Genomic DNA, 59288 nt, shown 5'->3' with positions numbered 1-59288 from the left:
AACCTACTAAAGGGTAGGAAACTACAAGAATGAAGCAGCTGGAGGAAATGACTTGTGATTTCAATTGTCTCTATACTAATGCATAGAGTATGAGGAAACAAGCAAGATGAATTGGAGCTCTTAATAATGCTTTAGTTGAGATTCCTGCATTGCAGGGGGTTGGACCAGGGTTCCTTCCAACACCACAATTTTGTGATTCTGTATACTTGATTCAGATGCAGCTCTGCAGGGAGGGAATTCCACAACTTAGGGAGACTTAAGGCAGAGAATGCCCTTTATATAATTATAAATTCATCTATAATATAGATGAATTTTTGAAAACTTACTTATGTGTGATGGGACGATGAGCTGCTTGTGTGTAAAATCCTAGTCCCTCAGAGTTTGGTCAAGTTTGCAAACCTCTGTCTGTAACGGAGCCCCTTAAACATGGCTCCGTCAGTCGCTGGCAGATTCCGACAGTGGTTGCTTTCGGAATCGCTTCCAACATAAAAGCTCCTTAACGGAAACACGTCTTCTGGACTCTCTGCGTGACAGTTTCCGGCGAGGAGTGGGTGTCCCTACAGGAGGTCCTGAAACCTCCCCACTGTTTTCGCTGGAAGTGTCTCTGAGCCATCCCTCCAGCTCCCTTTCCCTCAGCTCAGCTCCTCTCCCCCTACTGGTTCCCTCTTCAGCTGCTGAGTCTCTCCCAACCTGTGTGAGCCCTTTCACTTCCCTTCCTTCCGATGGCAGTTCCCTGACATCCACCTCCCCTCCAGGGCCCCCTTCATCCCCTCTCGCCCCCTCCTCTACGGGCGGTGAGGAGGCAAAACCCCGGAATGAACTTCCTTCATCTTCCGATGTCCCGAACACTTCTCTCCACCTGTTGCGGTTCCTGGTCTCGAAGTACTCCTCCTCCTCAGAGTCCATCTCCCCTTCCCCTTCCGATTCCGAGAATCCTTCCAACTCCTCCTCCTCATCGGTGGTCCCAAAGTATTCCCTCCGGAACCTCTCCACAGGCTGAGGTTTCCTTGGGAACCTTTGATGGAACGTTTCTATCAATACCTCGTCATTGATATCTTCTGCCATTACCCAAGTGTTTTCTGACTCCGGTTCTCCTTCCCACGCTACCAAATACTCCACCTGATCCCCCTTCCATCTGGCGTCGAGGATTTCTGCCACATGGCTGCTGCATTCCCTTTCTTCTATGACCGGTCCCCGAGTGGCCATCCCTTCTCGTCCCCCCTCATACGGTGACAGTAACGACCTGTGAAATACTGGGTGCAGTTTCATGTGGTTGGGTAACCGGAGCCTGAAAGCCACTGGGTTGACCTGTTGAATGACCTCAAAGGGACCCAATCTCCTGGGTCTTAATTTCTTACAACCTCCTTTGAACGGCAACCCTTGGGTTGACAGCCACACCCTATCTCCCACCCTTATGGTTTCACCTTCCCTTCGGTTCTTGTCTGCCTGCCTCTTGTATTCTTCCTTCGCCCTTTCTAAGTTGAGTTGGAGCTGACGATGGATTGCTTCCATTTCTTCTACAAAATGCTCGGCTGCCGGGACACCCCATCTCTCCCCTTCTCCCCCTGGGAAAGCCCTGGGATGACACCCATAATTAGCCAAGAAGGGGCTCATCCCTGTGGACACATTCTCGGCATTGTTGTAGGCAAATTCCGCCAGCGCCAACTTTTCTACCCAGTCATTCTCTCTGTCATTGACATAACACCTCAGGTATTGCTGGAGGACCCCGTTTGCTCTTTCCGCCTGCCCGTTGGTTTCAGGGTGCCGGGCAGTCGAAAAGTTGACCTCCACCTGCAGTAAGCTCATGAGCTTCCTCCAGAACCTGGAAGTAAATTGTTTTCCTCGGTCTGAGACCACCCTCAATGGCACCCCGTGCAACCTAAAAATGTGTTCTACAAATAACTTCGCTGTCTCTTCCGCCGTGACTGCATGCGAGCAGGCTACAAAGTGGCACATCTTTGTTAGTAGGTCTACCACCACCATGATGGCTGTTTTCCCCTTGGACTTCGGCAGATCAGTCATAAAATCTATCGACACTGCCTCCCAAGGTCGTTCTGGGGTTGGTAAGGGTTCTAATAGCCCCGCCGGTGCCCGCCTCTCCCCTTTGGCTCGCTGGCATTGCTCACACCCTCTTACATACTCCCGTACATCTTCCCTCACCTTAGGCCACCAAAATTCCCTGGTGACCAACCACATGGTTTTGTGTTGTCCAAAATGCCCCGCCGTGGGGCTGTCGTGCAACTGCTTGAGTACCCTCCCCCTTAAGTCTCCTTCAGGGATATACAGTGCCCCTTTGTAATACAAAGCTCCATTTCTTTCCTCGAAACCCCCTGGTTCCTCTCCCTCACCCCTAAGACCTCTGAGCTTATTCTGGGCGTATTCATCATTCTCTGTTTCCTCTACCAGTTCTCTTTGTCCCACCAATGCCGCCCCACACACCCAGCGGTCCTCTGGAATGACATGTCTCTCTTCGGGTGCTCCCTCCCCCTCCAAATATTCAGGTTTGCGTGAGAGAGCGTCCGCCCTAATGTTCTCTGGGCCTGGCACGTAACAAATCTCAAAGTTAAATTTGGAGAACTCCTGGGCCCATCTCACTTGCCGTTGGTTGAGCACTCGTGCCGTCCTCCAATACTCTAGGTTCTTGTGGTCAGTGCACACTTGCACCTTATGTTGTGCGCCAATTAGCAGGTGCCTCCATCTCCGGAACGCCTCATGAATGGCTAGTAGTTCTCGGTCATACACCGTGTAGTTCCTCTCGGATTTGTTCAGCTTTCGCGAAAAAAAAGCACACGGTCTCCACTCTGACTCCTCCTTCCCTGGCTGCAGAAGCACCGCCCCAATAGCTCTGTCTGATGCGTCAGTTTCCACTCTCATCGGTTTTTGTAAATCCACATGCAGGAGTTGTTGTTCCGAGGCGAAGGCCCTTTTTAGTTCCTCAAATGCTCGCTCCGCCTCCTCAGTCCAAACGAACTTCTTCTTACTGCTGAGACAGTCCGTAATGGGCGCCGTCAGGTGGGCAAAGTTTCGGATGAACTTACGATAGAAGTTCCCAAATCCTAGGAACCTCTGCACATCCTTCCTTGTTTTGGGTGTTTTCCATTCCAGCACCGCCTGGACCTTGCCGGGATCCATGGCCAATCCCTTGTCTGACAGGCGATACCCCAGGAATTCCACCTCCTTGGTATGAAACTGACACTTCTCCAGTTTCACCCACAGCTGGTTGGCTTGCAGCCTGCTCAACACTTCTCTGACGTCTCTCACATGCTGCTCCTCATTCTCAGAATACACCAACACGTCGTCTAAGAAGGCCACACAATTCTTGTAAAGCAAAGGCCCCAGGACATGGTTCATAAACGATTGAAAGCACGCGGAGCCTCCTTGTAGGCCGAAGGGCATAACTAAATATTCAAATGCCCCCAAAGGGGTGAACATGGTGGTTTTCCATTCATCCCCCTTCCTTATTCGTATCAGGTTGTACGCCCCCCTTAGGTCCAGTTTAGTAAAAATCTTTCCCTTCCTGACCCTTGTCAAAATGTCGTCAATCCTGGGCATAGGGAAAGCCACTGGTTCTGACACTGCATTTAAGGCCCTGAAGTCACACACAAGCCTCGGCTTGTTCGTGTTTTTTTTATCCACAAAAAACACTGGGCTGCCCCCCACCGCCCTGGACTCTCTGATGAACCCTCTCTTCAGGTTCTTGTCAATGAACTCTCTTAGCTCCTGCATCTCTCTGTCTGACATGGCGTACAGCTTGCCTACAGGGAGCTGTGCCCCAGGGAGTAAATTTATTTGACAGTCAAAGGGTCTATGCGGGGGTAGTTGGTCAGCTTCCCTTTCGCTGAAGACGTCGCGGAGATCTGCGTATTGTCGTGGTACCTTCACGTTCTCCGTTACTTCAGTCCCTGCTAGGGTGGCTTGGGCCCCTGCCAAACCCTTTCCCTCTTTGCAGTGTTCTAAGCAATGTGCTGAACCAAAAGAAACCACTCTCTGATGCCAGCCCACCAGCGGATCATGTAACGCTAGCCAGCTCATCCCCAATATAATGGGAGCTCCTCCCAAGGTGGCCACATTAAACGCTATCAGTTCGGTGTGCCTTGCCACCTTCATTATCATTGGGACGGTCTGCAAGCTGACTTCTCCTCCCAACAGCTCCCTGCCATCGATCGTGGTCACCTGCAGGGGGTTGCTTAAAGGGATCGTCTGTATCTGGTGTTCAGCTGCAAACTCTTTGCTCATGAAATTGCAGGAGCTGCCTGAGTCCAACAGCGCCTTTATCTTTAGAGGGTGTCCGTTTGGCAGCTCTAGCGCCACTTCTATCACTAGGGCGGGTTTAGGAGGTTCTGGCGTGGGCACTTTCACTGCTCTTTGGCCTGGCTGCTGTGCCCCGACGGTGGCAGCCAGGCGTTGGCTTTTACTTGCTTCGGTATTTCTTCCTCTCTTCCCTCCACAGCTCCTACCATCCCTTGCCATTCCTTCCTCTGGGGGCAGACTCTGGCAAAGTGACCTGGCTGTTGGCAGAGATAGCATTTCCGGGCGCCTTTTCCCTCCTTCTTTCCCCCCTCACTGGGCTTTGAAACTGCGCGCGCGCGCGCTGTTCCGATTTCCATCGGCTCTGCCGGCGGGAAAGTTGGCTCTGGAATGTCTGGAATGCGGAACTCCTTCCAACGTTCCCCCTTCCCTTCCCGCCTCTCCAATGCTCTCGCCTCCTGGCGCGCTCCTATGGTCAGCGCTGATTTGGTCAGCTGGTCCATAGACTCCGCCCTGGGCGCCCGGGAAAGTTCGTCTTTCACAGCCGAAGAAAGCCCTTCTTCAAAGAGCATTTGAATGGGTTCCGCCGATAGATCCCACCCCAATTTATGGATCAACATGGTGAACTCAGTCCAGTACTCACGGACAGATCGGCTCCCCTGTTTGCAAGCCATTAACTGTCTGCGGACCACTCCCTGTTCAATATCGCTGGAAAACATCAGATCCATGGCGCGAAAGAACTTCATCGTGTCCTTTAGGACGTCACTATTCGCTGCCATCAGGGGTCTAACCCAGTCTCTCGCCCCCTTTTCAAGATGCCCAATCACGAAAGCCACTCGTGATTCCTCGTCAGGGAATTCATCAAACTGCAGATTGAGGGCATATTGCATCTCTGTCCGAAAGCCATGATAGTCTTTGGGCTCCCCCCCAAACTTCTGCACCAATCCTGGTACCTTTCTGACGAGCTGGGTGTCTTTCCCCTTTTTGTCTGCATCCTGAGCCCTCCTCTCCTCAAGCCTCGCCGTCTGCAGCGCTAGCTGGACCTCCAACACCCGGTACCTTTCTTCCAGGCTTGGACCCGCTCCAGCTCCTGCTTCTCCGGTTCCGGCTGGGTTGCTCATGATGCCTTCTCCTGCACAAGCTGCTCACGAAGACTGTCGGAATGCTGTGATGGGACGATGAGCTGCTTGTGTGTAAAATCCTAGTCCCTCAGAGTTTGGTCAAGTTTGCAAACCTCTGTCTGTAACGGAGCCCCTTAAACATGGCTCCGTCAGTCGCTGGCAGATTCCGACAGTGGTTGCTTTCGGAATCGCTTCCAACATAAAAGCTCCTTAACGGAAACACGTCTTCTGGACTCTCTGCGTGACAGTTTCCGGCGAGGAGTGGGTGTCCCTACAGGAGGTCCTGAAACCTCCCCACTGTTTTCGCTGGAAGTGTCTCTGAGCCATCCCTCCAGCTCCCTTTCCCTCAGCTCAGCTCCTCTCCCCCTACTGGTTCCCTCTTCAGCTGCTGAGTCTCTCCCAACCTGTGTGAGCCCTTTCACTTCCCTTCCTTCCGATGGCAGTTCCCTGACATTATGCTATGCATATCTATCTATCTATATCTATATCTATCATCTATCTATCTATCTATCTATCTATCTATCATCTATCTATCTATCTATCTATATTCTATTTTGCTGGAGACTGAAACCTAGTGAGGAAAGGGACACACACCAAAACAGGCGAGCAACACAGAGAATGAAACTAAAGAAGATAGCAAACCATTCATTGATATTTTTGAAACGAAATTCTCTGAATTCCCAAAAATCTCAGTTTCTTCACAACTGTTTAGAATAGACATATACACAAACCTTTTGCGCTGCAGATCCATGGCTGATCAGTGTCAAGAAGTTAGATGGATCAGTGATCTGACTTTGTAGAAGGCCATTTTCTATGATCCTGTGTAAGTCAAAGCCAATTGCGAAAGGTATCTTTCCCCTACCTGCAGAGCAGAAACCAAAAGGAACCATGCCCAGTTTGAAACAGTCAGAAACAATTGGGTAGGTAAAGCTGATCAGGGATATCTGACTTCCAATCTTCATCTCCATTCAACCATAAGGTTCACTGGGTGGACTTGGGCAAACCTTAATCTCTCTGCTTAGGGTGTTTCCAGACTGCCACTATTTTCCGGTGGGATTCAGTCACATATGGACATATCTTAAAGATATGGTGCACGGCTCCAGACAGCATCCTAAAAAGCAGAGACATTGCCTTGCCAACAAAGGTCTGTATAGTTAAAGCTATGGTTTTCCCAGTAGTGATGTATGGAAGTGAGAGCTGGACCATAAAGAAGGCTGATCGCCAAAGAATTGATGCTTTTGAATTATGGTCCTGGAGGAGACTCTTGAGAGTCCCATGGACTGCAAGAAGATCAAACCTATCTATTCTGAAGGAAATCAGCCCTGAGTGCTCACAGGAAGGACAGATCCTGAAGCTGAGGCTCCAATACTTTGGCCACCTCATGAGAAGAGAAGACTCCCTGGAAAAGACCCTGATGTTGGGAAAGGTGGAGGGCACAAGGAGAAGGGGACGACAGAGGATGAGATGGTTGGACAGTGTTCTCGAAGTTACCAGCATGAGTTTGACCAAACTGTGGGAGACAGTGGAAGACAGGAGTGCCTGGGGTGCTCTCGTCCATGGGGTCATGAAGCGTCGGACACGACTAAACGACTAAACAACAACAACAACAAATGGGCAGATTTGGGTGTCATGATGATAATGGCTTAGGAGGTCTTGCATAATAAATCTGATAAGGAAAGTGATGGCGATATGCACCAGAAATGTGGAAAAAACACTTGCTTTGATGCAATGTCACTTGGCCTCCCCTCAAACAAAGCAGGATGAATGCTCATTGAGCAGGTTGTCTCTGGAAGTGACCTAAAGCAACCTTGCAGTATTTGCCAACGCCATAAAATGGGATAATCCCAATTCCCCCACCCTGAACTCCTTAGAGAATGGGTTGGAAATAAATGTGACAGATACATGGATGGAGATTGGGTCTGGCATTCAGAGTGTGTTACCAAAATAGCTACATTTGATCCCTTTGCACGTGCTCTTAAAGATATGGTGCACAGCTCCAGACACACCAAAAGCACCCTACAGACTTTGGTTCATAAAATGAATGTGCAAATGCACCCGCAGTTACTCCTCCTTTGCAGACTTCCAACATACTCATATACATAACTCTCACCTGATCTTAAAAGGCTCGGTGCCAAGCAACAAGGTATCTCCCTCCATCTTTTGGCTTGTTATCCTGGACACCTCGCTAAGTACACAAAACAGAAAGCAAGCTGGGAAAGCACGCAGAGCATTGGCATGTAGATGTCGACACCCAGCAACAATATGCCTATAAAACATATTGCCTGGTGCTTTTGTGGCAGCAGCTACCAGCCTGGCACAGAGTCAAAGCATATGGTTTGGGTTGAAGCAAAGCCTTGTGTTCTGTTCCGTTGCAGGCCATCAGCTGCTGGGGACAAGATCGTGCCGTTTTTAAAGCCCTTCGTTCTACCTTAATAGCTGGTAGAGTTTCAGTTCATTTGGTTTTTGACTCATTGCTAGGACTACCAGACAACAGCAAAACATGGACAGGGGGGATTAAGACAATAAAGGTGTTTTTTGGCTCATTGAAAGCACAAGGTAAAGCTGCAGTACGCAGAACCGTGGCCTCCAAGCATAAAGCCTCACTTTGTTCAATGCTTTTCACTTGTACAGTGGTACCTCAGGTTAAGTACTTAATTCGTTCCAGAGGTCCGTTCTTAACCTGAAACTGTTCTTAACCTGAAGCACCACTTTACCTAATGGGGCCTCCTGTTGCTGCCGCGCCGCCAGAGCACGATTTCTGTTCTTATCCTGAAGCAAAGTTCTTAACCCGAGGTACTATTTCTGGGTTAGCAGAGTCTGTAACCTGAAGCGTATGTAACCCAAGGTACCCCTGTATAAGGAAAGGCAAGCCTGACATGGTTGGTATGAAACGGAGGCTTGCTTCTGCTTTAGAAAAAAGCATTACTCCTCAGCATGCTCCTTGACCACAGAAAAAGCCGGCCCAAGACATTTTGCTGCCTGAGGCAAAGGGCAAGATGGTGCCAGCCTTCATGTTCAGAAGGCGAAGGGACCGAGAGCAGACTTCAAGGCTGGCAACAGGATAGCAGCATTCCCCAGCACACCTGAGGGCTACTGGGTAGTTTAGGGGGTGCAGGGCAGTCTACCTGGCACACCCAATTCTGCCCTCCAGCAGAGAGGAACAGTCAAGGAGGTGCTGCTGCTGCTGCCACCCCTCAGCAAGTGAAGCCTGAGGCAGCTGCCTCCCTCTGCCCAACAGTCACGTCAGCCCTGATCAGAAATACATTACCTTTCTCATCTCTTGACTACACCAGGTCTTTCTGCCAGATGTGGTATTGGGGCACGGAGTTCAACTTTCAATTTTTTAAAGCAATCATCTTGCTTTATTTATTCATCTCTCTAAACCCCACGCTTCCTGTAAGGTGCTTCCTGTGGCATAAATAGCTTTCCCCTTTATCCTGTGAGGTACAGTAGGCTGAAAGATAGTAGTGACCCTTAAATATCACTCAATATCTCAGGTGTGTGCTATATATATTTGCTTGTTCAGGTTTGCTCCCTGCCCTGGTTATGTGTCCAAAGGGTGGGGTTTTCCTCGTATACGAGGTACCGCATTGCCTTAGAACTGATATAAATGAAAACTTAAAAATAGAACTTCACTGAAGATCCTGCAGTCATAATATATAAGAAGTACAAGATAGAGAGACCAAATATGTCTAGGTTTGTTTAAAATTGAACAAGTAACAATATGCAGAATACAAAACCACCAATACCATTTTAAACCTTTGGCTGGATATTTTTGTGGTTTAGTTCCCACCCCACACCAAACCACATGTATACTCTGATTACTGCTTTAGCAGCGCCCTCTAGTGCCCTGCTATGACCTGCTATAGTTTACAGAAGGGTTTTAATGTTAACAGCAGCAGGTGTGCACCTTAAGGGCTTGGAGCGTTTCATTATTAAGGTGGTTTTGAAAGCTGAACCTAAATTGGTGAAGGTAAATGCCTGGAGGGGTGAGGAATATGTAGACTCAATCTTTGCAATTGCTAGAACAAAGCTGAGGCTGGTTCTTTTTAAATTTTAATGTTAAAAATTTTAATTCTTTTAAATAAAACTAACCAGTTTTGTTTGTTTGTTTGTTTGTTTCTTAATTCTAAAGATTGCTATCATATTCTGCCTAACTCCTTTGTAAATGCACAGGAACAACATTGCTGTAATTTAGATCAGACTTCCCAGCTCAGTGCTTGGCAGGTTTACTTGGAAGCAATGTCCATTATGTTCAATGGAGATTATTTCCAGTCAGTGTGCATAGGATCACATCTGATATGGGAGTAATGGAATCTATTGGTAGGTCACTACGTAATCTGAAGTAGACTGGCAAGGATTTCTGATTCCCAACCACTTAACAACGGCAACAAATACAATTCCATACACCCTGCCCAAATAAAATAGTGTTGCACTCCAGCCCATTCTCTGAGCAGTGAGAGATTCCAGGGGTTCCAGGCACTTTCCCAGGATTCATGTTTCCTTTTGGAAATGAGGCACAGCAGAGCCTGTGGTGTCTTTATGATATATGGTTTATTTAGACATATATACAACCTGAGCCTGAGATGGAGGGGCTCACAGCATTAATTAACACCCCAAGGGGGTCTTGTTTCTCCTGTAGCCAGAGCCTTGGATCCAAGCAGAAATCAGTTCTGACTCTCTCTTTGCCTTTACAGCCTGCAGCTTTTTCCTCTAGGTCACATCACTGCAAACTCTGCTCTCCAACTCAGGCTTTGTCCTTCTAGCTATCTAAGATCTGGAGGAGGGGCACCACCCCTTTGTCATCTGACACAGAGCCCCCTTCCTTTTGTTCTCTTAATGACCCATCACGCAGGCAGTAACATCAGGAAGCTTGCCTGGCTTAAATAGCTTGCTAGGATTAAATTCATAAGAATATATTGCTGCAATAAAGACACCTTGGGGAAAAGGTATGGAAGGACTGTGAATTCCATTTAGTTCTAGCACTCAGACAAACTCTTGGGCTCAGATTTCTTTAATTTTAGATGTATCTCTTTTGCAGTTTGCTCCAGTTAGAGGATCCTGGGAGTTCTAGTACTGTATAAAAACAACATGAATCCCTCAAGCCTCCCCTGCTTTTGGCTATAACTGTGTGTGCACTCTACCGACCAAAGCTGGGCTGCAGGCCGGTTTTTTTTTCCAAAAGTAGAGTTTTGAAAGTGGAGTTTTCAAAAGAATTTAGCTTCTTGGGGTCATGAATCCCAGAATATTCATCTCCAAAGAGCACCAAATTTCATTAAGAAGCACTAAATCTTTAAATGACTTTTCTTTTGTAATGTCGATGCCCAACAGTTTCTCTAAATTCCTTTACTTCTGCTTCCACTGTTTGCGTATCTGAACTTGCCAAATATAGGTTTATTTTTCTTAAGGGGCTTCATGGTCCACTAAGTTCACCTTTTAAAGTCACCCAGGTAGGATTTATGAGCATAACTACATTTTGCAGGGAGGGGAAAGTGCTGTCACACTGGATCAACAAGAGCTAGGGGCAACCTGTGAGTAACCACAACCAAATCTGAATGGCCCACCCTCAAAACTACAGGAAGAAAGCTTTATAACAGAGGGGAAGAGCAGGGACATTGCTAGGGAAGGACCAACACAACCTAAAAATAAAATAAAATTACAGACCAAGTAATACAATGGAAACATTGTGTGATGCATTTCGTGAGCAGTGTTATGGTAATGTCCCTAACTCAAATTATCCCTAACTCAAATAGTAATAACGTAATTCTCTTTTCTTCTTCTTCCAGGTGTGAAAGAGTGTCATTCAATGACTGTTTACTCAGGAAACAACATTACCACATCCCAAGACATACAAAGGCAGGGATGAGGGAACAGCAATGTTCTCTTTTATAAGTGAAATCTATGTTAAACCATACCACCATAAATTTACCTTGTACAGATTAAGGCAGTAGGTAGGTATAATACCAGTCTTCAAATATCTGGGTGGCTGTCATGGAGAAGATAGAGCAGACTTGTCCTCTGTTATTTGAGAAACTACATCATAGACGTGGATTGCGACTAATGTCACGTGTACACGGTTTCGAAAACCAGCAGTGGGAGCACTCTGGAGCCAGAATAAATGCAATGTGTGCATAGCCTTAGTTGCTGCCCTGCCAGTAAACCTCTAAGTTGCTCTCTGGCACTCTTACATCCTTAAGCCAAAGTACATACTCAGGATCACTTTCCACAGATTACATAATTTGTGTATTTTTTGCAAAGTGCCTTTGATCCTGCCCCCTATAACGATGAATTAAACAACGTAAAGAAAAGAAAACCATCAACCAGATGGGCAGAGTAACATATTTATTTATTTATTGATATATATATATATATATATATATATATATATATATATATAACGTTCTGTCGTACTGGGATACACGTTTTAGAATACTGCCATAAATAGTACTGCTGAAATTATATCATGAGATCACCATCATGTGCTGTAGTGGTAAGAATAGTAGTCAGAATCTTGTGTGTATGTGTGTGTGTGTGTGTGTGTGTGCACGCACACACACACACTTTTATGTAAGGCACTGTAATTTGCCAGCAGGAGCAAAGAAGTAGAGTTTTAAAGTCAGAGTGAGCCAAATGGGTTTCCTTAAGGCAGTCAGATTGCAACTCCCATTATTCCCATCTGTTACCCATGATGGCTGGAGGTCATGGGAGTTATAGTCTGAAGCATCTGGAAATTTCAGGCTGTGTAGGAAAGGTTTTTTGTATGTATCCAGAACACCTCAGAAAATATTTAGCTGATATTTTGGGTGGTATGCTCCTCGGAGTAGACGCACTAAAATTCACAGATCTAACTTGGTCGCGTTCATTAATTTCAGTGGGTCTGCTTTTAATAAAACTTAGTTGGACACCACCAGTTATTTGGATCGTTTTTTGCTTCTGTCTGAGATCGGCTCATCTTACTGGAGTCCAACCAGGCACAGAGACCAAAGTGCAGGCAGAATTCTGGCACAAAGCAAAGGGAGATCCAGTCAGGAGCCAGTGCAAGAATGAACAAAAAGCAGGGCAAAGATCAGGCACACACTGAGCTGTTTTATGCTAGGAAAGCCAGGCCATTCTCTTTCAGATCACCAACTGGGTGCCAAGATGCACCAGTTGCCCACTTAAGTATACATTTTCTAAGCAGACCTCTGGTTCTTTGCCAGTTCTGTTTCTTCCTCACCTTTAGGGAGATAGGAGGTTAGGATAGGAAGTGGTGGAAACCTGGATCTGTAAAGGGGTGCAGAAAGTGATTAAAGCCCCCCTGCCCCGAGTGAGGTGTCTGAATGACAAGGTGAGTTGGACTGCTAAACAGGTTATTCAGGTGTGTCAAGGCTGTCTGTTTGGTCCCAGTCTGAATCCTCTGGGTCTTAACATCTTCCTAATATATTGAGCTGCTATAAAGGCTTGAGCATGCGGGTATATATTGTTATCTGTTAATATTACTTGATTTAATTCATAACAAAATAACTTATTTAGTCTGCATCATGTGAAACAGAGCCAGTGAAATGTTGTAAGTACATTCTAGTCTTAAATATTTCATTTATTTTAGTGTTTTCTTAACACGCTTTGCGTAAAGTACTTCATGCTGGCAGCTCAAGTCGCATTTTACATCCATGTCAAACCTGACCCACTTTGCTGCTATGCATTTCACAGTTAGTTTTGCAATGTGATCTCTTTAGGGGTATAATATTAGATGTGTTAGATGGTGGGGAGTCGCTTGTCAAAGCAATATGCCAAGATTCCACTGAAGGGCTACTGACTGGAAGAGGTGGGGAAGCATCTTCAGCTAAAGAAACAGCAAGCAGTAACAAAACAGTATACACTGGTACCTCGGTTTACAAATCCGTTCCAGAAGTCCCTTCTTAAACCGAAACCGTTCTTAAACCAAGGCGCGCTTTCCCTAATGAGGCCTCCTGCCGCTGGTGCCCTTCCACCATTCGATTCCATTCTTAGACTGAGGTAAAGTTCGCAAACTGGGACACTACTTCTGGTTTTGCGGAGTTCGTAAACCAAATAGTTCATAAACAGGGCTGTTCTTAAACCGAGGTACCACTGCATCTGTAAGTTGCTTTGAGTCCCATCAAGGGGAAAGATGGGGTATAAATAAATATCTAATCATAATAATAAATGCAGAAAGAAAAACTACTATTTTAGGATAACTTGCATTAACGTAAACTAGTTGTTATACAGCAGCGCTTACAAAGATACATCTCGATCTCTTGCCATAATCTACCTTACAGGGTTGTTGTGAGCCTCAAATGCTACTCTGAATTCTTCTGGGGTGAGACGAATACAATTGTAACCTGAGAGCGTAGACAGAATTATGGATCAGGGTAGCACCATTGCAACACAATTCACAAAATCTTGCATTGTTCATTGGGCCTGTCCAGTTTGTGACCTGCCAAGGCAGACACAATCCACCAGCCATGTGGTGGGCATTTGACAGCTCTCCGGGTTTTTGCAGTCCCATGGAGGCAGCAAAATCCACCATAAATGGCTCATAGGCCGGGTTTAGCGTAATAGGCCTCAAATTTTATAGGATATATATGATAGAGTTATTTTTAAAACGAACTAAGCAATTAGTAGTTTTCATTAAAGTACTTATTTAGATGCTGCAAGATGAATAAAGTCCTCCAGAACCGTGAAGGAAGTATGAAGAGATTCCTTCAAATCTTGATGTCTAAGAAATCTTCGAAGAGTATCCAAAGCAGTAAGGGCCTCCTTCTTTGATGGCAAAGGGTGTTTACATCCTGGAAAGTCATCACCTTCATCTTTCTCATAAGTTCCACTTGAAGTACGTTTTTTAGCCTGTGATATTTCAGTGTTAGGAGGCATTTCACAATTTATCAAGTCATCATTGAAAGCTACATATTCCTCCAAAGACAAGCCTTTTGGAAACTCAACTCCTGCTGCCGATGCATATGCAGCTAAATCAAAATTAATTTCCGTTTCTGTGTCCTCATCAATGTTTTCCCCAGTTTGTGATCTAAACCCTTCTTTGCTATGGCTTTTAACAACTGTCCCTGGAGATACAGCCCTCCAACATAGGTATAACATGTCAACGGCATCAAGCAAAGTCAGCGTGAATTCCTTACCACTTTCAACACAGTCTACAAATCTCTTGAGAAGAAGGCACCGGTATTTTACTTTCAGATTCTTGGTGATATTTTGTTTCACAGCTGTAAATCTGGAGGGTGAGCAAGAAGGGAAGGATACAAGTCTGATAGACTTCAAATTCCTTACCTCTGGGTGAAAAGGGAAAGAGTCCACAAAAATAATGATGTGACGCTTCTGTATTTGAAATCTCTTGTCAAGTTTGCTCACCCACTGATCAAACAGCTCTGAAGTCATCTGTGCCATAGTAGTTGACTGATATTCCACAGGCAGTGATGTGACACCCTGAAAGCAGCAGGGAGTTTTGTTCTTTCCTATAACAAGCAACGGAAGTTTTTCTGAAGCATCCATATTTACGCCAACCACTACAGTTATTTTTTCTTTGCCTAATTTTCCCAGGGAGCATGTTTCTCCTTTAAATGTAAAAGTAGCACTAGGTAACATCTGATAAAACAATCCTGTCTCCTTCATGTTAAATATATCATTTGGCTGATAAACCTTTAAATAGTAAGACAGAATATTTTGATGCCAAGCAGTTGCTGTATCCTCTGTAGTGGTAGCAGCAGTGGTACGAGTAGTATGAGCAGTAGCTACAACTGGCTGAGATCTGAATGCCAGTCCATACCTTGCTTTAAAACGATCTAGCCAACCATTGCTGCATTTAAAATCGTTATGTCCAAGTTTCTGTGCAAAATCATTAGCCTGGAAGCGTAGCATCGGCCCATTCACTGGTATATTTGAACACTGAGCCATTCTGTACCACTTCACCAGGGCCTCTTCCAGATCTGTATGAAATGCAGTCCTTAACCTTTTTCTTTTAGGGTCAAATTGCCATGATTCAAAGGCTTCCAAAACTTTCTCTTTGTTCTTCATGATGGAGGACAAGGAGTTTTTCTTTATACCGTATCTTTCCGCAATATCTGCCTTCTTCTTGCCACTTTCTATTGCAGCTATTATACTAATTTTGTCCTTGATTGATAAGCTTTTCTTCTTCCTTACTGCAGGCAGAAGTGAGGGAGCATCTGAAGACTCTGCCATGGTACAACCCCCAAACTCCCTCAGAGGCTCAAATGCATCTAGAGACATTCGTTCTGTCACCTTGCTATCCTCAAGTGCTTTAATTAGATTGGCTTTCAAATGAGTACCCTGATCTCATGGTATAAACGTCACTGTGTTAATAAATAAACGTCACAGAGTTAGAGTAGCAATGCCATGGGTATATTCTTGTATATCACAAGCACACAGCTAAGGAATGAGCACAAACAAGCCCTTCTGGTATCTTTGCCCAATAAGAATATTTTCCATAACTTCTCTAGACTGAGTTTCAAACATGTGGACTAATGAATTGAGTACTTTGCAACTAGGAATCTTCTTATCTCACATCAAAATAAAGTGTGAAACGTAACTACAGTTGTACTATATGTAAAACTTGTCAGTACTGCTGCTTTAATTTGAGAGATCTGCTGACAGATGTGTCTATTTGTTGCAGTAGGTGTTTTAACATGGATCTTTGGTGCCCCACTCTATGCCTGGCACAGGGTTAGGGAACCTTATTTCAGCTCAAGGGCTGCTGTCTATTCTGAGCAGTCTTCTGGGGCCACAGGCCAGTGGGGGGTGAAGTCTGAGGCAAAAGTGAGCAGAGCAACTAACCAGAAGGCTAGTTTCTCCATATACTCATGCTTTCCTCTCTCTTCTACAATGTCAGAGTTCAAGGGCACATTCTAGCAGGGCAAAACACTCAAGGAGGGTGTTGAGCAGGCCTGGTGAGGGGTGTGGCCTGTGGAGAGTCCTGGGGGCCAAACAGAGAACCCTGTAGGGACAAATTTGGCACGAGGTTCACCACTTGTGCTCTAAAAGTAGAATCATGTCCTATCAAGCATTCCATGTGAAGATCTGATGGGAGAATGCACTCAGCTGAACATGCTTTGAAATTTTATTCAGGCCTTTACGCTGAATGCAGAAAAGTCAGGACTGATCACAGGGAAAGAGCCTGTAATGGGTGAAGTGTGGAAGCTGGGCAGGTGGCTTAGTCCAAATCCTACACTCACTCAGCCATTGTTTCCACCATTGCCATCAATGTAACTTTACTCCCGAAAAAAGGAGTACAGCACATTATTCCACTTCCTCTTACATCAATAGAGAGCCCAGTTGACTGCCCCTCCCAACCTATTCCAGCCACAATATAGACTCTGATTCCAACTCGCATTCTTCACTGAATTCTATTTAGCCATGATATTCTCCATGCAATCAACAGTACATGAAGAAAGAGCAGGGCCATGTGTGCTAGCCCTGTCATTGCAGCATGTGTGCCAGGCTTGCCCCCACACTGTCTACGAATTAGGTGCATATCTCCTAAGCAGGGACCACTGAATAGAACTAGTGTATGCAGCCTTACTTTTTCTCCACATGATGTTAATTACATGCAGCCCTGGCACACTAGCTGAGGACCTCACTGCAGCTCAACTCAGCTATGCCACCACTCACTGTCCTCACTGATACCCCCCCTCCCCTGGTGGTGTCTTAGCAGTGGATGGCACTGCTGCTTTTTATTGGAAGCCATGGTTAGGTCCCATCTATGGTGGCTGCCCACCATCTTAATTTACCCAGAACACAATGATCTATGCGATCCAAAGATGGTGGCCACCACAGATGGCAATCAAGGTCAGTCCTATTCTAAAGTGGCACCACTGCCCTTCCAAAGGTTAGACGCCACATTGGCAGCCCAGCAGGGAAGGTGGGTTGGGCTGTTGATTCCATGGTGGTGGCAGGAGGGGGGGGAATGCAGCTATATTAAAGGTGGTGTGTGTGTGTGTTATCAGGTGCGGTGGAGGCCCATCGGCAGCACCTGAAGTCTCGTGTACAGTGGAACCTCGGGTTACGTACCGTCGCCTTATGAACGCTTCCGGTAACGAGCTCTGCTAACCCGGAAGTAGGTGTTCTGGGTAGCAAACTTTGCCCTGCGATGTGAGCGGAAGTCGCGCAGCAGTGAGAGGCCCTATTAGCGAAAGCGCACCTCAGGTTAAGAACGGTTTTGGGTTAAGAATGGACCTCCGCAACCAATTAAGTTCGTAAACGGAGGTACCACTGTACAGGTTACAGGTTCCGGAGCCCCGTTCGCATCCAGAAGTGAACGCAACCCGCATCTGCGTGACGTCATTTTTACCGTCTGCACATGCGTGAGCGGCGAAACCCAGAAGTAAAGCACTCTGTTACTTCTGGGTCACCGCAGTGCGCAACCCAAAAACACTTATCCCGAAGCTACTTCAACCTGAGGTATGACTGTATTTGCGTATGCCACTTAGCACAATCCCACCTCTAGTAGGAATCACAGAACTGTAGAGTTGGGAGGGAACCTGAGAGTCATCAACCCCCTGCAATGCGGGAATCTGAACTAAAGCATCCAGGACAGACAGCCATCCCACCTCTGCTTAAAAACCTCCAAGGAAGAAAGGAGCCTTTTCCACTGTCAAACAGCTCTCGTCATCAGAAAGGTGTTCCTGATGTTTAGTTGGAATCTCAACACCTGAAGGCAACCCCGCTTAGGGAAGTTCCCGGGTGAAACGAGGCTCTTCCTTGTTTTTGCAGCAGGCAATTGAATGCACCTCTGGGAGGGCGGGAAAGGAAAAACCACACACAGCACACCCTTCGCTTCCCGTTCCCACGGGCGAGCCGCAATTCGAAGTGGAGGAGCCCTTAAACCGGAGGAGCTCCTCCTTTTTTCTACTAGGTCTGCAACCGCGGCTCGCTTGTCGCAGGCGAGAAGCGAGAAAGTGTGTGTGTCGGGGGGAGACCGGTCGCAAAACTACAGGCCCGGATGCTGTTGCCATGGTGACAGCAACGTGGAAGCGGCCCCTCGCTGCTGCCGCCGCCTAGAGCGGCCCCTTCGGAAGGTTACAGAGCAGCAAGCGGACGCTCTACTTCCGGCCAGGCAGTTCCGGTTGGTGCAGCCGTTCAGGGAGGGAAGCAGGGCGGGGAGGGGGGGTAGGGAGTGAGAGAGAGAGAGAGAGGCTGAAGTAACCGGCGCCCGTTTCCTCGCGAGCCCTTTCCGTTTAAGCTGCTCGGCCGTGTTTCCGTGGCTTTTGCGGGGGGAGCAGCTGGAAGCAGCCGAGCTTGAAGGCAAGTGAGGGAGGGAGGAGGAGAAGAAGGGTGTGGTGGGTGGCTGCTGTGGGCGGGGGTGACGAAGAGATGAGCGCCGTGTCCCCCCCCCCAAAAAAAACCTCCCCTCAGACAGGACCGACGCGGAGCCCTCAGCGCCTCCCTCGCCGAAGCCCTTCTCGTTCCGCCGCCGCCTCTCCCGTTACTCCGCTCCTTCCTCCTCGCCCGCGGCGCCAGGCCGGTGTTCTTGGCCTCCTCCTGCTGCGGCCCCGGAGCTTCAGCCGGGGCCTAGGCCACGTATGAGGGAAGGGCGCGTCCCCCCACATTTCGCTCTTTCTCGGAAGAGACCGTTTCCTATCCGCTGCAGCCTGCCTGGCAGGCAGTGGCTCAACAGGTGTTGCTTTATTTTTATTTATTTTTTAAATGTCACAGCACGGAGGTATAGGATGATGCGAGAAGATTAGACCTTCGCCTGTTAGGTAACAAATCCGCTTGGGAGGCCTGTCGGGAAGGGGATCCTGGTGCGCACTCAGGGTTCCTAGTCTTTATCTCCTGGAGGGTGGGGCAAAGGGCAGGTGTAAAGCTGATGTGTTTGTGCCCAGGAGGAAGTACTTGTGCTCAGCGGAGAAATACAAAGCTGCTCATGGAAAAACGCCCTTTTTGGTTTTCTTCTCTTTCTCACTTTATTTAGCCTTTAAAAAACACACAAAATCTTTAGGTTCCTTGGTGCTCACACCCTTGACTTCCAAAAGTGAAGTTGCTGCTGCTTTGTTTTTGCTCAGGGGTTGTATTCTGGCCATGCACTCTGCTTTCTGCCCTGCTTCCCCAGAATCCATGACTCCCAGCCATTTGGATGAGTTATAGATGAAAGGTTTGGGGCTATGTTCACACAAAGGTGGTTTTCTTCGTTGTGAAATGGAACTTGTAGTTCAGTACTGTCTGGGATTTAAAACTTGAATAGTTATGTCTTCTTATGAAGAAATTTAATATTGGATCAGTTCTTAAAGATTGTTAGGGTGGAAGTGACGTCTCTAAAGTCAGTACGTGAAGCTGATTGTCAAGCTAGGAAATACTGTAGTCATCCATAGGAAACAGACATGGAATGGTTTCTGCAGGTACATTGAAAATACAGTGAGATGCACAAATGTGGCTGCTGCTTAGTTGAATAATGTACTCGGGTCTCCTCTTGCACATCTTATACCGCAGCATTCATCTTGCAGAGTACACTACTCTGTGTGTATTGTACCAACTCTTTCTGGAATTGTGGCTTTTCTGGTTTTATAGATGACTAGAACTTGGAGGATTTGCCCAAGAATGTCCCCCCCCCACCTGCCCCATGCATGCTTCTCCTTTCAGTTTTATGTGGAGGTCATAGCTTATTGTTCCTTAAGACATGTTTCCTGTGTCTTTAGAGGCAAACATTTTAAACACAAGGCTAATCACAAAAGCATGCACGTAATTCTGTGTTGTATTTCTGCTTTAATTCCATGATGTTTGCTGTACAGTATATATATTTGTAAGTTCTTACAGTTTTATGCTTAATAACATGCTACAAGGAGCAGCAGTTGCCACCAGTGTTTTTCTTTAAAATCTTAGGCAGCTTTTTGGAAAGCCCCCAGAGCAACACACAATATTAAAATATGCTCATAAAAACAAAAAAAAAGACAAGGCAGAAACAACAGAACCAAATAAAGCCTATATTTGAGACCCAGGGTGTAACTTTTAAAAATAAATAAAAACTAGGCAGCTAGTGTGAAAAGGAAGTAATGGCATATATATAGTCTACCTTCTGCCATTATGATATTGTTTTATTGAAGGAAATTGTTCTGGGCTTTATAGCATGCATATATTATGGGATCGTAATGATTCATAATATGACATAGTTCTGAGATTTCTGGTAAAAGAACTGGAATATTTTAGATTGCTTAATTGTGCTTCCAGGTCCACAAATTGTGATTCGGCTTGGTAGGTAGTGAGACTTTATTTGTTCCTGTGCCAAGATCAGGGGTCAGCAAACTTTTCCAGCAGGGGGCCGGTACACTGTCCTTCAGACCTTGTGGAAGGCCAGGCTATATTTTGCATATATATATATATATATGAATGAATTCCTGTGCCCCACAGATAACCCAGAGATGCATTTTAAATAAAAGGACACATTCTACTCATGTAAAAGCACGCTGATTCCCGGACCGTCTACTGGCCGGATTTAGAAGGCGATTGGGCCTGATCCGGCCCCCAGGCCTTAGTTTGCTTATCCATGCGTTAGGTGTTCTTCTTTTACACCCACTGACAAGGAAGGGGAGTTTTACAGGGAAATGATGGGAAGAGGTATATAGCAAATCCTAATCCAACCTAAGATAAGATACTCAGATGCTTCTTTAAGGCAATGAACAGATGAGACTTGACTGCTACATTGAGTTTCAGCATAACCTAAATGAAATCTTGGATGTGGCAGGCTGCCTGAACTGTTTGATGTGTGGTACAACATGGCCAAGTCACTGCTTCATGTATGCTCACCCGCAAAATCCTGTTTCTGTCTACCTACTCATATTACATCCCACAAGTGGCAGACTTCGGGTTTTCAAATTTCAGAGGTGCCCTGTGCAACACCAAAATTCAGCACCCCCTTGCCTCTCGCCTTCCATTTTAAGTCATTGTTGTGGTTTCCCCTGTGGCACCTTCTCAGCTTGGCACCCAGCGCAGGTGAACCAATCACACTCCCTTAAATCCGCCTCTGACCACACCAGTTAGATGCAGGCTGGTGCTAACCGTGAAAGAAATGCTTCAAAAAAAATTTACTTGCATAGTTTGACTTACTGGAAGCCTTCCCTGCACATTTAATTTTCTGTTTACCACTAGTGTATTTGTGGGTTCTTGGCAGGTTAGAAAGGCATCATGTAAAACCACACTGTTAAACATACTAATTTGCAGTGAACTTTGCTTAACTTCCTCAGTCCTCGGAAGAACAGCGATTAATGGTAACTACTTCCGCTTGTTGAAAATTCTCTCCATTTTCTCTATTGTGATTGACACAATGTCATTTATTATGAAGTGAAAGTTTGTTTAATATTAGATTAATATTCAAGTTGATAATGTCCCCTTTACACATAAAGTAAAGGTCTTTGACAAGACCTGATTTTTATTGTTGTTGTTTTTTTAAAGTTCAGTGTATATTTTCTGAACTGATGGAAGAAGAGAAAGAAAGGGGCAATGGGTTTAAAGAGGTCTAGAATGGTAAGACCATATGGTCAGAGTCTTCAACAGCAGCAGCAAGGAGTAAGAGCTGAATATGGGGTGAAACAGTGTGGGCTTTCCAGCAGCCTGCATATCTGAAAAGAAAGGGGACTAGTGTTGTTCCTTGAGACTCAAATATTTAACAATTATATTTTTTTTCAAGTTTCTGAAGTGCTTCAAGTGCATAGTGCAATATCTGCTAATTTTATTGTGCCAACATTAACTTCTTTTTTAGCGGGTGAGTTTATATACTTAAAATGGCATTTAAAAGTTGTTAAAGGTTTGAAAAGTTTTAAGTGCTGCCTTTTGGCTATGATAATGTAGCAAGATGTACATCAGTGTAATGTAATCCATGTGATTCAGTTTCACTATCTTACGTTCAGCATGTTCTTGTATGCTAGGTAATGTAGCCATGTGATGGAAATACTTTTAATTAGATACAGTATAAATAAAACATTCTAAATTGGTTATAGTGTTGAAATGATGATTCCTGCAGTGGACAGGTCCATTGCTTTTAGTGGGTCTACTCTTGAGTATAGATAAGGTTGGAATCCTAACCTCACATGCCTGAATGTAAGCTGCATTGAATTCAGTGAATTTACTTCAAAAAAGACATGGCTAGGATTGTAGCCTTAGTTGGATAGTGCCTTTAGATGCTCTAGGTCTCTTGAGTTTAGTTGTAAATAGGCACTGAAGGCATCAGCAGTCAGTCTTCCTGTTCCCCTCTATAACCTTCCTACAGAGTGTTTGCTCAGCATTCAGTTTTGGCAGGGAACTAGGAAAACTTAGGTTTAGGGGAGGGTTTTTAATCAGGAAAAGTGGGAGCATACACATATTAAATAAGAAAGTATAGTATGCAGCATAGTCTTCTGCAATTTCCAAAAGATCCTTCTTGTTTATGGATCTAATCGTTCTGGAACAGGAGCTTTATAGCACTAGTCAGGGCTTGTGTGAAGAGGATGGTAAATTGCAGCATAAAGGAAAACTTCTTTCTTTCTTTTCCACCTTCCTGTAACATTTTCCTCTTGTGCTATATAATGCTAAAAGATTTGGGTGGACTATCATCAACAAACCTGATCAATTTGCTGTGTATCAGAGTGGTAGAAATGAAGACTATGTATTTTTAAAGGAGATGACCTAATTCGTATCTCGCAGGCTTAAATTATGAATTGGAACATAATTTTGCAGTACAGATCCTGGTTCAAAATGTACCAGCATGTGTTTAAAAATGTGCTTTAGGGTAGAAAGTTTAGGAATATGTACATTGAGATAAAATTCATACTTAAATATGAATATTTGTATGGACTTCTTTTTAAAATCAGATTAATGTTGAGATAGGAGAAGGGTCGATGGAAGAAGATTGGAAAAAATTCAAAATATATCTTCAAAAATACTGCAATATAAAAGAATGTTAGAAAGAGGTCGGAAAAAGAATATTAGGTCGTTTTGGTAGATATGATATAATGGACTAAGCAAAAATGAGTTGTTGAATTTGATGAAATGGAGGAAGTTTAATTACATTATTTGAAATTTTAAAATACGTAAATGAAAATAAGGTTAGAAGGAATTGCTGGAAATACGATCTGAACTAGAATACAAAATTGGGAGGTGAGAGGAGGTCATGGAAATAAGTAAAGGGAAAAAGGTTAAGTAAAGGTTTAATCTGTTTTTGTTTTATTTTAACTTAATGTATTTTTATATCTTTTGTTAAGTCTTTTTTATTCTATTTTATTGGGTTTTTTTTATTTGTTTATTCTACGGTTAAAGTTTTCCTTGTATTTTGTATGGTTTTTCTTCTTCTTTTTTGTAATTTTAAATCTGAAATAAATATCATTTAAAAAAAAAAAAGAGATAGGACTGACCAAACTTAAGAGTAAATGCATGTAAAATTGACCCAGGTCACAAGTGGACTGATCTATCCATCGTTAAAATTCGGGGGCTGGGGGAGGTTTCTGGAGAGGGAAAGAAAAATAGTACTACTTCTGCTCCTCCTTCACCTGAAACCTCCCTGTATAGTTTGGAGAAGAGCCTTATTTTAACCTCATGACAATCTTCTCCTTGACCTTAATCCCCCTAATTAATCCCAATTATAGAACGTTGAGAGCTGTTACAAGCTCACCCAGAACAATTTCCCTTTTTATCTAATAACACTCAACATTCTGTATCTCAGCTGCCTTCAGTATTCTGTAGGTCCTGGGAATTAAGGATTAGGTTCTTCTGGGGGCTTCCCCCCTTACAACTAAAAACATTTCTGCAAACCTAAAAAAGTCCCTTGTTATGAAGAAAGTACTGTCCACTTTTTGGATTTCCCTGTTTCAGTTCCAAAATGATAGTCATGAGGCTATGTAGGTTTGATTGGCGTGTGCTGCAGATTTTGGCCCCGGAAAGGGAGCAGGGGCAGGGTTAGGGTTAAATGTGCATAAGTTGTAAATTACCTGTATCTAAAATATTGTTGTGGATATCTAATACTGAAAAAGGTTCTCAGGTGCTGGTATACAGCATTGTGACCTTGAGTTTATTGTGTTAGTCTCAGCATTTTGATCTATAGGTAGAACTAATAGTTATTTGTTTTTAGATTGCTTGGGAACATTTGTATTTTTTAATTAGTAGTTCTAGTTTAGCTGAGGGAGCCCTTAACTATTCTCTTGTTGTTCTGTCCCTTGTGTTATGAAAGAGAGTAAAAGTAATTTACATTTCATGATAACATTTGCTAGTGAATGAAAAGTGTACTAATTTGGATACATATAGTCGGAAAGGTTTGTAAATATTTTGAAGGAACTTCCTTAAAGCACATAATTTAGTTACTTGGAAGAACTCAATGCATGCTCAACTTATTTCACTTTCAGGTATGTCAGAAAATAGCAAGAATCCAGAAACTGTTGATGAACTTCACCAGGCTCCAGAAGAACTCCAGTCTGACTCTGAGGTGATTGGGTGATACAAGTGGTTGTAGCTATTTAAAATCAACCAATCAGTAACAGGCTCAGACTGGGGAGAAAATTGAACCAATCTCTTTTAATTGTTCTTGATTATAACAGAATATTATTTGTCAAATTCAAAACATGATTAACTGAAAACAAATTAATTTTTACATTTGATTTTGTATTGCCCCATTAAACAGTAAAGTATTCTGTCAGAGCATAGGAACAATAAGGATTTTATAGATAACCTTGCAAGTGTTCTTGTTGTCCCTTAGCTTCATTTTTGTCCCCACAGGTTTTTTGGTGGTTGGGCTCACCTGGTGCTTTTTCAGGAAAGATACACATGACAGACCTCTGTGAACTTATTGATCCAGATTCTTGTGTGTTTATAGAGAAATAATTAATAATAAGATAGAATCACAGATGCTAGATGGTTTGATAAGTCTTTCATCACTATGCTCTGGTACATAAAATCTCATAATAACCCCCCACTGCTGTTCTTTGGCAAGATCTAGCTGAAAAGCTTTCAGTCGGCCAGGTAGAAGACAGGGGAGATAACATACCTATCTCCGGTATTTGCACCCTCATAATATGGATCTTTGGCTACCACTTATTTTGAGATTGAAAACGTTGCCTAGTCTCATCCTGAATTTGAGAGACTATTACAGTTTCAGCTTTTGTTGTAAGGGCACAGCTTCCCCTTTTCGGGTAAGGAGCTTATTTGGTGCTTGAGTAACTTCTTGCAAAGTGTCCTATTAAGATGTGGAACACAAGAAAATGGCTGAATCCTGCTCTTAAGTCTGTCCTTGAACAGCTACAACTGGTGCAAAATGCTCCAGGCCACTTTCAGGTGATTATATCCAGTTGTTGCTGCGTCAGTTGTGCTAGTTGTCTCTTTGGATAAGGACAGAGCCTTGTTGGTTGTGTCCCTGGTACTATGGCAAGCTCTGCATAGTGCAGTCCACCAGAGCTTACACCTGCAACTTTTAGAACAGTTGTGGGAAGTTCTGTTTTTCTATAAGGGGCCATACTCCCACTTGGTGCTGATCTCTTGGCAGCTGCATGTCAGTAGTGGGCAGGGACATTCTCTTTCTGGAATGACTCGATCAAGAGAAACACAAACATCAGGCGAAGGTGGCTGCGCCCAACAGAGTCTCTAATGAATTGCTTTTTAACTTGTAAACTGCTTCACATGATGGTTGACTGCGAATGTTGGAGGAAGAGTCTGTACATTGTAAAGAACCCTGTGAGTAGTGGCTACTCAGTGTTGGGAGTAGAGGCTTGGCTTTGTTTTATCCCGAAATGCAGCTTGTCCCCATAGGAAGGAAGTGTCATTCATTTAGGTGGGGAAAATGGACATCACCAGGGCAGTGGCAAAGCATGTCTCTGGTGAGTGCCCAAGGTAAGAAGGGAGAGAAGTCTGCGTGGCTGAATGTGGAGCACAAAAATCTTCCATGCTGCTTTCACTCTAGCAGGGGTCGGGTCCATCAAAGCACGACATTATGCATGGTCAGCCAGTGAGCTTCATGACTGAGTGGGGATTCAAATTCTGGTTTCCTTGGTCCTAAAGGGACTTGCTAACCACTACACTACATAAGTGTGTTTGGGATTGAAGCCAGTTCCATTGGACTCAGTGGGGCTTACTTCTGAATAGACATGTACTGGCTGTAAATGAAGGATGATGATGATGATAAATTTGTATACTGCCCCATACCTGCATGTCTCAGGGCAGTTCACAGGATAAAATCACAATATCAAAACACAAGAAAGTCCCCTTTCCACCCAGTAAAGTGAGATGTGATAGGAAGGGTAGGACACTCATTCCTTCTTCCAGAAGTTCACTCAGCTTCCCTGCTCACTGCTGAGGAAGATAAACCTTTTCCTCTGCATCCACCTCAGAAACTACCAAAGCAGGGGCAGAGCAATCTGTCTTCCTTAAGCTCACCTGGCATCCCTCACAGACAGCACATGTGTTGCAGACCAGATTAAAAGTATGTGGAGGGGGATGAGGAGACTGCAGGCTACATAGGAATGTGCCATGGGTAAGTTTTTATGTTGAGTCAGACTTCAGTACAGTTTGGTGGTGTCTCCCTTTGGCTTTGAGAAAACAGGGAACACAACCCTAAATAAGCAAGACTTGTGATATAAAAGTATTTAAAATAATCATAGCTGGTTAAATTTTGACCTGACTGATGTGATTTTGGGCATTTTGTGTTTAGGCTTCTTAAATTTTAGAACATGGTGCTATTGCGCTGAATTGTATAGCTGTAGGCTCAAAGGCTACTCGTGCCTCCAGAGTCATATAATGCATTGTAGATTTTATAGTGTGTACTAAAGTTTTATGAAGTGTCTTTTAATTTGTATTGAGAAACTTTTTATTGTTTTTATTGTTTTTTGTTTTTGCATAGAGCAATGCTTTTGATTACATCATAGAAAAAGTATTACACCTACGGAAAGTGATGCAATACCTTATTTCCTAGCATGAACATAGGATTGCATGTTGTTGGCAGGTGGATTTTATTCAGGAGACATACATGATCAAAGAGAGAAGTACATAACTGATAGCCTTCTTTCTACAATCTGTCTACTGGCAGAAAACAGAAAAGATTTGTTTATTTATTGCATTTATATCCCAACTTTTCTGTGGGCAGGATTCCTGCATTGCAGGGGGTTGGACTGGATGATCCTTGGGATCCCTTCCAACTCTACAATTCTGTGATTCTCTAAGGAGCTCAAGGTGGCGTACATGGTTCTCCCTTCTGTCTGTTCTATCATTGCAACAATCCTGTGAATTAGATTAGGCTGAGAGACTATTACTTACCCAAAGTCACACAGAGAGCTTCATAGCCAACTGGGTATATGAAACCAACCGCAGTAGGTAAGGATTTTGCTAGCATATATTATGAAATCGTGGTTCAGCATCAAGTGAACAGACTAGTAGAAGCCATAGAGAGGAGTGCCTTGGGAACTATTAAGCAGCATACATCAAACCATAGTGTGGTTAAAACTATGGTTTAATATGACGTGCAAACCATGCCATTGCTTTAAGAACTGAATGCTACATTTGATTGATGTGACCTGATCTGTTGCAAGGCAGGTCTGCTTGAATGACTATTACAATATGTCATAAATTGTAATTTACAGTTTACCCTTACCAGGCTTAACTAATACAGCTAGTGTCTTAGCACTTTCAGCACTGGTCACTCTGCATGATGTACTCTGTGGTGACTTGATTGGTTCAGGCTTTTACCACATAGTTATGTGGACTCTTCGTTAGGTCCTTCCACAATCTAACAAAACCCAGAAGATGCAGAGAGATACTCTAGCCCATGGGGCATATGCCGTTTTGCAAAGATGAGCTAAAGAGATAATAGCTATGTAGTGTTTTCATATTACCGTATTTTTTGCTCCAGACGATGCACATTTTTCCTCCTAAAAAGTAAGGGGAAATGTGTGTGCGTCTTAGGAGTGAATGGCGCTGCGCAGAGAGGGAGAGCTGCGCAGCGCCCCAGCGAAGCAGGAGGAGGAACAGAAGGGGCACCATTCCTCCTCCCGTTTCACAGGAGAGGCACTGTGCAGAGAGGGAGAGGGTTGTTTATTAAATAGTTTAGTACAACATTTGATTCAGAATATTTTTTTTCTTGTTTTCCTCCTCTAAAAACTTATGGTCAGGTGTGTTTTACAGAGCGAAAAATACGGTAGCTTATACGTGTGCATTAGTCTTTTTATTTGCTTTCAGTACCTTATAAAAACAGATGCCATAGTTACATGAGTTTTGACTGATAAAATTGCAGGTGTTGTGTGAAAGAGGAAACAGTTTGCCCGTAAACTACTTATTCAGCTGTTTACAGTATCAAAATTGTACATCTGCTGAGATTAAATATATAACCTATTATAATACTCCAGTGTTAATGTGGGAACACCATGGGAGGTAAGTGAACAGCCGTTGGTTGGCCTTAGTCTTATGTACACTTCTATAGAGAAGCTGGGGAAACTAGAGTTTTACCTGGCACTGTGACAATCAGGTGCTTGATCAGATTCACTCATCAGCCTTACGGGCATTAATATTTGAGGCTGCACAACAAGAGGCAGATGACTCACATGCGGTGCAGTTCTCTTAAGTCCTGTGAGCATCTTTTGATAACTGAAAAGGGTTGCCATGTACCAAAGTAAATATAAATATTATGCTGTTTGGTAATGTTAAGTGACAGGAATATCTAATGTACTGTGACTAGGAGGCAGAAGTTACTATGTGGGCCATCAGTTGTTTTTATGTGTGTCTAGCACTGGGGTGGGAGCAGACTGACCTGAACAAAGGGTACTTGATCTACTGCTTGCTTTTTGTTTAGGAGACTGAATAATTTAACAAGCATGTTTCATAGGATCATTGTGTTGGGATCTGCAAATATCCTCTTTGTGGTTCAGTGAAATGTGGTAGTTTAGCGAAATAGGTAAACATTTAATATTAATATCATTTTATAACACTCAACATATTTCTCTTCAAACTATAGGAGTGTTCAATGGCTGAAGAATCTCCAAAAAATTCAGCAGCAGAGATTTCTGTGACAAGTAATGGAGAACTTGAAGATACACATGAGCACAACTATAACAGGGTATGAGGCATAACTAAGCAGTTTAACAATATGTATAATAGCAATGGTTTTTAGTGTTTGAGTTTAATATATTTTCTCAGCTAGTGGCTTAATATTTTTCATGGGGAGTGTTACTTTTTGAATGATGAATTTGCACATATTTAGATCAGCTCAAAATGGGGTTTTTCTATTGTTAGTTTTTTTAAAAAAACTTTTTGCTTTTAAAATTATTTTTGCTTTAAAAAACAGAATTCGTGGTACTGTAAGTTGCCTAGTGGCATTTTGCATTGGGCAACACATGTATATTAATAAATAATGATGGTGATGATAAAAGTATAGTGTAAATTAAATCTCTGAGCATTTTACTAATAATCAAATTAGATTAATGCCTGGAGCAAGCAAATTATAGGGTGAAAGTATTGCCTAGATTAATCTAATGTTCTCCTGCTTGGAGAAGGCTTGCCAGCCTTTTGTCTAGAGATGAATATAGGTTTTATCCTTTCAAATCGCAAGATATGTTGCAAATAACTCTATAAAAGTAATAAAACATAAAGAGTAAGATGCTGTAATGTTTTAATTTCTTGCAGTTAAAGTTATTTGTAGATTTCATTTAATATTTTCTAGAGTATAATTTGTTTTGATTGTTGGGAATAAGGAAAGTCCAATATCCAGGTGAATAAATAAGAGAATCTGAGAACGTATTAGACTGCTAGACTATTCAGGTTATTCTCTCCTTGTTGACTCCAACTTTAGTTGTATTTTGAAACATTAGCTTTCTGGGACTTGAAATATACTTCATTTCTATCAAGTTGTGGTGACCAGGAATTTTGCTTGGGTAGGTAGGGCTTGTTAATACAGGCAGGATGAGAATATGTGCCTGCAAGTACATGAGGCACAAGGCTTCCCAACCTCAAGCCACAAAGGGATGGGGAGGAGAGCAAGAGCTACATGCTTCAGCCTCCACCCACCCACAAACACCTCCCTTCCAGCACCAGACTCACGGGACCAGTATGTTTTGCAAGCAAAGTAGGAATGTGCTGCCACCTCCCTCCAGCACCCGTTGATTATGATTGCTATTTGAAATGGCATTCCATTGATACTAACTGATGGGATCATGATGCCGTGTCAGTTTGAACTTGAGGATTCTGTCTTAACTGCTTTGTGAATCAGACAATTAATGTAGCTGCAGTGATTTGAGAGAACAGGAGGAAAAGAATATCTAAGTATTGCTTTCTTTGCTGAGAGTGATAGGGGAGGTGTGGGAGCAAGTGGTGGTGGGGTGACTGTAAATGGCAGGATAGCAGAGTGTTGCGGCAGTCCTAGATGTCTGCTCAGAAGTAAGCTCCCATTGACTTCACTCCCATGTAAGTGAGTATGGAGTTGCAGCCTGAATTCTGAAGGTTTGTTATTGATGGGAAGGATGAAAAAAGGTTCGTCTAGGTGGCTATGGAGAGGCCGGTCAAAGTAATAAGTGATGAAAATCAGTGCTGAGGGTGTAGAAATCTTTTGCATATGTGTCCTTGTTTTGCATGCTTTTTTTGAAGTTAATTATTTTTAACTTTCTTAGAATGTTTTCTGTGTTACTCCTTTTTGCAAAGAGCACCTTTTTCTGGCTGCAGGAGACCTACAAATATGGTGTGTGTTGGTTATTAGGGCTTATCTTCTGGATATGTAAAAGTATCATGCTCCCATTAAAATTATCCATAAGCAGGCTAGCAACTTTTGTTGGCTTATTTACAAGGCTGACATTGTTAAGTGAAATATTCTTGCCGAATAGGGATTGCTATTGTAAAATAAACACTGCATGAATAAAATGAAATTGTAACATACTTTTGTGTCCACTAGGGGCTGCTCTGGTATAGGCTGTGTGGTTTGAGGGATAACCTCTTTCAGACTTGAAAAAGTCTTATGTTTTATACCTGGCTGGTTGGCTGTGCCCATAAAATGTTTGTAGAATCATCTGCTGCCTCTGTAAAAGTAGGAGAGCACTTTCAAAAACTATTGAGGGAGATCAGATCTATTAATTTTCAGAGGGGAAGGAACGTACCAATATGAGAGGATGTGGCAGGGCGTTTATTTAAAAGATTTTATAAAGCCTTGCTGCCACTTTATGTCAGTGGAGCTGCAATTTGCAGCCTAGCAGTGTTGCAATATGCTGCTACAGAATGGATCTATGGAAAAAATGGGGGCAGCCCTTCCCATTGTGTCATTCTGTGTAGGACAGGGGTCAGCAGACTTTTTCAGCAGGTGGCCGGTCCACTGTCCCTCAGACCTTGTGGAGGGCCAGACTATATTTTTTTTGGGGGGGGGGGAGAACGAATTCCTATGCCCCACAAATAACCCAGAGATGCATTTTAAATAAAAGCACACATTCTACTCATGTAAAAACACCAGGCAGGCCCCTAAAATAACCCAGAGGTGCATTTTAAATAAAAGGACACATTCTAGTCATGTAAAAACACACTGATTCCCGGACCATCTGAAGACGATTGGGCCATATCCGGCCCCCGGGCCTTAGTTTGCCTACCCGTGGTGTGGGATGTTAAATGCTGCTGCTGCTGCTGCTGTTGCTGCTGTTACTTAAAACGGTGCCAAGGCTTTTGATTGAAGGAAATCATTATTGCCTGTCTGTCAGAAGGATTTCCTAAACACAACTCCATGTTGCTCCCAAGTCCCTTGCATAGCGAAAGTAGTAGAAATTAATTGCTGCAAACTTGTATTAAAAGATCAGCTCTGTTCAGAGCTGATGAGATTAAGGTATTTAATTATGTAGACAGTGCATTGGAAAACAATAGCTCTTACCATCAGAAAGTTTTTCCTGATGTTTTAGTCGGAATCCTCTTATCACTTTGTTAAACTGGAAGCTACAAAATGCTTTCAAAATCTGTTCTTGAGTAATGCTGAATAGACGTTATCACATTAATTGCTGGAGTTCAAATGGAAGAAAGTATATGCACCCTTGAGTTCATTACTGGTAGCCCATTCAATGGAGTGGCTGGCTGGCAGGTCCCTCTTAACTACTCTTTAGGACAGGAAACCCAGCAGACTAAATTATTCTGCAGGACACACAAGTAAAGTTACTGCCTTGTGCTGTATAAATAATGTCAGGAAATTATCTTTGTCATTTGAATGCTTGCATCACTCATCTTTGCTCATTTGGGAGCACTTGACATATTAGCACTTCTAGGTGTGCCCCACAGAGGAGGAGAAATATTGCAGGGGGGAAGTTGGAAGGGGGTTTCATATGCCTGGTGTGTAGGGCAGACTTTCCAATAACTAATTCTGCACTGTGACCTATATATTGGGTTTTGCCCCCTTTTTAGAATTGGTTTTGGTCTATGTTACTCGTTTAGTCACTCAAGGCTTCACAGCTGCCAAAAATGCAGTTTCTGCAGATTTTCTGACATGGGACTTTAGCTCCCAAACTCATTTTCTAAAGTTGTCAGAGCTGTAGGGCAGCACATTCCAGCATCTGACATTGGCGTGGGGTCCAAGGGCCCCCTGGGAGACTCCTTACCTCCCCAGAAGTCGACTTGGATCCATCAGCCCCCAAAGGAGCAGCTACATGAATCTTGCTTCCCCTTCATCAGCCCCAGTTCTTCCCTCCATATTTGTAAAAGCGTTGTTTAGAGTATAGGATGTTAATCATTGTTTTATTGATTTCTAGAGATTCAGTTTCCCTTCTTTTTTGTTTTATGAGTTTAAGGAGGTTTTTTGCTCCTGTTTGTAGTGTGATGAGAGGGTCATAATTTATTGTTCTAATTTAACAATTTTTGAGGTTTGTTTTTTAAGGGATGCTCTCTCCTTTATCCAGACTCCTCTGGTGACCACTTTCATTGTGTCCCAGAGGAGGGGGTTATTATGTTGCCCACATAATTGTCCTTAAAGTAGCTTTGGAGAGTTTTCAAGAGACTCTCTCTAGCCAGTTGGTTTGTGATTAGGACGGGGCTAAAGGACCGTGATGGGGTTGTTTGTGTTTCCTCTCCTATTTTGAGAGTAACTTCTACTGAGGTGTGCTCTATGATTTTAATGTTACCAATGTTTGTTGTTTCTACCATGGGGAACAGGCCTCGTGTGAGCTGAATTCTGTCCAGTCTGGACATTGTGCCATGGTATTCAAACTGGAATGTGTGGCTGGTGTCTTCTAGGTTCTTTTCTCCCTGGATGTCATAAAGGCCTCTGTTTCTTTGAATTTTCAGTAGTTTGTAAGAGTCTCTAATTGTTTGGGGTTTTCCACTGAGGAAGGTTGCCCATGGGGTTGTAGGATGGATGTCTTTTAGGGAGGTGCCTCTCATATTTAGGTTGAGGTCATCTCCTAGGATTGCTTCCCCTTTGGAGGAGGAGAGGAATTTGCTTAGTGTCTTTTGGATGAACTCTAGTTGTTTTGTGTTTGGGGCATTTATGGATCCATTTGTCAGTTTAGTTTCCCATCTAGTACCCCTTTAGCAAAATTGAATCTGCCTTTTAGCACTGTTGTGGCTTTAAAATTTAGGTCTCTACTGAGTACTATGACTACCCCGCAGACCTTACCTGAGCCAGGGGCCACCCATTGTTGACTGAAGCAGGGTTCACTCAGGAGTTTGCTTCCTGTATTTGTATTTCCTGTAGAAAGGCAATGTGTGATTTCATTGTGCTTACATACGAGGTGATGTGTTTTCTTTTGATAGGGTTTCCCAGTTCCCTCAAGTTTAGTACAGTTGCTTTTAAGCTAGCCATTTTGTATGTCTGTTATATGTGATGTTTTCCTGCCAACCCGTCTGGGTTGTCCTGTGTGTATCTCCCCTTACATTGTCTGTCAAACCTAGAGTGTTGTGCCGACATACAATGTGGGAGAAGGGGAGTTAGGGTTAGAGATAGGCTGAATAGTGGGGGGATATGTTATAGAGGGTAGCCTATACGTAGTTATATGAGTGTTTGTTTGGGGAAGCTTGGACCATTTGGATTCCAGCCTGTTGGTCCGGTCACCCATATTAATAACAGTTAAAGCTACAGGCAGCTGAGAATAGGCATCATTCATTTTTATGTTTCTTTGTGGATTTTGGTCATTGTCAACTCTGCATTTCAAAGAGTTGCCAGTGAATTACATTAAAGTGACAAAAGGTTGGTGAGAGAGTTGTCTATAAAGCAGGTGCCCTATTCCAACCAGGCCTTGAAAAAGTTACAGAAACTATACATGTTTTTTAAAACCTTTTAAAGCATTGAGCTAAAAATTGAGATATGGGTAGGCTTTTGGCATGGTTTTTTATGCCTATTATGGTCATTAACATTGTGGTTTTGAAACTAATGCTGACAACCTTTCTCAATAGAGGCTGGATCTCTTGATTAGAGATTAAAGCCTTAATCCCTGGTGTTTGTTCATTGCTATAAGACTTTGGCACTTAGTTGAAAACAAGAAAATGTTTCAGATGTGCCAGAAGTTGGGTGTGGTAAGGGGATGAGAGTGACTCTAGGGAGGAATATTGTACAGAGGTCCCACAGAGCAGCATACTTCTATAGAGCATTAGCAGAATGGGCAAGTAACAGAATGATTCAGAAAACTGAGATTTGTACCTGGGAATAAAGTTGAGAAAGCCACTGAAAAGCAAATCTGGTTCATATCTTTGTCAAATCTTGTTGAGGGTATTTAAGGGGATTTACCAGGGCTGAGGGGAACACCATAAGTCAGCGGTCGCTCTCGCTCTCTCCCTTTCTCTCTCTCTCCCCCCCCCCTTAAAAAAACTAACAAACCCCAAACCACACATAGTTTTCTTGTAGAAATAAGCATCCATACCAAAGGAAATCAGTGCCTATTCCGCCAGTCAGGGCAGTGATTGCTAGTCAACTGAAATGTAAGTTGTATTTCTGGCAAAAAAAGGGGAAATAAAAAAATCCTACTTAGTTGATCAGCCTATGCAATGCTGGGAAATGTAGCAGGGTGTTAACTGTGTTTCTTAACCATCCTGGGTGGCAGAATGCTACCTTTGCAACTTTCCTTATTTCTGTAAGTTAGCATGTAAGTTTCTGACTTTTAATATGAAAGCAGAATACATGCAGTGAGAAGCCTGGACTCACAGACTTCTATGATTTCAGCCCTGGTGTGGACAAATTAGGATGCAGCTGTAGGATTCATTTATACAATCAAATCTCGGTTCTCGAACGGCTCTGTTTTCAAACGTTTCAGCTCCTGAATGCCAAAAACCCAGAAGTAAATGCTCCGGTTTTCGAACATTTTTCGGAACCTGAACGTCTAACGCGGCTTCCGCTTGAGTGCAAGAAGCTCTTGCAACCAATTGGAAGCCACTCCTCGGTTGTCAAACGTTTCGGAAGTTGAACGGTCTCCCAGAACGGATTATGTTCAACAACTGAGGTTTGACTATATCCTCATTTTACTGTGGTGTAGTATTTCTTGAACTACTCAGCCATTATTAGTCATTATGTTGAGAAAATCTTAGGTACACTAACATACCACAGACATGCCAATGCTATTGCTACCAGAGGTAATGGCAAACCCTGGGCTAGAGATGTTTGTCTCCTTTAATTTTCATTATTATTATTATTATTATTATTATTAGCTTTTCATCATGAGGTCCCAGGATTGGTCAGCACAGTGTAAAATACAACATTGAAAACAGTTTAAAACAAATTGCAATCACAACTAGAGTGGGTTCTTGTTTCACCATAATTGTTTATATTGAGGTTTGTAAACCCACTTGAAACCATTTCCTATTTTGATTAACCAACAAGTCATGAACCATAGTTTATCAGTTCAGATATTTCACAAATCCAAAGTTAAATTTAGTTAATAGCTTGTCTAAATTGAGCCTTACGTCTTAGTCAAATGTAATGCTGCCCATTGTTTGACATTATGTGCATGAACCTAGAACTCTGCACTCCCTCCTTCCCCTGACACATGGCAAGTCCCTACCTCTGATACATGTTTGTCTTGGGGTTTGTCCCAGCTTACAAACCAAGCTTGATCCTAGTCTACAGGCAAGTGCAAATTACAGTTTACTTGTATGTAAAAAATTGCAAGCTATAGTTTGCTGCAAATAAGGATTGAAGAAGAAAGCAGAAGCATGTAAGTCTGAAGTTTCTAAGGGTTTGTTTTGGCAACATCTAACTATAGCCTGCCATAATGTCTAACTGTAAACTTCTAAAAAACTTTTTAATTTTTTTTAAGGTAAAATAGTTCCCAATTTGGGGAATGGAGGGAGTTGGGTTTTTTTAACCATTTCAAATACCTTCTGAATTTGATGCAAATCTCTGACATTTGTGTTCATTTTGGAATTGCTCAATCAGCCCTTGCTCCCAGGTCCTCTTTCTCAAACCTTCCCATAACTGTGGGTCAGTTGCATGGAGGACTGGCAACAGTAAATACCTTAGGCTTAGGACCTGGGCATACCAGCAGTTCCCTTTGTTGTCACTGAGCAGCGGAGGAAATGTAGCTTGCTGTGTGATAACTCAAAATCTGGGGCATCTGCTGTCCCCTCCTTAACCAGGTTAAATTGGGGGGAAGAAGCAGTGGGATCCAAATTCTTGTCTAAGCCTTAATTCATGCTGTATCAGACCCAGGTTGGTTCTGAATGGAGCCCTGGGGACTTTGTGGCACTAAGTTGTGCTTGATACCACACGTTTTCCTAACATGCTGTTAGGGCTAGCTCAGTTTATTGATGAGGACAATGATAATAGAAAGCTTTTTGCTAGAAACTGTTACGTTTTATTATCATCTCATAACTATATTCACCAAATTTGGCTTGTTGAGTAAACTGTTGCAAGAAGTGGCTTCTATATGTAAGGTATCCCAAACTTAAGAGATATTCTCTAAGGCAGAAATTATAAAACTCTGTCCTAAATGTCCTAAACACATTTATTTAGAATGCAGTTGCATTGAACTTGATGGAACTCGTCTCATTCTTAAGCCTTCCAAATGGCAGAGGGATACTTGAAGTCAAAGCAAAATCCTTTAGGAAAGAAATTGGATATAAGTACTATATTGACCTAATCAAGGTGCATTCTAGACCACAAGTTATATTGCCCTCCCCAGTTCCTAATAGAAACCACTTTGTCCTTGTAAACCATTGGTATATAGCAGGCACATCCAACTCCCAAGAGACTGCGAACTACTCCCAGTAGAGCCAAAGTTGTTGATCTTTTTTTAGGGGGGGACGAAGCCAAAGTTGTTGAGCTTCTTTTAGGGAGGAATAGCAAAGCATGTTAGCTTTTTTTTGGGGGGGGGACACCGCTCACCTATAACAACGATGTTTTCTAACTCGTTGGCAAAATACCCATTTGACACAACAAAGGAAAAGAGCAGTGGGGGGGGGGAACTTTCACTCTATTGTTTATCACTACTGCCGATCTATAGGGATCCCGCGGTGCACCACAGTCATCCAGGGATCGATCTGCTGGTTGGACACCCCTGGCATATAGCACCTGGTTCACAAATGTAAGTGAAATGTATGATGCAGACTGCAAAGCTGTACTGTGTTAAGTCATCATAATAGAATCTCATGACACCATAAACTAGATTCTAGGCTGTCAAATGCCTTGTTATAGAGGAGCTTGATAGGTTGTTATAATGCCTACAAGTTCCTTTATCTGGGATCTTTACATGGATTTCCCTTTTTATTCAAACATTTCTAAGGACTTGAAGCACTCAATACCAGCTGGACTTGGTCTGTCTGAAACCCAAATTACATCGCATGGCTTCGACAGTACCAAAGAGGGAATCATTGAAGCTGGACCATTTCAAGGTAAGTAATTACTGATGAACTAAGAATATTTACTACAAATACATTAATGATAGAAAAGGGATTCTATGTAGTATTCATTGTTACTCATTTGTATGTTTTTTTTTTAAAAAGCACTTTGGCCGGAGAATATGTCTATTCACAATTCATTCAATGAATTTGTACATGAAAAAACTCTGCTGAGTTCTAAAGGCTAGTTCATGGTGGTGGTGGTGAGATAAATAAATGGTCAGTATACACAAAAGGGCTTGCCCTGTGGAGCAGCCCCCATAATGGAGCTGCCTCTGTTTCAAAGCAGCCCTAACATGAAATGTTGATGTACAAGTTTCAGTCTAGTTTCTCCAGTATTTTGTGTACATGTAATGTGTTGATCGAATAAGGATGGATTTTCATGGTGTATGTCCCGTTTTCAGGTCCCTCGTCATTACCCATGTCACCTGTTGTATCTCCTAGCAGCGCAGCTGCTAGCAGACTGGCTGAACAAGGGAGTGATTTAATTATGCCGAAAGGTATTCAGAGGTTTAAGCAGATAACACTCTTGCTGATACAATACTAACTCCCAAGTTAGCAGATAATTTGTTATGATTCCTTTACTTGCTATTGCTAAGCATAACAGCTGCTTTTTCATGGTTCTGTCACTTGGCAAAGTAACCAGTGCATTTTTCTTTCTGTATACTATCTTTCTTTACTATTAAACATGATCAAACAAATATTATCATCAGGAGAATGATTTGAGGAATGACCTTTCTACTGCAGTTTTCTCTTGTAGTGGTAGTGGTGTTCCATTAGTTCTCCATTATAACAGGAATATATAATTTCCAAGGCTATACCATGGACTGCTTGGCTTTGATCAAGTTAGTCTAGTGTTGGTACTTCATTCTGAAAGGGTAGAGTATTTCCCAGGTCTATTGTATAAGGCAGCCTCCCCCATCCAGGTGCCATCCAGGTGTTTTGGACACCTCCCATCATTCTTGGACTTTGGCCATGCTAGCTGGGGCTGATGGCAGTTTAGCCCAAAACCCATTTAGGACATCAGTTTGGGGAAGGCTTTTGTGTGTAGGGTATTCTGCAGACATTATTTGAGGTATGATGAAGTTGAGAGTATGTGTCAGTGATCAGCACTGAAATCTCTAAATGTACCTGAGGCCTTCATGTTTTAGTCTTTTAAAAATTAGATTCATGCATGGTTGGAAATGTGAACATATTTTAAAGGTTATAGAAAGCACTTGCTATCCAGTAATTGTATGAGCCACTTAGAATGAACTGATAATACTTTGGTTTACAGCAATTTAAAATCTGCTTGCTTGTGGCTCTGCTGGATCATTTGCAGAAATCAAATGAATTGATACCTTCCTAAAGTTGCTATTGGTTGTTAATGTTTAGGTCATAGCCCAAACATGTTCCTACTGGATTGTTAGCTTTCACATAGCAAACATCTCAGGTTGCAGCTTTTAGAATTGCAGGAGCTGGTGTGCTTCTTCTCAACATGCTCTATCCTGTATACTAAAATAACATCATCTGTGGGAGTCAACACCATCCTGACAGTTCATCTTTGTACTAGCAAGCTGCAATGCCACACATTTTTTTTTTAGTTAGGTATGAGTATTGCTATGAAGGAACATATCATAAAACTGGTATAGGTGAGGCATATGTTGCAATTTGGAATGTTTTCCAACAATTCTGTGCTTGTTTCTGGTGGGTGTTTGTAAAAAGAGCAGACTTTATGCACTCCCTATCTGCAGTTCAATGCCACTAAATATAGAGTGCTGATGGTAACATTTTAAAATTCACAGCCTTGCTTGCAATTCTTTTACTAACTTCTACTTATGGCTGGGTTCCACTGCTCTCTTGATTTTGAAGGTCATGGTAAAAGATCATTTCAAAATTATTGAGATGCCTAACTGAATCATTGCATGAATTTGGGATAATAATTCTGATTTGGAATATGGTGCGCTAAAAAAGCCCTCTGGTTGACGAAACTGTAATGTGGCTGCTTTCTCTCCTCTACCTTGCAGTGTATTTGTAGTCATCACTAGAGTCACTTTAGAATCACTGTGTGATTCTTCACACATGTCTTCTGAGCATCAAAACATCTGAAGGGGGTGATGCATCACATGCAAACACATGGTAGGCACATCCTAGGTTCATCACAGCTCAGAAAGACATCGGCTTTAAAAAATTTGAAGCCTTCTTGAGTAATGGGGTGCTATAGAAGTTAGATGGGGTTGCCTCTTCCCTTGACAACAGTGAGCAGCACTCAAGCATGCTGTACTGGTATTTAACTGTCAGAGCTATTTATTTATTTATCTATCTGTATATTAGTTATAGGGAAGTTAATTCTGTCTGCATATCTTTTTAAAAGTGAAATGGCATAGTTACTATGTCATGTAGATGTCCTCTTGTGACTTGATCTTGTTCCTCTCAACTCTGAAACAAGTCCCATAGAGTTCAGCAGTCTGGCTTCCAGTTAAATGTGTGTAGGCTTGTAACCATAACTGCTATGCAGATATTTAAAAGAACCAGTCTTCATAAGCTTTACTGCAACATATGCCTTTAGTGAAAATACAAGATACTGCATATTTTCCACATGCTGAGAGAATTGTTAATTCATCAGTGTACTTGGACATCAGTTCATACTGTGAACAATGCAACAGCTGGCAAATGCAGTAATTAATTGAGTCTGCTTTGTAGCATTTTCTAATATCCTGTTCATAAAAGTATTTTAAAGCTTCTTAATTAAGATCTCCAAATTACTGACTGTTGTAACTTAAATCCAAATACCCAAGCAATCTTATTCTTTAAGGTTCACCATAATATTAACACAGAGATTAGTGTGCTATTCACTTCAGAATGAAGCGGGAAATGCTTTACTTTGTAGCTTTCTGTTTAAGTGGCACACTTCAGCATGCCTATTTACATCTGGTTTCTAAACAGGCAATCTAAGAATGCAGCAGAAAAGTGGACCAGTTGTGCTAGCAGAGGAGGCGAAGAACCCAGCCATGGAAAAGCTGGAGCTTGTAAGAAGATGGAGCCTAAATACTTACAAGGTTTGTATTTCATAGTTGCAGTTTAGATCCCACAGATGCAAGCTAAGCATTCTCTCTTGGCCTGTTGGCTAAGAGGAAGCACTGTTTCCAGTGCTTCAAATGTAAAAGGATTTGGCATTTTACCAGAATTAGAAGTCTTAAGAGACTGACGTGCATTTTGAAAATTTAATCTCCTTCTGCTACAGTGACCCCTTGGGATGAAGAGAGGCTTTTGGAATAGTGACATGTAATAAGGAACCTAATTTGTTTTTCTAAAATTTACTTCTTCAAGATTATTTTGAGTACTGTGTGAACTTCTTAATAAAGTTGGCTATTAAGTAATTGCTTTGAAGTTATTTGAATTGGTCATCTCCTAATAGAACTGCTGAAATTGGCAAGAAATGCAACACGTGTGTAAGATTTACACACAATAAGATCTCGAATTTCATTGTTATGTGTGCTGCTCATTATGTAGTCAGTAGATTTTAGATTGCAAAAGAAGGGGCAGTGTGTGTTTTAATGGTGCTGTTTTGTGCTTAGGGTGTATAATTTATTATGTCATTTTGCAGCATATTTCAGCTTAGGAAAATGTAGTATAAGTAACCATTAATGGATTTCTTCCTCAAATAGCTAGTTCAAAGACACATTACATCTTTCCCATATGTATGTGCTCCTCACATGGAGAAACTTAATGCGCCTGAGCTCATTTATAAATGAGTGACAAAATGTGTCCATGGGCTAACTGTGATTACCTTGCCCTCAGCTTTGTGCACCTCACTTCTGCATGTTGACATAGCATGTTAAGGGTGATCTGCATGCGTTATTTCAACAAAGTTCAGGCTCACATGCTTACATTCCCTCCCTCATTTTCTGATTCACAGCAGTTACAGTATATAAATGCCACTTTCAATATGGGAGTGGCTAACTGGCTATATCTGTGATCCATAACTTCCACATTGTTTTTTCCATTTACATGTATACCTATTGAAAGTTAGAATTTCTTTCAATGAAGAATCAGGAAATTGTATTGTTGTGTGAACTGGTCCATATGGAACTTGGTAATTTTAAGCAGGTAGTGAATTGGCTCCCTGCTCTCAGAGTCTATTATGTGCATCCCAAATCATTCTGTGCTTTCATGTTTGATCATTTTTGTTGATGGAAAATTTTAAGAATTATGATTGTTTCAAAACTTTGCTGCATTTGCTCTTGATCATGCTTTCTGTTTATCTGTTCACCATTTGGCTGCCTCATCAGTTGCTTAGGACAGTATTCCTCATTAAAGTTCCTGCAACTTTAAAAAAATGCAGTGGTTTCTTTCTTCACATTTCATTGTGGCCCTGTGCTTGGTTTACTATTCAGAGTATTGGTAAGTTTCTTTGTGTGTTAAGCCCACACAGAAGATTGACTAATACTAAAATCTGCTCTCTATTTTTCAGGATGAATTGAAATCTTTTTAATGAGCTTTTTCAGTCTCGAATGGCTACATAGCAGCAGTAACCCAAAATGACACTTTTACCCTTTAATCAGAAAAATACACTTGTTCTTTTTTCGCATACAGAACCAGTATGAATTGTACTAGCTTGCTCTAATTGGCTTTTCACAGAGTTAAGTGAGTGGATACATACTACAGGGATCACAGATCTACTTTTTAGAGTTCTAGATCAACATTTGAATCACTAGTGTGGTGTACTCAGTATTTTAATATAATTTTTGGAGTCCTAAACAGGCTACGAATTGTGAAGAAAGCTTCTTGGGTGTGTTTTATTTATTTAGCAAAATATTTATACTGCCTGATTGTAAGAAAATTGTAATTTTACACTTTGTTTTGCAAACTTTGCAGTGTACTCGCCAGATTATCTCTGAGAAGCTGGGTCGAGGCTCACGAACAGTAGATTTGGAATTGGAAGCTCAAATAGAAATACTGAGGGATAACAAAAAGAAGTACGAGAATGTCCTGAAATTGGCACAAACATTGTCCACACAGCTTTTCCAGATGGTGAATACCCAAAGACAGCTGGGAGATACATTTGCAGACTTGAGTTTGAAATCATTAGAACTCCATGTAAGCATTTAATTGCAATAGAAAAATAGTAAAGTTACAGGAAAATTGGAAATGCCTCCATTTGTTTAGTCTAATTTTTAGTACGATTGCCTGATAACAGATAGCATAATTTTAAAAAAGAGAACAGCATGAATTGTTGCCTTGCATGTTAATCACTAGCTTTCTCACTCAGTGGGGCGGGGGAGCCTTTTTGACTTATCAGTTCAGATCACCTGAAGTTACAACTATTTCAGTGGACACCATCTCCCTGCCTAGAGAAAAGAAAGGGGATGGACAACTGAAATTGCAGCTAAAATGGAACAAAAGTATCCCTGACCAGGAAGGGAGTTCGCATTGAAATCCCCAGCATGGTTCAACTCCTTGTGCATCCTGATTTCTGCAGGGTTCAAATGTGCAAGCTAGTTCCTGGGGTGGGGGTGGGGGAACCTAGCTCATGCACTTGAGCCCCACAGGATTAAACTTGCCAGACAAGAGCCGATGTGCAGATATTTTGGTCCTGCATTCCCTAGGGGTTGGCTGTGTAAGCAGCTGATCCAACCATGTCTCCACCTGCCCCACATCTAACATCACATGACATCAGTTGTGAGGCATGTGGGAATGGTTTTGGGAAATGGCTTCACAAGCCAAGTGGGGAGGCCTGGCAGCCCAAATCTGGCACATAGGCCGGGGTTCCCCATGCCTACTCTAGCTAATCTCTGCACATTTGTTTCAATTTTTGCAATAAGCTAATTTAGGGCAGAAGCTGTACCTATTTGTGCTTAATGTTAAGCCATGGTTTCTTATATAAACCGTGAGTTATTCCACAGATGATCAGACAACAGTTTCTTGCTTTGTTTTTCAGCTGGTTTTGCCTTGTGCCTTTGTAGTTTGGTGATCATTTGGGATGCAGTAGCCCAACTAGCCAATAATGCTTGAGTGTTTGTGCATTACACTAAGCCATAGTTAAAACAAATCAAGTTCATAAGCTAAAAATAAACCATGGCTTCAGATGATGATTTGCTGGAAGTAAATGAACCATAATTAAACCACTGGGTATGATTTGCACGTATTAGCTAAAACATGGATTAATAAAATTATCGTAGTGTTATGTACAAACAGGACACCACAATTTTTACCCATAGAAAAGCCATTCATTCCACTTTTAAAATGATTATAGACTTGTGGCATATAGAATAAAGTTCTTACAAATGGAGAATTCAATTTTGTGAGAGAAGCTAATCAGTAAGCTAACACAGGCTATTTTAAGGCTTTGAAGTCTCTTGATTGCTATGAATAGTGTCAATAATTTGGCGTTTAATAAATAATGGAAAGTTAAGCATTCAAAAACACTGTTATATTTCCAATCTCTTAACAGGAGGAATTTGGATACAATGCAGATACTCAGAAACTTCTTGCTAAAAACGGTGAAACTCTACTTGGGGCAATTAACTTTTTTATTGCTAGTGTGAACACTTTGGTGAACAAAACTATTGAAGACACGTTAATAACCGTGAAACAATATGAAAGTGCCAGGTAATGGATTATACAATATTCTCTGATGTCTTCCTGAAGTATGTAGTTTTAACACATAGGCTAGTTGTTTGTTGAATTTTGAGTTTAGATATCATTAAGACATACTGTCCACAGAAACAAATTCAAATATACAGTCTGAGGCATTTTTACCCCGCTGTTTAGCCCAAAAGCCCTCACCAGCTTACATGAGATCAATAGCAAACAAAGCAGTCCCTGCCCTCGGGCTTAAGACATGACATAAAAGGAAACAGGGATGTGGAGGGCAGGTGAAAACTACCCAACTGATGCACCAGTTATAAATTTATAAGTATGTCAGGAAACCATATTATGTAGCTACAGCCTTTTTCATACCTTTTCTTTCTGGTCCTTTTCCACTGCTGAAGAAGCAAGCTGCTGTTCATCTTCGAAATTAATCTATTTGAGGGTGTGAGTTGATGTGGGGAACATTTCAGAGAAAGATCTGGCTATGCCATAGTTTCCAGTACTTGCTTGTAAATGACTTTATTTTTATCTTACTCATTTAATATATACCACTCTGTACTGAAGACAGTCTCTATACAGTTTACAAAATAACAATTACAATACAATACAAGACAAGACAATGAATACTGAGAAATTACCATATAATTCACTGCCATAAAACATTAAAAAAAAAAAAGCAGCAAAGCTACAGATTTTGAGACATCTTTATATAGAGTTCAGCCTCCCTCTTGCCAAGGCACATTCTGACTCACAAAATGAAACACTTACCCCATTAACACATACACATCACACACACATTCTGCCTGTATTTATACAAATCATACATCACCTACTACTCATTCAGTACTACACACACATCCACCAGTACACACAATCACTCTCCCACTCAGTCACAACCGCTATCACCCGTCACTCCTTCCACTCAACAAAAATGTACTGCAGAAGCACCAGGAGACAATGAAACCATTCACTGACAGAACCACATAAATGACACTACACATTGCCACCCATCCGTCACTCAGAGATTCGCTGTTCCTGATAGCAATCTGGCTCTCACTCGGATTGCTCTGTCTCACCCAAAGATGTGTTGAACTGCACACACCCCTCCCTGGTACTTCTTTCTGTCACCAAAGGGCCCTCAGACAATTAAACCCATGCAAGAGGCATTCCAAAAGGCAAAACTTGAAGGAGGGGCGCTCAGCCTTGCTGGTTCTGTAGCTTTCTGGGTGAATGGCAGTCATTAGCTGGTTCCACACTTCCTCTGCAGTTCTGCTCCAACAAAATGACTCCCGGGGCACCCAGTTGCAAAGTCGTAAAAAAGTCAGTATCTCCCTCATAGAGTGCTATAGTCTCATTGATGAGGGGAAGGGTAGAGATCAGTCAAGGGTGGAAATGCCATCCATTATTGCTTAAAAATATTCTAAAGCAAGGGTGGGAAACCTGTAGCCCACAGGCCAAGGTTGGCCTCCTAGACCTCTCTATTTGGCCTGCTGAGCCATTTTCCCTAAACCACACCCGCCATTGGAGCAGGTATCAACATGCCTACAAAGTAATAATTAGGAGCTTAAAGTTTGCTATTGATTTTTCCTCTACTGGAGAAAGGTGCGCTCCCGCCACTTGTTGGGTGCACCTTGCTCATACAGCACCAAAGGTTTGAAACGCTGTTAAAATGAAGCTTGTTCTTTGCATTTTAGCAACAGTTTCAAGGCAGACTGTTTGGTGCTATAGGAGCAGCAAAGCCCCACATACTGTGGTTCCGAAGTGCCCAACAACCAACTGGCTGTAGAGTGCTTAGGAAGTGCTGTGCAATGGACTTTCATGGGTGGGACAGCCCACCTGCCAGTCTTCAATCATAATGAAGTCAGGTGATTGACAGATGGGTTGTACTATCAAAGCTGGCCCATGTGGTTTGGTCAGATAAAGATCTGGCTCATCAAGCCAAAAAAAGTTTGCCACCCGTGTTCTGTAGCTTACAGTATTGCAAAATACCCTGCATTCTCCCATGAGCATAATTGTTGAAACCTGCAATATGAATGCTATCTGATCTCCCCTGCTCATTTATAACCAATTCCTACCAGGCACAGAAAGTGGAACTATTTGTAAGAGGCTCCAGATGACAAAATAAAAGATTTTAGCTTCCCCCATATTATCATACATTTGTAATCTTTTGAAAACATCTGTTACATGTATTGGTGAGACCCAGGGTAGTGTGAGAAGAGCAATAGATTGCTGTTAAGTAAGCAGACAGACTTATTGGTTATCACTCTGTGATTACTTTGGTCCATATCATATTCCCAAATGGGAGCCTTTGTTCCCTTTTTCTGATTGCAATAACTGATACCTGGGTTACTTGCGTGGACAGGGATGATATGTAAGCCTTTAAAATGGGGGGCAGAATTGTATGTGTTTCTATTGCTCCATGCAAATATGCACAGGTCATTTTAATTCTTTCTTCTTCTCAGGATTGAATATGATGCTTATCGCACAGATCTAGAGGAGCTGAATCTTGGCCCACGAGATGCAAACACATTGCCAAAAATTGAGCAGTCGCAACAACTATTCCAAATACATAAGGAGAAATATGACAAAATGCGCAATGATGTATCAGTTAAATTGAAGTTTCTGGAGGAAAACAAGGTAAGGAATTGCATTACTTCCTAATTTGCTATATACTTGAAATTCAACTTTGCATTATCAGCTATATATTAGATCATGCAGTCTATTGAATTTGATTATTTCTGTCTCTTTACTAAACTATTTAAACTTCTGGCAGGTAAGTACTAGAATAGATTTGAGTAAGAGCATTAAATCAGATTCTTTTTCTATTCTTAACTCCTTTTTGTTTTTCTTGTTTGTGCGTAGCACGACACCTTAAAATTATTTCAGTGCCATATTGACAACAAGGGGTTGATAATGTACCTGACTATTCATGAGGACCCTTGGAGCCCTTGAAGACAGATAAAATCAGGGCTCAACTGATTATAAAAGTTCACCACTGTAAAGGGAGGAGTGGAACGCTAACCCTGCTGGTAATTTTGGCTGCTGAGCTACAGTGACATGGACACAAGTTTCAACCCCTGCCACTGATCGATAGTCTAGCAGAAGTATGTAATGAGCAGCCACAACAATTAACAGTCCTGCTTTACTGCAAGGGAAAGTGTGACACAAACACGCCTTCTAGAGCTGATATTAGCCCCCTCAGTTCTGAAATAGTTGTCATATTTGGTGAAATTAAAATGATTTATTGTCTGGCAAGCATAAGTTTTGCCAGCACTCTTACCTTCCTAGAACTGCTTTTGTTTTGAGTTCCAAATTAGATTGAAAATTCTTTTTTTATCTGAAGCTTGAGATGTCGTCTAACATTGTATGCTTACTTGCTTCAGTTTTTGGAGAAAAGCTCAGAACATGAACTGAATGTTTCTCTTTCTGACATTAGGGTATTACTGGAAACCAAACTCTGTAATTTTGGGTGGTTGGTCAGTGTTTGCTGGCCAATATCATTGAGTTCCAGTTGCAGTACTACCATTAGTAGACCTCTGTTTCCTGACCAAATATGTCATTTTGGCTAAATATGTGGAATGTAACAGCTATAGCTATTCTTGTTAACATATAAGTAGTGTCGATTGCTGTCAGAATTGGAGTACAATGAACTTCTATACAAAAAGGGGCCAAAACTTTTTATTCTCTATTTGACAAGTAGCTGCGTTGGGCAAAGGCAAACCTCCCAAAAGATTTATTTCATGTGTAATAGCCCACTGATTAAAAGTGCTAGTTTGAAGCAGTAGGACAACTCTGTAATGAACCACTATCTGACTGGTTAATAGTTCTATTTGCACCATGTTAAGCAGCAATCTGGTACCTACCACATTGAAGGTACATATATATATACTTCTAAGAGAGTTCCATATTTATACCTGTTGTGTTGGCTCCTTTCGGGGAAATGAGTGGCAGAAGCTGTGTGCAAGCTGTGACTGATGTGCATGGGTTGAAAGGAGGGGAAGGTGGAGACTTCATCCTATGGACTGAATGTAGTTCGGTAATATTTGTCAGATAGTTTACTTGAAATGCTGCAGGTTTCTCCTTTGCATCATTTTCAGAAATTTGCTAAGGATAGTAATTTGAGGGTCAATAATTCTTATGCTGATTGTCTTTGAATTCTGTCACAATGACTTCATTAGCTATAGACACCCTAAGGGGAAGGAGGTTTGGCAGCCATTCAAATGTTAAGATAAATTGATATCTTTGCTCTCTTCACAAAAAATAAAAAGCTGTACTGACAATGTGCAGTGATAAGTGTCTGTAAGATGTCAAAAACTCTTTTGACAGTTAGTAGCACTACCTGTTATTCTAGCCTAGTCTATGTTTGCACAGATTGCACCTTATTAAATGTAACCAACAATATCCACTCTTGTATAGATCTCTGCATATTTTGAGTAGCAGAATATTCTGAAATGTCATCCACATCTGGTGTAAATAGTTTTGCCATGAAGCAATCTGTGGCAGTGATGGAAGGTCCTGCTGGGATCAGCATGCTTCTGTTTGCACACTAGTGCTTCCATAAGTGCCTCATATAGTATTTATTCACTGTGGGGAACAGCAAATTCTGGTAAGCTCCCCTTGGTTTTGAGCCACATGCAGGCAAAAGTCAGAGGAATTTATGGCACCCAAATTAGGGGAGGGGGTCATTTTCTCTTGGAAATCACTCTTCTTGATTTTGTCTATTTGTAACCATGAAGCACTACTTATGTCTGTGGATTAGTTTTGGACATAGCAGTCCCCTCTTCCTTCTCTTCCATACACACAAGAAAAAGATCTAAAATTTCTTCTGCTTTAGAGCATGCATGGAGAATCTCCAGCCTGTGGGCATAGTTTGACCTGGCATGGATCCCAGTATGGCTGTTTTCCCCAAGCTACGCCCTCCTGCACCACACCTGACATCATGTGGGGTTGGTAGAAATGTAGCAACCAAGGAACAATTGGGAGCCTTAAAGTCCTTCCGGTCGTTCCTTGGCAAGGAATGCTCACTGTTGGTCAGCAGTAACAGCATACAAATGCTCACTTTGATCAGCAGTAACAGCATACAGAAAGCTAGATTTCAGGGGACAGGATTTTAGCCTTCTCCCAGCTTTCCTCAGGGACATACCTGCTATTTGAGATTCAAAGCTAATGATTCAAAGTTGTGGCTAAGAAGAAGCCTTTAAATATTTGATACTGAAAGATAGAGGAATCTAGGAATATAAATAATTGCCTGAAAATAATTTTGCAGGCCTCTGGATTGTAGTGAAATCCACTTCTTCATGGGAAGATTTGAGGGAACATAATTGTTTTGCAATATCCTGTTTTTGCACTGCGTTGATCTTAGAAGGGTGTGTGGGAGCCATGGGACCTATAATTTTCTCCCTTAAGTTGCTGAGTTCTATACCATACACTCCTTTAAAGCACCTGCGTCTCCAAGAAATAAATGTAAAGTGTTAAAACTTCAGGACAATGGAACTTCCAGAAGATCTGTCATCTTAAATAACTATATGTGGCATGGCACAGAGATCTTTTAGTTTGAGGTTACTTCAATAATTCAAAAATGCATTTAAAAGCCTTTGCTGTCTTCTAATGATGGCATTAGTAAAAGATAAAGCTACAGTTATAGCAACATTCATAAAAATGTGCTCTGTCCCATACATTCTCAACAGTTCTGAACATTTTGAACACAAGCTAGTTTTATAGATGTGCATTTAGCGTTCAAATAGTAAATGAAAAAAGCATACATTGTTCCTTGTTGCCACTTCCCTTTTTATAGAAAGTATTCAGATATGATGGGTTGTATCCTATGCTTGCACTACAGAACTTTCAGTTTTGCTCCTTCCCTGCACCCAAAAAAAAACAGTTCTGGGGGACCTCCAACGTTTGGAATACGATTTTGGGGGCTTTTATGCTTTCTTTTACATCAGTGTTGCTCTATTGGTATGTATGAGTATTGCTGACTATTATGGGCTGCCATTAAAAGTATTGTGAATTATAAGCGAATACATAAATCTAACTCAAAACACTTGATTTTAAAATTCTGTTTAGTCAGTAAAATACAGCAATGTCTAAGTGTGCTGTCTGAGTATTGTAATCAGATGTTCATATTATTTTAAGTGTGTCCATCCCACATAGTTCACCCACGAAGTCTGGTTTCCCAGCCTTTAGTTGTAAACACCCAAAAGACTGAATAGTAGAAGAAGTGAACAATGAACAAATAGTTGCCATACAGCACTGATGCCTTTTTTCATATTGGCTTTTATTTTGATGTGTTGCACGATTGCCACTCTATATTTTTGCTTATTAAAGGGGAGGAATATCAATTGAGATCGTATTTGTTTGCCTTGTAGCAAAAGTTGCTGCAGGGAGCCCAAATGGTAACTGCTACAGTTAACTGATGTAGCATATTTCCAGACGTTCTGGAGCAGGCATAGGCAAACTCGTCCCTCCAGATGTTTGGGACTACAACTCCCATCATCCCTGATGTTAGCTAGGGATGATGGGAGTTGTAGTCCCAAAACATCTGGAGGGACGAGTTTGCCTATGCCTGTTCTGGAGGGATAGTCATGTTTATCTGTTGTAGCAAAACTAAAAAAAGACTTGTAACACTTCAAAAACTAACAAATTTATTATGGCATAAGTTGTGGATCAGATTCATGGAAGTTTTTGTCCTAAGCTAGAAAATGTGTGGAGAGAGAGAGAGAGAGGGAGGTAGTTCTGGAGGAAACAAAAGTCAATTTTGCAGAGGTGAAATAATAACAGAAAAGGATGATAGTACTGCTAAATTTTAAGAATATCCACGGATCAAAATTGAGTATGTATGTGAAAAGATGAAGCAGACGCCTCTCTTATAGGAGTCCACAACTTTTATTTTACTAGTCTCCTTCAGGGGTTTCCATCCATTCAGTCATCTGCAGCATTTGTTCTGCTCTTCTGGATATATCTGATAGAAATTCATTCTTACTGTTTTCACCTGAATGGTGTCCATTGTCCCTCCTGGACACTTAGATTAGAATATTGGCTGAAGTGTTTTTCAGCAATGTCCTCTGAAGAAAGTGGCAGTCCATTCCCCTTTTTTGTTATTTATAATTAAAAACTACTCATCTATATGTAGCATCATTTGAATTATGTGCTTTGTGCTGTTGTCATTTTGAAGAATGTCTGCAGATGTAGAATGTTTGGCCTACCTCCTGATGATGGTAGCTTGTTGGAAGATACTTGACATAATCCAGGGTGTGCTGTGGCTTAAGAATTTAGGATTTTTTAAACTCTGAAGCTCCAAAATTTTTGGGTACTCTCTTTGCCTCCATACACTGCACTCTTGTTTTCCTCTCATATCAGCAGCTACTGATTCCACATCTGCACAGCTTTTTAACTGTGAAGAATGTTGGAAAACTATTTGTTTGTTTTTAAAACTGGAACACCTTGGGGTTAACCTCTGATCATCTTCGATATTCAATTACATGCCTTTTCATCTTTAACTTTATCCTTGTCCACAGGTGAAAGTATTGCACAATCAGCTTGTTCTGTTCCACAATGCCATTGCCGCATACTTTGCGGGGAATCAAAAACAGCTTGAACAGACTCTTAAACTATTCCATATCAAATTGAAAACGCCTGGAGTAGATGCTCCATCCTGGCTTGAAGATCAGCAATAGGACCACAGCATGAAGATCCCTTGATCAACCAAGAATATTGTACACCTAATGAGAATCAATGAATTTGTATAAGGAGGACTGTTTGTAATGATACTTGCACAAGCAGCTTTAATTTCCCCCTTGATAATAATTACTATAATAGTTTGGGAGGGTGGATGGATGTAACCAAATGTAACTTGCCATTTCAGAAACAGATCTTTTTTGTATTTGAGGGTGGATGGTTTTCTGTAGTAGGGAAATATAGATTTGCACTGACAAAGATGTTCGTGATCTCCGGTAATTGTGGTGGCTAGATGAGAATTTTTTCAAAGGGAGATGCTCATGGTTTGTATCAACATCAGATATTTTATATAAATGTATTAAGCTTCTCTAAAGATTCTTTTTTCATGTAAATGTGTTAAAAGAATAAATGTTTTACAGAGTAATAATATAAGGAAGGCCTTCAAGCAACATCCACAAAATATCAGTGGCTGGCTGATACGTGGAATTGCAGCAAATAGCTTTTTAAAAAAATGTTGGATCATTCAATTTTGTGGTTCAGAAACACTAAATATAGAATTGCCCTCTTGGTCTGAAGCTTTGAAAACACATTTTAGCATTGTAAAGATGAACCGTTGGAGAAGCAGACCATAGCCCTACTTCTTTAATATTTAAATGTCTATTAAAAAAAATACCTTTACTTGCCTTAAATTCAGAAGTGCCTTTTGCAACACACTTTGTACCCAGTGTACATAATCTGTAAGAAACCCTCTTTGGATTGATGACTTTTTAAAGAGACAGTCTGAGGCCAGTCTGGGTTGTGTGTGCTTCTGTTGAACGGCAGACCATGTCACATGACTAATATGACTGATTGTTTCTTTTCTCAATCAATAGTGTAACCTTTATTAAACATACATTTCTGTTCTCTTATAGCCTTTTAAAATTCACTGTTATGGAGCATCCTCAATTGCACATTATCCACTGCTTTTTGTGTTTATATAAATGAAGTAAAAATAACTTAACACAGTTTATATGGATTGTACAATTATGTATTATATGTTGAAATGATTCAGTTGCTTCTTTAAATGGTTTAGTTTAAGTCTTAATGTAATGTGTGTATCAAGTACATTTTAAATCATTCCTTATTACATTCTTGTCTGTTCAATGACGTTTTGCAATTGGATTTTTTCTCTTGCAATAACTTTACCAAGTTACCATTCCTCAGAATGTGCCTCCATTGTTAACTTTGTTTTCATACTAAAGGTGTTTGCTGCAGTCTGTTTCCTTTATTTCATGGGATTTGTGGATTAACATTTGCACAAACCTTCTTTTTCTTCCAGCTAAGCCTTGGGGGTACTTTTATTAGCCATAGCCCTACAAACAAGATATGATTAGCTGCCTTTCTGACTGGAACTTTTCCCCTCCAATGGCTTTTTTCCTCCACTGCTAGGAAGGGAAGCAAATGTTCTTGAGGAAGCAGGGCTATAGCAGAAATGTACTCTTCTTCACCCCCTTTGTTCACATTCCTTCAAACAGCATGTTCTGTTGCTTTGTCTTGTGTGGACTTACAGCTGGAACATTGGAGAGGCGACAAAAACCTATCAGGGTAGACAAGGTGAGTCTGTGGTACCAAAAAACCACAAATCCTCTGAATAGAAGTGGTATTCATGTGTTTTCATGTATTATAATGTTTTTAAATGTTGACAGCTAAGTTAGCAATCATCCTGGCTTTTGTACTAGTTGGCTAGAAATTTGCTTGACATATAAACAAAAACTTTCTCTTCCCTGCTTACATCCTCATGGCCACAGCTCTGGTAATGTGAAATGGCTAACTCTCAAGATGACAATATAGCAAGCATAGCAAAACTTGTGTGTCAGCTGGGTAGATTTAGTTGTCTCCCCCTAATTCTTCAGTCTTTCCTATGACAGTTCTTTCTTTTTTAAGTACCTAGCCCCATTTATCATTTTATACTTTCCTCCAGCCCTAGGCTGTGCTGTTGGAATCCTTCATAAGTTTCAACTTCGCGTGTGACATCTCCATGCAGTAAAACGGCTAAACGGAGGCTGGGTGCTGCCTTGAGCGTTCAAACTTCCTCCTTTAAAATTTATCTGGCATTTTCACAAAGCAACTATTGGCCAAGTTTACATCTTTTGTGCTCAGTTTGATAATAACTGACTTCACAGAAACCCTGAGTTTGTTCCTAGAGTTCTGTTTTTACTTGTCACTGTCGTTTTCCTTCTCTATTTGCATTTCTCACTTCTTATGGCGCTGTGTGACATGGTGAATTTCTGTATATCAGTTTGAGAAATTGTCTGGAGGTACAGGTCATGAAATATTTATCAAAGAATTTCAAATTCTGCACTGAAGAATTTGAAATCATCACACAAGGAAAATCATAAAATCTTTTGCAAAATAATCTACATACACAAATACGTGTAAATTGAATGGGGTACTTTGTATTATGAAATCTACATATTTTTTTCCGGTGCTGCAGGTTGTCATACTACCATACTGGTGTCAGAAGCATAGATCAGTAGTAACTGAAATAGAAATCAGGATCACTTTTGTCTCAGGGAGTTGGACTAGATGACCCTTGGAGTTCCTTCTTACTTTTTAGTTCTATGACTATGAACAGTAAGGCACAACGCAATCCCACTTTAAATGCACTAGATTCCACCACTTTTCTAGTGCAAGCTTAAGTGCTTCTATGAAGGGTGCACTAGTAAACATTGCAGTGTCTAAGCTCTTAGTTGTAAGAATAGTTCTTTATGACTAGATCAAAGACACGGACTAGATCAAATCCAACTTGATGTGGACACAATAAAATGGAACGTTCCAAAGGATGCTTAGTGCTTTGATTTTAAAAAATAATAATCAAGGTTTGTAAGAGACTATAGGGACTTGGATATCTTAGAAAGCTGGGATCAGGGAAGTGGGTGTTTTTGGAGGGGAGGAATTTTTTGAACTTTGTTAGGAGCATTGGCTTCTCTCCACTGAAAGGAAATAAACACAGATAAATGAATCCAAACCTGGAGTGGCAGTGGCCTACTGTGGAGGTCCCTGCTCTACCCACCGAATGCATGAACAGGAGAAGCTACTACCAGTGGTAGTCAATGTACCATATTTCACTGCATAATAGTTGCACCACCACCCCTAAAAGCTGTCCCCAGAGCATTCCCCACGTAATAGTCGCAGCAGTGAAAATGCCTTGCCGGTGGGACATTAGTTTTGCCTAACAGCATTTGCCCGCTTTTGTAATTGAAATTGCTCTTAGCACAGCTGTTTCCCAGCCTCTTCCTGTTCCTACCTGTGGAACTTGCCTGTTGGCTGAGCCGGCCCTCAACCCACGGGGGATGAGGCAGCCTCGTGCGAGGAGCGAAAGCAGCTGCTGAGGAGGCCTCACCCGAGAGGAGTATGGAGATGGAGGAGAAATGTGGTGGCAAGGTCCTGGCCAGTGGCATGCGGCTTGGGCCCGTGGATATGCCCAGCAATTGTAAACTGCCTGCTCTAGAGGGGTGTGCGCCTAAGGCCCCTTGCAGTGGGCCTACTACTCCGTGGGGGGCTTGCAGGGCGGGGTTAAGAGACCAGGCTAAGCTATGCATTTACTGTATTTCACCACATAATGGTTTCCACCGCATAAGCCGCACCCCTCTTTTTTGAAAATAAAAATCAGCATTAAAAATGTGACTTATGGGGTGGAATATGATAACCCTGGAATGAAGGAATATGGAACTGATCTAGCCAAGGAGCCACTGGACCCTAAGGTGCTCGTGTCTATTGACAAATCTTGTGAGGCGTCTGAGCCACGCCTGTTTGCTGCGCCAGCCTGGAGGTGGTGCAGCAAATGTATTCTTTTCGCGCCCCACCTTCTACTCTGGCTGCCACAAATGGTGGAACACCAGATGCCGCAGTGACTCCCATCACTCACTACTTCCCTCCAGGAGTTCAGATTGTGCTCTTTATCTCATTGTTAAGGAAATTAAGAGGAGATAGTGAAGGATTTCACAACCACTCATTATACACTAGGAGTGTCCCATGTACCAAATAAGATGCAGGAGTTAAATACAAAATTCCTCACATGAATCTTGTAATAGGTTACTGACATGCTCTCTGTTGTTGCATAGATAGGCACATTTTGAGGTTCAGACGGCACATATTATCCAAAACTACTAAGTAATTCATGACTGAGCTGGATTGGTATTACAGTTAAACCTGTGAACAATAAACTGTCCTTGGTAGAGTGGCATACTGTTACCATTTTTGTTGCAGCTACTGATGTTGGTGGGAGTTTGCCGTCTGCATAAATGATAAAGGGAGGCCTTCGCGTATATGTCATCCTCAGAGCTTGGCCCTCTAAAGACAATGTCGTAAGTGTGCAGAAGGACAGAACGTTTCCTACGAAGAATTGTGCACTGTGTGGGCAGCTGGCCACTGCCCATAACACAAACTCACAAACCCAAGTGGAAATTTTCCTCTGGGCTGTGAATATTCATAATGACGACTAGTAGAAATTACATAATCATTATTAGCATTACCATCCCTGACGCAATTCCAGTATGTGAACAAATAGGTCTACTTTCTCTAATCTCAACCGTAAGCTTGTATTTTCTTAGAAGGTGTATTACATTTTTGAGTGTGGCCTCTTGAGTGCTATATTATTGTGCAAACTCCTGAAAGGTATCTGGAGGTAGTCCTTGGTCTGGATAATTAATGATATCAGTTGTGGGATTTAATTGTGAAATATACATTATCTACCATTGTTAAGTGCTTTAAGATTTCATTTGATCACAATGGGAGCGATTAAAGCACTTACTGTAATTGATTTTAATGCAGTAAGACCTAAGTGTTTAGCTTTGGTTAGATTGTTTTCCTTAGGTTTTCTCAATATGTCAGAAACAATTTCCTCTCATAAAGGGAACCCCCTTTTTTGCAGAAAGCATGACAGAGTAAATAAGGATGGCCCCTCTCCCTGCTTTTGGCGGGACAGTAAGAATGCTTTGCTGTTGTAATATCATTTCTGCTTACGGTGCATTGATTTCAGCTTCTATGGTGTGTCTCTGTAAATGCACAAAATCCAGCAAACCTAGACACTAAACACTGGATTGGGAATGCTGGCCTGGAATCACACAGATAGCACAAGTTCATGCAATTAACAGCAGGGTCGATTTGTGCTTTGACTTGGAGTGATTGCAAAGCATTGACATGAGTCTAGTAAAAATCAACAAAGGTGATGCCCCCTTAGCTGTAGTTGTTAATTATTAAGGAGACTTACTATAACGATAGTAACATTAAAAAACAAAAAAACCCAGCCAGTACAGAGCAGGGCTGTGTGAACCCTACAGAAGCACATTCTGGTTTAAAATAATTAAGAGTTACTTATATATATAGGTGGTGATGCTTGTGTGAGAATCTGAACTCCTTTTAAAGGGTTTTTGCATAAGCCTGATGGCAAGCCTTCACCTTAAGCAGCCTCTGCCATCACTGCTTGTGTTTTTTCTTTCTTTCTGGGTTTCAAAACGCTGACTTCTCTCTTCTACTCACTATGTGCTGCTCCTGTGTGAACTGTCTAAGCTTCTTCCGTGGCATACCCTGGCCTCCCAGATACTCTGGGAATTTGTCAGAAATTATTAGGATTTAGTGACTTGGGGGAAGGGCATTCAGTAACAGGCTCATTTTCTAAGAGATGGTGACTGGAAAAAGCCAAAATACTTGCGAAAATTGAGTTGTTTCCTTCATTCTCCTTCAACATTAATAACCCTCTCTACTTAGTGTAAGCAGACATCCATGCACACTCTATTAATGCATTCAAACCAACAAAACTTCTAGTTCTCGGAACTGTGTTTACACTTCTAGTTAGATGGTTTAACTACATGGTTCATTCTAAAAAGAGAGAGCACTGCAGAAAGGAAAGAAGCATTTACAGAACCATGTAATGTTCAGTACACAAGCGTGGTATAGACGCTGGGGAGCTTGGAGACATGGGTTCAAATGCCCACTCAGCCAGGATTGACTCACTGGGTCAATCATTGTCTCTCAGCCCAACCTATCCCACAAGGTTGTGATGAGGCAAGGATAAAATGGGGAGATGGAAATCCTGTGCACCATTTTACACCTCCTTGGAGGAAAGGCAGACTGTAAATGTAATAATAATAAATAATGAATATTTATTACTTTGATGTACAGGTAAAAAATGCATGCATATCAACTTTTTCTATACATCAGTTTCCCTGTAGCCCAATTTTCTACCGACACACAATAAGCCTCATTAAAGATGGAATATAACTAATAATAAATAATAACAACAGTACCCAGACAGACTTAGAAAATATGTAAAAATAATAAAAATACATTAAGCTAAAACCAACGGCAGGGGAAAAACTTCTCAGAGTGCTCACAGTCAGATTATTCACAAGCTGACAAGCACCTGTAGACATCAATAAAAAGGTGCTTCATAAGCAATATCCAGAGCTGAAACAGAGAAGACGCCTAATGCGACTCTACAAGCAGGCAGTCCCATAAGGAGGGTGTGACACTGGAGAAGGCAGTCTTCAAGAAAGCAAGTACAGTCACACACAAAAAGTCGCAAAGAGGGCAGATGTAAATGTGCCTTCGGTATGAATACTCCCATTAACAAGCTACTTGTATCACCTCCTGATGCCCAAGATTCTTCACAAGGCAGCAGTCGGTGATACACTACAATCCTATACATGCCTACTTGGAAGTAAGTCTCACTTCAAAGGGGTTTGCTCCTAGGCAACTGAAAAAAGGCTCCCCAAATGGCTTGCAAAAATCATTCCTAAGACAGAGCCTGTCCTCAAGCTTGCAGTCTAAAACTTCTGTGCTATGATGGCTCATTCATCTTTTCTGAAGATAGATGTTTCTGTGGTCTGATATACCTCCCAGTTCCAGGGAGGGTGAAGGCAAAAAACTTGCCTTGCTGAAGCCATGGGGAGTACATAT

At 41.9% G+C, this 59288-nt stretch overlaps 2 protein-coding genes and 1 long non-coding RNA gene across 5 annotated transcripts; 1 reads left to right on the top strand and 2 right to left on the bottom strand.

Annotated features, from left to right (window-relative positions):
* Window positions 1–11902: 11902 nt before the first annotated feature.
* TIGD4 (tigger transposable element derived 4) lies at window positions 11903–18451 on the bottom strand. The gene is made up of 2 exons (XM_081021376.1): window positions 17942–18451; window positions 11903–15688 (listed from the first exon to the last, which is right to left on the bottom strand). Exon 2 carries the CDS (start codon window positions 15603–15605, stop codon window positions 14007–14009), a length of 1599 nt encoding a protein of 532 aa, XP_080877502.1. The 5' UTR covers window positions 15606–15688; window positions 17942–18451; the 3' UTR covers window positions 11903–14006.
* A 26-nt stretch (window positions 18452–18477) lies between these two features.
* On the top strand, window positions 18478–53602 carry ARFIP1 (ARF interacting protein 1). 3 transcript variants are annotated; one of them, XM_081021410.1, is made up of 9 exons: window positions 18478–18635; window positions 29281–29382; window positions 37985–38093; window positions 38504–38599; window positions 41025–41137; window positions 42957–43178; window positions 44533–44690; window positions 47135–47309; window positions 52190–53602. In XM_081021410.1, the coding sequence occupies exons 2-9, from the start codon at window positions 29290–29292 to the stop codon at window positions 52346–52348; spliced, it is 1125 nt and encodes a 374-aa protein (XP_080877536.1). In that variant the 5' UTR covers window positions 18478–18635; window positions 29281–29289; the 3' UTR covers window positions 52349–53602. The 3 variants fall into 3 exon arrangements, with proteins under 3 accessions (XP_080877536.1, XP_080877535.1, XP_080877534.1); XM_081021408.1 differs by lacking the exon at window positions 18478–18635 and adding an exon at window positions 24695–24774; XM_081021409.1 differs by lacking the exons at window positions 18478–18635; window positions 38504–38599 and adding an exon at window positions 24654–24774.
* LOC308485556 lies at window positions 37190–37978 on the bottom strand. Its single transcript, XR_013990609.1, has 2 exons — window positions 37588–37978; window positions 37190–37301 (listed from the first exon to the last, which is right to left on the bottom strand). It is a non-coding gene; the product is annotated as an uncharacterized lncRNA (long non-coding RNA).
* Window positions 53603–59288: the final 5686 nt, after the last annotated feature.

The sequence above is a fragment of the Podarcis pityusensis genome (genome assembly GCF_964106645.2).
Source record: "Podarcis pityusensis genome assembly, chromosome: 9".
In the NCBI taxonomy this organism is placed as follows: Eukaryota; Metazoa; Chordata; class Lepidosauria; order Squamata; family Lacertidae; genus Podarcis; species Podarcis pityusensis.
The sequence above is the reverse complement of the archived record's forward strand: the minus strand, read 5'-3'. Positions and strand labels throughout refer to the sequence as shown.

Excerpts from the sequence above, each read along its gene's own strand:
- TIGD4 (XM_081021376.1), bottom strand. The coding sequence starts at position 15,605 with ATGTCTCTAGATGCATTTGAGCCTCTGAGGGAGTTTGGGGGTTGTACC.
- ARFIP1 (XM_081021408.1), top strand. The coding sequence starts at position 24,697 with ATGTCAGAAAATAGCAAGAATCCAGAAACTGTTGATGAACTTCACCAG. Across the intron at positions 29,383-37,984 it reads ATGAGCACAACTATAACAGG|GACTTGAAGCACTCAATACC; the intron begins GTATGAGGCATA and ends AACATTTCTAAG. Across the intron at positions 38,600-41,024 it reads TGATTTAATTATGCCGAAAG|GCAATCTAAGAATGCAGCAG; the intron begins GTATTCAGAGGT and ends GTTTCTAAACAG.